General features: G+C 37.9%; 2 protein-coding genes across 8 annotated transcripts; one reads left to right on the forward strand and one right to left on the reverse strand.

Annotated features, from left to right (window-relative positions):
• On the forward strand, positions 13846–15417 carry LOC109719105 (probable sugar phosphate/phosphate translocator At4g32390). Its single transcript, XM_020245635.1, has 2 exons — positions 13846–14568; positions 14762–15417. The coding sequence occupies exons 1-2, from the start codon at positions 13889–13891 to the stop codon at positions 15189–15191; spliced, it is 1110 nt and encodes a 369-aa protein (XP_020101224.1). The 5' UTR covers positions 13846–13888; the 3' UTR covers positions 15192–15417.
• Positions 26180–49168, reverse strand: LOC109719837 (valine--tRNA ligase, mitochondrial 1-like). 7 transcript variants are annotated; one of them, XM_020246666.1, is made up of 25 exons: positions 48601–49168; positions 47903–47954; positions 45357–45427; positions 44191–44240; positions 43653–43685; positions 42701–42745; positions 42203–42262; positions 41918–42087; positions 41743–41815; positions 41269–41334; positions 41069–41152; positions 39206–39283; positions 38968–39051; positions 38761–38840; positions 38471–38528; positions 38067–38369; positions 37465–37635; positions 37154–37344; positions 36356–36758; positions 35775–36026; positions 34940–35440; positions 34442–34539; positions 34244–34343; positions 33302–33447; positions 26195–26632 (listed from the first exon to the last, which is right to left on the reverse strand). In XM_020246666.1, exons 4-25 carry the CDS (start codon positions 44197–44199, stop codon positions 26464–26466), a joined length of 3174 nt encoding a protein of 1057 aa, XP_020102255.1. In that variant the 5' UTR covers positions 44200–44240; positions 45357–45427; positions 47903–47954; positions 48601–49168; the 3' UTR covers positions 26195–26463. The 7 variants fall into 7 exon arrangements, with proteins under 7 accessions (XP_020102256.1, XP_020102261.1, XP_020102260.1 ...); XM_020246667.1 differs by lacking the exons at positions 47903–47954; positions 48601–49168 and adding an exon at positions 47861–47877 and having other exon boundaries at positions 26180–26632; XM_020246669.1 differs by lacking the exon at positions 47903–47954.

Genomic DNA, 54772 nt, shown 5'->3' on the forward strand with positions numbered 1-54772 from the left:
GGCATGGAGCGCGAGCGAGCGCGGGCACGGGCGTGTTGAGTGGGCCCAATGCCAGTAGGGCCAGCGGAGGGAGAGGGGAGGAGAGCTTTTTTTTCTTTTTCTCTCTCTCTTCAATTTTTTTCTTAATATATATGGAGAAGAATATTTATAATTTTGTTTTTAAGTCCAATCTAATTTTTTATTTTTTACTATAAAAATTTAAATATATAAATATTTTTTAACTAGTTTAAACTGTTTGTATTAAATGTAAATTTTAATATTATATTATTGAGTATTTAGATATAGATTGTAGAACTAAGCGATACATTCAGATTTTTAAAGTCAAAATGCCATCGATTGACTCAAATCTTATATATCGAAAAGCGATGCACTCAGAATTTTAAAGTCAAAGTACCATCGGCTGACTCAAATCTAATATATCAAAAAATTGGATAATCAAAAATAAAGTTTGAAAGATTGGATTTGGGAAAAAAAAAATATAGAATCATTTCAACCAGGGGCGTGGCAACTTATTTTTTCTAAAATATTTAAAATTTAAAATTGAGCAGGTTTAGGGTTTATCCCTAAATTTTTCTATGATATGTTTTGACAATTTTATCCCACTTATATTACTCTGTTATGATTTTTGGAAAGATATATTTGTGATGGTAAAATTAAAAATATAAACAATTGAAAATATTATACCATTATGGTTTATCCCTAAATCTGTAGAGGTATTATTTTTGTACTTTTATTGCAGCAATAGTTGCTTCTTTTTTTAGATAATTCCTTGACTCCTTTTTTTTGCTATTTTTTATTTTATTTATATATTTATTTCTACGGAATCATTTCGCTGCAATATACAGGTCCTTCACTAGTAAATATATGAATCGAGAGGGTGAGCGCTGGCGCGCGCGCATGGGAGCGGGCAAGGCGCGAATTTTTATTTTATTTTATTTTTTTTAGTAATTAAGCATTTTTTTATCTATAATCTATTTTTTATTATAAAAATTTTAATATATAGTTTTATATATGTGAATTTTAAAATTTAGCATATAAAATGGTTGGATAGTAAAAATAAAATTTTAGAATATTGAATAGATGATTCAAAATAATTCATCGTTTAGAAAAAATTTATACGATTTTATTTTAATTTTAATATTATATTACAATCTGATAAGCGATCAATTTTACATCTGTAATTTTTAAAATATCCAAAAAATGATTGATCGACTCTTAATTTGAACAATTACAGCTTAAAAATTCTGTTAGACTAGTTTAATATATTGTTTTTTCCTCGAATAAAAATGACTAATTAAACAAAAACTGATCGAGCTACTCAATTCTAGGGAGCAAATGACGAGCAAGCTTCAGCGTTCGACTCGCGTTCGACTGTGATAATTTGGCCTCCCTGAGTCTCGACTCGAAATTAAATTAGCCGAGCTTCGACAAATTAAAAGGCTTCAAATTCAATTCAAGTTGACTTGAGGATTATCGGCTCGTCGATTAGGCTCCGAGAAGCCTCGAATATATATATATTAGTATAATATATATATTATATATATTATATCATATAATATACGTAAAGTTACTATAACCTAAAGTATAGAGGTATAATGCTCTTTCGATTTTTTGATTTTAGATCAACCCCTTTAATCATTCTTATATTTGGATTAATACTATATTATCGTTTAGGAGACGAACTCATCCTAGGGGTAGTTATTTACACTCCTAGCGGGGGGGGGCGCAATTCATCCACATACATATATATTAATCAAGAACGGGTCCAAGGATGGAATTCCGAACATATCAAATCCTGCATATTTGGTGCGGATACATATAGTTCTACACTATGATAAATATATATAATATATATAATATTATATATTAATATGAGTTGAGCCTAGAATACAATCGATAGGCAAATCGGTCTCTTTTGGCCACGCATATTGTTTTCGATGATGCTACGAGCTTCCAAATTGATGATCGCATGTCCTAGTTGAGACATGAATCTATACGCATTTTGAAGTATTTAGAATCAAATTTATTCTCATAGCAAATTCTTCGATATTGTTCTGCTTATCCATCGAGTGGACAAAAAATGATCGCTTGAAAATCTAATGTTCAAAAAAATTGACGATAGGATGCCTGAAATCAAGATCAAAAGTATATGATCCTTTTTTAAAAGTTATTATAAAGATTTGTCTAACAAAAATTCAAGCTTTGATTGAATATTTTAGCACAGTTATAACCGAGAAAACCGCGCTCATATCGAACATTAAAGATATACAATTTTGAAAATCCTTTGAATCATTAAGCAAATGCATCGAAATGATTTGAAATTTTTTTCTAAGATACCTTCCAAGGGGTATAGTAACATGTTCGAACGGTAGCATTGATCGTTGATTTGAGGCTCCATCATTGAAACAAATGGGATGGAAAACGGAGCTCTTTGCTATGGGATAGGCTATTCTAGTCTAATCAACTCTATATATATATATATTATATTATATATATATATATATATAATATATATATAATATATATATATATATAAAAAATATATAAATATAAGTTATTTTATTCAAATATAGCGCTGAGATGCAGATAATCTAACAGATTTACGAGATTATAGAGATCTGGAAGAACACCCAAGCCCAAATGTTAGTTTGTTCCGCTCCCGGAAATGTTCCATAAAAACAAACTCAATAGTATTAACACTTAAAAGAGCAAAATTTTAACTATAATTTATACTTTTTACCTTCTCTTTCTTTTTCACAGAGCGCTAAAATTTTATCATTATGGGACTTAGAACACTCTTTCATGCGTCTTTTTGGTTTTCTCCTCCTACAGATGGCCAAGTCGAACCCTCCAAGCTTACCAAGTAACAGTATGATGCCCCGCAGCGTTACCTACCTTACTATTAATTGTATGTTTGAGAAAAATATACAGAATATTTCTAAATAAAAAATTATTATTCATATAAAATTTTAATTTTAGTTATATATGATTGGATAGTTTAATCCAATATTTATCTATATAATTTATTTATTTTTGACCGCATAAAAGAAAATAAATAATATGGAGATTGAAGGCGGAAGTGAAGACATGTGAGGCTGAAAAGATTATATATTCAACTTATAAATTATTTTTCTTCATATTATAATACTATATTTCATATAATTATTTTGTACCGAATTATTAGATATATTTTTGTATCAAATTATAAATAATGTTCTATACAAATTAAACTATTGATCGTATGATATTGAGAATTTCAAGCGGCTCATTTAGGGCTCGAGCTTGCTCGACTCGAAATTAAGCTCGCTCGAGCTCGGCTCGAATTAATTTCAACCCAAGCTTGAGCTTAAATTTAGCCTCGAAATTAATTTCAAGCCGAATTTGAGCCGAGGTAAGCTCGCTCAAGCTTCGCTGGTTTCCACCCCTACTCAACTCTATCTCCATTTGGAATAATTACACTTTTGGCCTTCAAATTAATTAGAACCGTGATGATTGTTTCAGATTTTTTTTAAAACAAATATTTTGATCAAGTTGGTTATACTTTTAGTATTCAAATTAGTAAGGCTTAATTTGGCATTGACGCTCATCTGATGCTACTAGTTAAAATGAAGTTGGAATAAAAGCATTTTGGGATCTGCTTCTATGTTTTCCGGTAGAACTGCATAAAATATATTGTAACTGACTAATCGTGAATATACGAAACGCAATATTACGTACGGTCAACAAACAAGATATTTTCCAATCGTAGTTTTTACGACACGAAACGCGATCTCTCCGCAATCCCAAACAAAGTATTTTTTTAAACAAAATTATGATCAAATTGCTTAATTAAATATAATTAATATGTATATATCATATTATGTATTAATTATTTTAATTATTTAATACTAATATTATTTGCCATTTACTTATATATGTATATATCATATTTTATTAATTATTTAATATATTGTACGACGTATGAAGCATTAGTATATATAGGTGCAAGAAAAAATTTACTTTCTCTCTTGAAATTATGAGTGTATTAAATTAAGTATTCTCTGCACGAGTGTATATGTACGTACACCGGGTGCATATGTGTACATATATCATATATTTAAAATCCTTTAGTAGAGATTTGAAAATCTAATTTAATCAATAGAATTTAAATTATTAACTTTGTAGATCATATATATATGTTTAATTAAATTTTGATATCAAAATATTTATTGTCTAATATGAGTTGTGGTGTATAAAATGTTAATATATATCATATGTATATAACTTTTTATAAAAGAATTATTTTTTATAATGTACATTAATAATATTTTTATTTAGTTATAATTTTCTTATTTTACAAATTATTAATTATATATTTTAATTGATTGAAATACGTATTTTTTTTTCTTGCGAAATGCAGGCCCTGCACTGGTATAATAATATTTTATTTATTTATCAACAAGACATACAACGGTTGAACATAAAACATTTCCAGCTTAATTTCTTTCGAACAAAAATAGGATTCGGCATTTTGTCAACGGTAAGTACACATGGAAGTGATTTTTTGGGCCGTAAGGTATGCTGAACACGCGTCACACTACGTGCGTGAACGCGTCGATGGATGCGATTCGCTGCCAATATGGAAATATCTTCGAAAAAGAATTTCGTGTCTAGACACCGACACATGACGTGAAACAAAACACAAATCCGACCTCACAATTTAATAACTTTCAAAAAAATTAGAACACAAATACGACATAAACATCATAATAATTTATAATATTTATTTAAATTATTAAAAATATTATATGTACTTTTGATTTTATATTATATATATATATATATAAATAAAATAAAAATAGATATATATATTTTTTAAGTTGGATGAGCTATAAATCGGTATTAAATACGTGTCTAAAAAAGCGTTTACATGAAATACGTGTCCGACACGAACACGCGTGTACTGTCCAACATAAATTTGTGAAGACTTTTAAAAATGTCTGTGATATATAAATTCGTGTTTCTCGCGTGCCGTGCAGGGCGGATGCCCATTTGGTGCTGGCAATGCACGCATTAATATAGGTCGCGGAGTCAAGGAGAAGCTCCACGCCAAGTCGCGACCCAATTTTCTCCTTCTTCCTTTCGTTCCATGTATGTAGGGTACCAAGGATCGATGCATGATAAACTGCAACAAAAAATGCTTAATTAGCCCCCGAGCACACGCACGCACACACGAAGGAGAGTGGTAGATCTAACATTTCGGCGTCTAAAAATTTATAAATTCTTTTTACATTTTTAATATTAAAATATGGACAAAACCAGAGTACAATATATATTGGCTACTGGAGGAGAGGACGTAAAATTTATGTTTCATTTAGGGTTTAAATTCTATACTTAACTCGTCCAAAGACAAATAATTTTGTACATAGTTATATTATATAGGCCAATTTGCATAAAAAAAATTCACTAGTTTTGCGTTTTTGCAAATGTGGACCACCTTTTTTGTTTTTGTACATTCGGACCGAATTTTCAGCCGTCTGACCAAAATGGTGCAACAGCCCTGCTAACAGTGGATCCATCAGCTCGCTCCAGTGCTATTTCCACCAAAGCAGATCAGCGACGCTCGCTTTCAATCTGCTCCCTCACCAATGCAACCTTCCACTCCCTCAGAAGCCTTGGAAGCTACTAGTTCAACAAAATGCTCGAAGGAAGCAGTTCAACAAATTGCTCGATGTGGTGTAACATTTTCGGATTTTGTGCAATAAATAAAAGAAAATGTTGCAACTTGTTCAATCTTTAAACGCAAATAGTGAACGTGTCAATAAGCAGTCAAAATTTTCTTTATATTTGGTGATATAATCTGAAGTTAATAGAGCAAATAACTCTATAAAATTTTTACGCGGAAGAACGGCGTCCCCTCCAAATGCAGGCAAAGCCGCAACTAGCCACGAGGGTCGGCGGCTGGGGCGGCGCTCGAGAGCTACAACATAACTCCTAATCTCTTAAAAAAGATAATATTATAGTGCGACATCTCTTAAAAAGCTTACTTCTTTCTTTCAAGCCAATAATAATAGTGCAACGTGCAATCGATTAACAGTGCAACATGGGGTAAAAGAGTCTATCAAGCTACTAAAATGTTCAACTAAAACGAAAGTGTTCGTGGATCATGTCGGGTATGTATAGTTAATATATTATATCCGTATCATAAAAAAAAATAGATAGAATATATATATATATATATATATATATAGTCCAGCTGGGGTACTATCGATAGCACCAAGGATTTGGTGTTATCGAGTTTTCCACCGTTATATTTAACCCTATGATTATTTTTACTCGTTAGATTGTACTATTCAACCAACCACTCACTCAACACTAGAGGGCCCACATCATCCTAACCACCCATTTCTCAATCCAATGGCTAAAAAATCAATAGCACCAATAGCTTGGTGCTATTGATAGTATTCAAGCCTAGTTCTATGCTATCAGAAGTATAGAGAATCTGGTGTTTCCGACTTTTTGGCTCTTAGATCAGCCCCTTTAATCATTTTCAACCTTTGGATTAATACTATTACCCTGCGGGGACCACTCAATCCTAGGAGTACTACTCAACCTTAGAGGGGACCACAATCCCAACTGTACAATTCTTGATGCAAAGGTCAAAAATCGAAAGCATCAAATCTCCTATAGTTCCGATAGCATAATAGCTCTACACACACATATATATATCATAACCATTTAACTTCGGATCGGATTCGGGTCTGGATATTTAAGTTAATAATATACCCATCGGACCTATTTGAGCGGGTCTAGATTGTGAGTACTCATATACTACCCGCTTAAGACCGCATATGGATCGAGTACGGATTTAGATCGGATACGGATATCCGTATGCATATATTTTTTATAAACTTCATTAAACAGTCTATGAACAACCATATACCTCTCGCTATAAAAAACTCGCGTTTTAGTTAGTTGTATCTAATCCAATAAAATTCGCTCAAAAGAAAGATTTAAGTAGTAAATAGCTAGAATTAATGAGTAAAATAAAAAATAAAAAAAATGAGTAAATAGAGCGACAAAGTTTTTCACTAGGATGAAAATATACAGAGACCCTTCATCTATAAGTCAAATTGAAATTGATCTCTCAACTTCAATTTTTTTTATTTACTATCGAATGTTTCATCGGGTCGCAGTTCGAGTTTGGTTCTGGATCCGGATTTGGAAATTCTTCCGAATCCTACCAATTAAAAGGTCGAGTTTAGGTCAGGTCTAAGTCGGGTATAGGTATAAAGTATCTAGACCCATACCCGAAACTTTAATTAATGGATAATTTTTTTTTTACTCGTATACTATCCATTTTTTATCGGATCCGGATAGGGTCCAGGTAGGGTCCGGATCGAATATGATATATCGTGTATTTTGAACAGCTTTACTAAAACCTATTTAAGAGTAATATAACTAGGGCAACATCACATCTACTCTTCTAAAACTTCAAAACATTAGTGATACTCCTTCAAAATTGAAAAATCACTAATATCCCTCTAAATGTAAAATTCTATCTCTATTGCCCTCCTACAATGCAAAACTATACATCACAACACTAATTTGGTGGGAAAAATTTAGAATGTGTGAGTTATATTACTGATATAACATCCCAATCAATCCGATTGTTCCCACTGCATTGAATTATCCCATCATGAGTATTAAACAAATATATCTATTATATTTGGCCAATTTGCATAAAAAATCCACTAGTTTTGCGTTTTTCCAAAAGTGGGTCACATTTTTCGATTTTGCAGATTCGGGTTAGATTTTCAACGAACTGACCAAAATACCCTTATTACTTTTTCTCTCTCCTCTTTTTTTTTTCTCTCCTTCTTATTTTCTCTCTCCGAAAAAGGCAGCGGAGGCGGAGGCGTAGGCGGGAACAGCCCGCCTCGCCTCTGCCTCGCACGCCCTTGCCCTCGCACGTGCACTCCCGCTCTCCTCGCCTCCGACCCTGCTGAGACCGTGCCGCGACCCTCCTTCTCCACTAGGGCACGGTGACGTCGAGGCGCAGGCTCTTCTCCTCCACCGCGCGTCTCCTCTACCGCGAGTCGAAATGCCGCAACGTCGTCGGAGGCGGCGAGATTGCCTCCGACGACATCGCGGTGGTTGCGATAAAAAGCAAGAGAGAGGTGGTGACAAAAAAAAAATTACAAAGAAAAAAAGTAAGAATAATAAAAAATAAAAATAAAAAATATTTTTTTCCTACAAAAAAGAGCAAAGAAAATAAAAAAAGAAAGAAGATGATAAAATTGCAGTGTTAAAACAAGATTACACTGTTTTAAAAAAAAATTGTACTATTTTAATAAAAATTGCACTATTAGATATAAAAATTATAGTCTTTTGAAATGAATTTTACACTATTTAGACCAAAATTGCACTATTTAGAAAAATTTTGCACCATTTGTTTTTTTTTTCTTTTTCTCTCTCTTCTTCTCCTTTTTCTTTCGCTGCCGCCTCCCGCCTAGCGCGAGGCCCACCTCCTCCACATGTCCCTCCCCGACCCCGCCTCCTACGCCTCCATCCTCCTTGCCCTCTCCCGCTCCGCCACGCCCCACCACGCCCTCCCCCCCTACGCCCACCTCCACCTGCTCCGCCACCGCACCGGCCCTGCCGCCGCCTTCGCCCTTCTCGTCGCGTGCGCGCCTCACCGACCCCGCATTCACCCCGCAGGCGCAAGAGGCCGTGGACGACCGTGGACGAGCGCGGTCCATGCGAGCAGGTCCCTCACGGGCATTTCGTCGAACACCTTGCGGGCTAGATATAAGGCTTACCAATTACATTCCATCCCATAACCCAGTAAAACTTCTGGAGCAATATTTTCAGGTGTGCCAACAGTAGAGTAAGCCTACGGATCAACTAAAGATAGAATTTCGTACAGTAAGCTGCAAGGATTCAGCAAGCGCGCAAATCCCTCTTTGAGGACTAGTCTGGTTTTTGGTTCCTAATTAGTAGCCATGATTGGGGCTATCTGACTATTAATAGAATTTCACTATTGTCATGGTTGATATGTCCCGGTACCTTCATTAACCAAAGGGGACTCTCGAGAAAGTCGTCTCTCGAAATGACATAGATAGAGACGGAATGGAATCTCCATAGTCAGAGTTGAGGCCGGTCTACAGCGGTGAAAGTACGTCCGGTCGAACGACTCTGAAGAACTAAACTCTCTGACTGTCTTGCGTGACTGACCACTGCAAGTCAAGTCGAAAGTGCTTATATGCTTAACACGTTTTTGTCTCAATGACAGGCCGCTCGAACATTGTCTGATTTTTTTTTTTTTAAGACACTGGATCTTATGTATCTACTTATTGTCTTTTTGCCTCTGCTCGGTAGTTCCGTAGCCAGTTTTTTCGGATGTTTTCTAGGATCAAAAGGAACCGCTATAAATGCTAGCTATCTGTGTTCTTGGAGCGGGGCATGTGGAGGAGGGCGGAGGCGGCAGCAGAGCAGGCGGAGGTGGGCGTAGAGGGGAAGGGCGCGGTGGGGCGCGGCGGAGAGGGCGAGGGCGAGGAGGACGGAGGCGTAGGAGGCGGGGTCCGGGCGGGGCATGCGGAGGAGGGGGGCCTCGGCCCGCCCGGCGGGAGGCGGCAACAGAAGAAGAAGAAGAAGAGAAAAAGAAAAAGAAAAGTAAAATAAATAGTGCAAAATTTTTTTAAATAGTGCAACTTTGGTCTAAATACTGTAAAATTTATTTTAAAAGAGTGTAACTTTTATATCTAATAGTGTAATTTTTATTAAAATAGTATAAATTTTTTTTAAAACGGTGTAATTTTATTTTAACAGTGTAATTTTATCATCTTCTTTTTATTTCTATATTTTATGATCTTTTTTGTAGGAATTTTTTTTTGTTTTTTATTATTCTTATTTTTTTATCTATAATTTTTTTTTTTTTGTCATCACCTCTCTCTTGCTCTTTATCGCAATCACCGTGACGTCGTCGGAGGCAAGCCGCTTTCGATGACGTCGCGGCATTCCGACGCACGGTGGAGGAGAAGAGTCTGCGCCTCGACGTCGCCGTGCCTCGACGTTGCCGTGCCCTAGTGGAGAAGGAGGGTCGCAGCGCAGCCTTAGCAGGGTCGAAGGCGAGGAGAGCGGGGGTAGCACGGGCGAGGGCATGCGAGGCAGAGGCAGAGGCGAGGCCGGCTGTTTCCGCCTTTGCCTCCGCTGCCTTTTTCGGAGAGAGACAAAAAGAACGAGAGAAAAAAAGAGGAGAGAGAAAAAATATTAAGGATATTTTGATCAGTTTGTTGAAAATTTGCTCCGAATCTGCAAAATCAAAAAATGTGGCCAACTTTTACAAAAGCGCAAAACTAGTGAATTTTTTATGCAAACTGGCCATTATATTTTTTAAATAAAAAAATATGATTAATTAATTATGAATTATTCGCTGTAAGTGTTCTATAGTAGATTTCCTCGTTTAGCGGGGTGGGAGTGAAATAATTACTTTCTAGGGTTTGCGTTTCAATGAAGATGTTGCCCAGCGTGTAAGCTACGCCTCCCGTGGCTACGTTTATTACACCGTATCCTCGAGTTACTCACTCTCTTCCACACACATTCTATTTTTGTTCTATTCGTTTATTATTTAATAATCGTTATTTCTGTAAATATCGAGTGAAGCTAAGTATACAATGGTAGGTAGTAATGGGTATCAAATGCGAAATTTTATTTAATGCTCCAATCTTATAACGTAATGTGTAAAGAGTTGGAGAATAAGTTCGTTTGAAAATCGAAACTGTAAAACTTTAATTTTGTTTTCAAAAGCCGTGGTTTTAGGCTTGAATAGTTGCCTTAAGCAATTAATGTACGATCACAGTTTATTAAAACAAATGTAGAGGTACCATGTTACGGGAGGTACAGAGAATTTGATGTTTTTAATTTTTTGATCTTTGTATAAAAAATTATACGGTTTGATTATTGCGATTTTTTCTAAAATTGAATAGCATTTTTAGCGTTGAGTGGTCTTCACGGAATAATAATATTAATTCAAATATTAGAAATGATCAAAGAAATTAATTTAAGGGCTAAAAAGTCGAAAATATCATATACTCCATATTTCCGATAATATAGTAGCTCGACTCTTAAAACAAAAGGAGAATATATATATATAGAGTCCGGCTGGGATACTATCAATAGCACTAAGGTTTTCGTGCTATCGAGTTTTCCACCGTTAGATTTAACCCCTTGTTTATTTTTATTCGTTAGATTATACTATTCAATCAACCATCCACTCAATCCTAGGAGGCCCATATTATCCTAACTGCACATTTCTCAATCCAAGAACTAAAAATCTAATAGCACCAATAACTTGGTGCTATTGATAGTATTCCAGCCTAGTTTTATATATATATATATATATATATATAGAGAGAGAGAGAGAGAGAGAGAGAGAGTGCTAGGCTGGTATACTATCGGTAGCACGGAGCCGATAGATAAATAATGTCAAAAAATTATGAAATTTAGTTTTCAAATACTTTCAATAGTATAGATCAAATTTAACGGAGCCGTCGATTTGGAAGCCGCATCCTTATAAACAACTTGGTATATATATATATATAGTGTAGAGCTACTATATTATACTATCAGACGCATAAAGTAGTTGATACTTCCGATTTTTTAACCCTTGGATCAAAAATTCTACGGTTGGGATAATAGCGGTCCCCTTAGGGTTGAGTCGTCCCCTTGATTAATAATATTAATCTAATGATTAGAAATGATCAATGGGGTTGATCTAAAGGCTAAAAAATCGAAAGCACCAACTACTTTATACTTCCGATAGCATAATAGCTCTACTATATATATATATAGAGAGAGAGAGAGAGAGAGAGTCCAGCTGGGATACTATCGATAGCACCAAAGATTTGGTGCTATCGAGTTTTCCATCGTTAGATTTAACACTTTGATTATTTTTACCAGTTAGATTATACTATTCAACCAACCACTCACTCAATCCTAAAGAGCCCACATCATCCTAATCACACATTTCTCAATCCAAGGGTTAAAAAACTAATAGTACCAATAGCTTTGTGCTATTGATAGTATTACAGTCTAGTTCTATATATATATAGAATTAAGCTGGAATACTATTAATAGCACTAAGTTGTTGGTGCTATTAGTTTTTTAATCCTTGGATTAAGAAATGTGCGGCTAGGATGATGTGCTCCCCCTAGGGTTGAGTGGGCAGTTGGTTGAATAATATAATCTAACAGATAAAAATAATCAAAGGGGTTAATCTAACGGTATAAAACTTGATAGCACCAAGTGTTTGGTGCTATCGATAGCATAGCAGTCAGACTCTCTCTCTCTCTCTCTCTCTCTCTCTCTCTCTCTCTCTCTCTCTATATATATATATATATATATAATGGGTTAGGTTTTGATCATTTCGTTTGGGTTCCTCATGGAGTTGTGTTCGGGTTAGATTTTGATCAATTCGACAGGATTAGTTGGATCGAAAAAAGGGTCCTACTTAGCCTTATTAACAAGTTAAGCGAGAAAAAAAGAAAAAAAATCACAAAATACACCAAGACCCCCGCCCACCATGTTTAATGTATATAATAATAATAAAATAATAATATATATTTTGGAAAAAATAAACTTTTTCAACCAAATTTGATTTGATGTGAATAAAAAAGGAGATAAATATACAAAACATATTCTGAACTTTAGCACTTTCGACCATAATTTTCTAATTTATTTATATTTTAATTATGTTTAACCAAATAGTTTAATAAAGTTTCTTCATAAGTGGGAATAACTGAATGGCAACTATCTTTTGCATATGATAAATCTTATGAAGTTTTAAAATATGAAAAAAAAACTAATCTTCTCTTGTAATGCATAGGAAAAAAAATGTAAAAAAAAAAAAAAGTTGTAGGTATGTATATTGCATTTCGATGTCTCCGTGCCTTACAAATGCAAGTTAGAAAAAAATATATATAGTTTAAAATTTTAAATAGCCCTATAAAAAATATTTGACCTGAATAATGGTTGAAAAGTGTATTTAATAAATTTTATTATTTTATATGTGGAGATAAGATAATCTTTTATTGTAGGGAAATAAAATATTATGTTTAAAATCTTATTAGGGAGGTAGGCATACAACTTGCTCAAGGTTACTTTATCCAACTACAGTATTGGAACTGTGGTTAACTTGAATATTGGTTTAAGTGCTACAGTTAAGTCGAGCACCTCGTGCCATTGTTGCTGTAACCACCGAAATATCGTTAATTATGTGGACTAAAATAACCTCGCAATGAAAACAAAAGTTCGAGGGGCTTAATTTCCAGGCCTAAAATATATGGTCTACAGTTGAGGGGTCTGTAAACATCAATGAGTAATAATAAATAATATCGATTGGGTAAAATTGGCACTAAAACTTGCGAATGTGCCTCAATATCATAGGTTGAAACCTCCCATAGGTCCAAACCCGTAAAAAGACCAAAAAAAAAAAAAAAGGCGAAAAAAACAAAGAAAGAGAGAGTAATCAAAATAGTGTACGTGTACTTAAGTATATTATTATGTAATATATACTTGCATCACATTATATATTCTCAATCAATTATATTTTTTATTAAAAAATAAAATAAAATTAATTTTTTTAAAAATTATAATCGAATAGGTAAATTTCAGATAAAATTTTTAATTAGTTATTAGAGATTTTAGAATTTTTCTACAGAACCGTGACAGAACCGCTCATCGAGGACCCTTTATCTACCCTTTGTCATCTTAAGTAGTTTTTACACACACACGCACACACGCATCCCCCCGCCCCCCCAAACTTGTCCCCACCCCCACCAAATCCCTCCCCCCTCCTCCATCGATCGAGAATCCGAGATCCACTCCTCCTCCTCCTTCGATCTGCAGAATGGGAGGCCGGGACGGCGGCGCGGGCGGCGGCGGCGACGGCGGCAGTAGTGTGATGCGGAAAGTTGTGGCGTCGTACGCGTACGTTTCGATCTGGATCATGCTGAGCTTCACGGTGATCGTGTACAACAAGTACATCCTGGACCCGAAGATGTACGGGTGGCCCTTCCCCATCTCGCTGACCCTCATCCACATGGCCTTCTGCTCGTCGCTGGCCTTCGCGCTGGTCCGCGTGCTGCGGCTCGTCGACCCTCCGAGCGCGCCCCCGATGTCGGCGGCGCTGTACGGGCGGTCCGTGGTCCCCATCGGCGCGCTGTACGCGCTCTCCCTCTGGTTCTCCAACTCCGCCTACATCTACCTCTCCGTCTCCTTCATCCAGATGCTCAAGGCGCTCATGCCCGTCGCCGTCTACTCCGTCGGCGTGGCCTTCGGGAAGGAGGGCTTCCGGGCCTCCGCCATGGCCAACATGCTCTCCATCTCCCTCGGCGTCGCCGTCGCCGCCTACGGCGAGGCCAGGTTCGACGCCCGCGGCGTCGCCCTCCAGCTCGCCGCCGTCGCCTTCGAGGCCACCCGCCTCGTCCTCATCCAGATCCTGCTCACCTCCAAGGGCATCTCCCTCAACCCCATCACCTCCCTCTACTACGTCGCCCCCTGCTGCTTCCTCTTCCTCCTCCTCCCTTGGTATAGCTGGAGTAACTAACTACTAGCTAGCTAATTCTTCTTCTAATTCTCCATCTCCTTTTTCTCCTTCTTATTAATGTTATAATAATTAATATATATATATAATACAACATGTTTTATATACAATACAATACAATACAATACATATTATATATCCTTATTAATTAACCCTTCTAATAAATATATTTTATAGGTACTTCGTGGAGCTGCCGACGCTCCGCGCGGCGGCGTCGTCGTTCCGGCCGGACGTCGTCGTCTTCGGCACCAACTCCGTCTGCGCGTTCGCGCTGAACCTGGCGGTGTTCCTGCTGGTCGGGAAGACGTCGGCGCTGACCATGAACGTGGCCGGGGTGGTGAAGGACTGGCTGCTAATCGCCTTCTCGTGGTCGGTGATCAAGGACACCGTCACCCCCGTCAACCTCTTCGGCTACGGCATCGCCTTCCTCGGCGTCGCCTACTACAACCACGTCAAGCTGCAGGCCCTCAAGGCCAAGGAGGCCGAGAAGAAGGCCGCCGCCGCCGCTGCTGCCCTGCAGGCTCACCACGACGACGAGGAGGAGGCCGGCGCGCTGCTGCTCCAGGAGAGGGAACCCCAGCGGAAGAACAGCGATTCACAGACCTGATCATGTTAGTTTTGATCTCTTATATATTCTGCATGCCCAAATTTCTTGTTTAATTCATCTCTTCTTAATTCAATGTGAAAGGGAGATCTCGCTTAATTTCTTTCTCTTCTAATTTACTTGATTCATCACAGTTAGATCTGCTCCCTTCTTTCTACATGAGAATTTGAGATTCACCGGCTATGTTATCATGACTATTGGTTATAACTCGGTTGTTACAATTCGTGAATGTGATTCGTCTTGGTCATCTCATCAGAATCTGGTATATACATTTCGAGGATTTTCTTGTATCTTTGTTGGATTTTAGTCAGTGTAAAATTGCACCATTAGTCCCTGAGCTTTCAGTTTCATTTTGGTCCTCAAACTTTCGAGTTCGACAAAATATAAGCGGGGATTATATTAGTTTTGCGTTTGGATGAAAATTAGATTATTCCTAGAAATAAGAAAAATAGCGTTTGTTTAGGTAAGATGAAATAAGAATTAAAGTGGATAGTTATAAATAAAAAATAATATTATTATTTTTTTCTCTATACTAGAATTAAAATTTTTTATTTTATATTTATATTTTAAAAAATCAAAATTAAATTTTAAAATTTTAAAATCTCAAATTTATAATTTAAAAAAAATTAAAATTTTAAATTTTAAATTTTAAACTTTAAATTTAAGATGAAATTTTAATTTAAAAATACAAAATATCAAATTCTAAATAAAAAATTTAAAATATCAAATTTTAAAATTTAAAATTAAACATTTTAAATTTTAAATTTTAAATTTTGTAATTTTAAAAATTATAAATTTTAATTTTTAAACTTACGAAATTTAAATTTTATAATAAATTAAAAATTCTCTCACTCACACACACACACACACACTCTCTCTCTCTCTCTCTCTCTTCACGGGTGGAACCCATCCCTTAACGGGCTATTCTAGAATAGCCCGTTAAGGAGGGAATTAGTGTTCCCACCATTTTTTATTTGTGTTTGGAGGATAAGGGTGGAATAAACCCTTTATTCCACCTTTATCCCCCAACCAAACATAGCCTTAAAAGAATTTCCTTCAACGAATAAATTATTGCCTACCCACAACTATTGCATCTATAAAAAATTTAGGATTAATTTCATACAGGTGCCTGCATATATAATGAAGTGCAAATATATTTCTATAAAGTTCAACTTTCATATGTTATTTCTATAAAAGTTCTGATATTTTTATATATGTTCCTGCCGTTAAGATCCATTAGAAAAACAAAATAGCTAACAATAGGTAAAATACTTAACCCTAATTAGTTAGTGAGGTCAATTAATCTTTTTACTTCTCTTAAATTAACAATCAGGATTTTTGGAGGAATATATTTGTGATGGTAAAAAAGTATAAATAGTGTTTTAATGGTAACAAACCAGAGGAATATATTTAAAAATATTAGGACTTTTATAGGGACACCATATGAAAGTTGAACTTTATAGGAATATATTTACAACTTACTATATTTGTAGAGACTTGTATGAAATTAATCCTAAAATTTATGTCTGGTGTATTTGTCAATGATTTAAAAACAAGGTTGAACCGGCCAGTTCCACCGAAGCCCACAAGTTGATCGGTTCAATCTTTTGAACCGGATATGTCAAAAAATCACAGTTCATAATGTGTTTTGATTCGACCTTTTGAAAAGGCTAAGTCAAAAAAACACTAGGAATTGTTCGAACCGGTGATTCAACCATAAGCTAGTGAGCCAGTTCAATTTTAATCAAACCAGCTGAATTTTTTAATTAAGCTATATTAAAATCTAATGAATTAAAAATAACTTGCTGATTTTAAGAAATGAAAATTGAGAACTTATATCTATTTAGTTTGTTCTAAAACTTATTATTTCACAACTTAGTATAATATTAGAATAACAATATGTGTACATTTTTTATCTAATAAAAATTTAAAATAATAATTAAATATTAATACCATTGAGATGTTACTCTGTCAACTCGTGGTTGATCCATTAGTTGCACCAGTGATTATTGACCCAATAACATTCCCATATCGTTATTCAACTTGGTATTTTTTAAATATTGGTATTTGTTAACTATTTTTCTCTATTGTTTATTTTACCTTTATCTAGAGGTGTAATGTGGGCTATGCCGAGCCGACATGGCCCATATTTTTCGGGCTGAAACGGGCTAGGGGCCACTCCAGCTAGGCCTGGCTTTAATTTCGGGCCAGACTGTGTCGAGCACAGGCAGCATAGCCTCTGGCCCGACAAGGCTCTTCGACCCGGAAGAGACGGGTCGTGCCGGGCAAGGTTGTTCTTCGAGCAGGTATAGTAAAATATTTATTTTTAAAAAAAATTTAAAAATTTTAGTATGAAATTTTAAAATATAAATAAAAAATATTTTCATTTAAATTAGTATTTTAATTAAAATATTAAAAAATTATAAAAATAATTATACTAAAGTAAATATTTGATTTTTAAAAAAAATAAATAAATTTATATTATTTTTTTGAAAAAAAATAAAATGAGATTGATTTTGGTCCAATGGACTAAGACCACTCCTCCCAAGGTCTTATACGCAGACGTTGGGAGGAAAGCTCATAGGAAGGAGGGCTTGTAGGCACACCTCGGCCCTCCTTAGGAGCTTAAACTCCAGGGTCCAAGGCAATTGCTTTGGGCCTTGGGTTCCGGGCCGTGCTCGTCCGGCTGGCACGGTCCAAGCACCCCGATCGTTCGGTAAGTGTGTAAAGTTACCACATGAAAATTAAAATGCATAATCGAAAAAGTTGAAAATGCGTGCATATTAAAATTAAAAAAATTCGGAGCTATAAGGTATATTGAAAAAATGCTCAAAAAGCCACCCCTGTGCATTTTTTGCTTGATCTCAAATTTAAACGTTTATGCGACAAATTTATGTCATTTGGTGAATAGAGTCATTTTTGTAATCCGTTATATCTTGATAGTTTTTGAGCTTCAAGATTATTTTTGATGACTTAAATTTGAAATATATATTGATTAAAAAATGTTGTAATATTTTATCTACATCTTAGTGATTTTGTAGTAAAATTCTTAATTTTTATGAAATTATTAAGAATTGAAAGAAATCTATGTGAATTTATCATGTTCATGCTGTCACGTCCCGGATTATCAAGTTTTTTCGGGCACGCCAACAGACCCGTCGTATATATAGAAATTTTTCGTGTATACGAAACGATAGCTATACTTGTAAGCAATTATAACTACAACCAAGTGTACAACCAAGTATATAGAGCTACTAGAACTAAAAACATATATAGAACATAAAAAGTTCAATACATACAAAAGTCCACCACAACACCTCGCTCCAGCGAGTACACAACACATAAAGTATGTACAGGAAAACAACCCACTACTTCTGACGGGTACTCCGTTAGCACAGCAACCAAGACTGGTAGGGATCTAACTAGCGACTTCCTTACCACGGTAAGAATCAGTAACAGCAGTAGCCGCAGACGAAGGCTCTGCATAAAGGTGGCAACAACTGAGTGTAAGAACTACTGCAAACTAGAGTAGTTCTCAGTGGGTACCGTCACTGACCTCAACGACCTACACACTAAATCTACAGTAATGATATACACAGGATAGTAAGAAAAGATGGAAAGAACTCTACAACTACATGCCTCTGTACTATCGCTATCAAAACCAACTATCTATAGACATGAACATGCATCACTAGCTACCACTGACCCAATCTCACACGGGTTGCCCAAACGGACCCACCATGCCTATAACCAAGCTATACCGTACACCACCTACAGGGGTGGCCGGTCCACGCAAACCGTCCAAACAGGACTGCTGCGACATCAACGCAAGTCAAAACCTCACTTCGGAGCGGCACTCGTGGGCGTGACCTAACTGAGTATGCAAGTGTGTCTCTACCGAGCTCAATCAGGCTCTCACAGGCTATAGTCAATACAAATGAGTCAAACTGGTCTAACAACCGAAGCTCACGTGCCCTGTCACGTCCCATGTCTACACATATAAGGCGTCTACAACAACAGCGAAAATAAAGCAAGAGATAATCTACAACTAGAGATATCAGAGCAAGTACACATATATAATCNTAGGGCGCCCAGACCCGCCATATGTCTACACATATAAGGCGTCTACAACAACAGCGAAAATAAAGCAAGAGATAATCTACAACTAGAGATATCAGAGCAAGTACACATATATAATCTATGATAAGAGAAGTAGGAACAACTAAATATTAATGAGGAAATATAAAATTATACAATAACCATCTCAAAAGTATGCAAAATAGGTGGTATCTAATACACTGGTACAACTCTCAACCTCTCCAAAAAGACTCTTGCTTTATTTCCGTTGTTGTTGTAGACGCTTTATATGTGTAGACATATGGCGAGTCTGGGCGCGCTACCGGGAGGGCCTCTGCCGGCCCCGGGGCATGACAGATTAGTTTGGTATCAGAGCAAGTACACATCTATAATCTATGATAAGAGAAGTAGAAACAACTAAATATTAAAGAGAAAACATAAAGTTATACAATAACCATCTCAAAAGTACGCAAAATGGGTGGTCTCTAATACACTGGTACAACTCTCAACCTATCCAAAAAAAAAACAACGAGAGGTAGATCACCTATCAACATGTCCCTCGAAGCAAACTAGCTTGAGGCGATACCCTTTCCGCGGTCCCTAGCCTCTCTCGGCGTGGAAGGCTCTGAAAAAAAAAACATAAAATAGAGGGCGTGAAAACTATAATTTATAGTTCCCAGTGGGCAATTACTGACCTCAGCTCAATGCACCACTAGGCCCCAAAAGAAAAGGGTAAGTACGATAAGCAACAATAACAATAATAAATAGTAAATGTAAGAACAAGTATTGTTTGCTAAATTTACTATGCCAGAAACCATAAGATGTTAATGTATTGAACATATATTCTATCAAGATATGGGAGTGAGGCTACTATGCTATCGGAAGCACGGAGCCTTCCGTGCTTCCAGCTCGTTTTCGATGTTGCGACTTTCGAATCGTCGATCGGCTCCGTTAAACTTGATCTAGAGTATTTAGAGTACCTAGAAAATAAATTTTATTATTTTTTGATATCATTTGCCTAGTGATCGAATGGGCTCAAAATCAATAAATTTCAATGGCCGTAGTGAGCCGTTTGCAAGTTTAACGGTGTAGAAATATCCAAATCACGTGAAATTTTGATAGAAAATTCTTTATACTATATAAAACAAGATCAATATCTTTGATTTAAAATTTTAATGTCATATTATTACATTTTGTAAGATTTTTATTTTCAGCCGTTGATTTTGAGCCCCTTCGTTCACTAGGCAAATGATATCGTAAAATCATAAAATTTATTTTCTAGGTACTTCAAATACTCTAGATCAAGTTTAACGGAGTCGATCGACGATTCGAAAGTCGCAACATCGAAAACGAGCTGGAAGCACGGAAGGCTCCGTGCTTCCGATAGCATAGTAGCCTCACTCCAAGATATGGTATACCCCATGCATGACTACTATGTCCCAACGTGGCAAGCAAGTAGATAACATGATCCGTTCTATCAATATATGATGATTTTGCTCTATCATGGCAACCAAGTATACTACATGTCTCAACACTATGCTATAAGCATGTCAAAGTAATCCAACTACTAATCCTATCTAGTAGTGATTGTTATCTCCCGATTAAATGTCATTGTTTAATCATGTTCTAGGACCTACATAAATGTAGTCCAGCTTGTGCCACCTAAGTGTCGGTGGTAGCTCCAGCATTCTCACTCTAGGAATGAGTCTATCCCTCCCGACCCCGTAGGTTTCTCGATACTGTACGAGAGAGCATAAGTCGCGTAGGCCAACTCCGGAGTGCCGGCTTGTTAGGAGCGACCCTCACAAGCATGTGCGAATGAGTATAAATGGCAAGCAAGCGTAGTCAACGTCTCAAATACCCAATCATCATGTTTCTAACATGGTAAAAGTCACTAGCATCTCAAAGATCTAGTTGTATGTCTCAAAGTGATGTTCCAACACTCACTATACTTAGTGCCTCTTTATGACACTTAAGCTTGTTATAAGTTAATACATTTCATAATTTATGTCCCATTCATGACATTAGTACTAGTTCTCATTCAACCCGAGCTCAATGTCCCTTTATGACATTAGCCCAATTATTCACAAGTAGTACAAGTCTCCGAGCCTCTTTATGGCTTACTAAGATTCTTTAAGTCTTAAGTAGGAATAGCTTTAAATGTATGCAAGTAATGCTCATTTTCACAATAGGAATTATGATTCCAAGTCTCAATAGGATGCCAATCATGTATAAGTTCCACATGCTAGTTCTCTACTACATAGAGGTCCGAAAATCATCACACATAACATAAGCATGTTAAGCATCCTAAAATTCACAATAATTACATTTATCATGGAAATGTATAAATTTTTACTCTACGAAGCATAAAACATAGGATATGAGAATTTCTCATATGCTAGACTAGGTCAAACCCACCGAACTTCGCGCAACCCTTCGTTTGCTCCAACGAAGATGTCCACTAATCTCCTAGCACCCTAGAAGCATCAAAAAGTGAGCTATAAGAAGTAAACGAACAACTATTAGCTCAAACATTAACCTATCAAGCAAAAGGGCCAAAATATCACCTATAGAGAAAAAAATCTCTTTTCAAGCTTCAAAAGAAAGCTAGGACCCTTCCAATGGAACCTAGAGGAAGGTTCTAATCCAAGAAATTGAGCTCCAAAAGCCCTAAAATCAAAATCGCCAAAATCAACCCTAAACCTCATTCTAGGGTTTCATCTCCTAAAAACCAACAAAACATGGTCTAGAGGGAAGAAATGAGCAACCGACCTCCTTAGAAGCTCCAATCCAAGCTCCAAGAGTGAAGATCTCCTCTCTTGCAAGCTCCAAGACCAAGCCTCCAAGCACCAACAAGGTGGGAAGAGAATGAGAGGAAAATGCTCCAAGTCCTCAAGCTAGATCCTCCTCCTCTTCTTCTCCTTCTTCTGCTTCTCTTCCTTCTTCTCCTTCTCTATCTAGGGTGTTGGGAGAATGAGAGAAAGAGAAATGAGAAAAGGGAGAGGGTGAAATGGCCATATAGGCCATCAAATGTAACAAAATCCAAAAAGGCCCCTCAATTTTCCAATATTGCATCAGCCCGGACTGGGCAGTTTTCGGACTGAGGGACCGGTCTCCCCGACCTGGGACCGGTCTCTTGGTCTGCCCCGAAAATTCAACATTCGGGAACCGGTCTCTCACCGCATGGGACCGGTCTCTCCCCGCGTGGACGCGCTCGGGGACCGGTCTCATCCACCAGGAACCGGTTGCCTCAAGGCTGCCGCAATACTGTTCCGGGGGGGGAACCGGTCTCTCCCAGCCAAGGACCGGTCCCCGAGAGTAAAAACTCTCAGGACTCGTTTAGAACTCAAATTTTTGAACTTTTTTAGGTCCGAAAACATTATACGACCCTCCATCAAATGTGGAAAAGCTCGGAACACATCCAATCACTCGAACCTCGCAATTTGCACAGGTCCAGTGTGCTACATGCCCTTGGCACAATCTGATGCAAGATACAAAAATTTGGGTCCACCATCCGTCCCGGCGGCACCCAACAGTCCAACACAGACTAACTCAACTATAAAAACTAACTCAGCTCCTCAGCGCGAGCGTAAACTCAACCTACACTAATCTGAGTATCCATTATGCACTAACAACGGTGATACAAAAGAGCAACAGCTTTCAAAGCTAAATCTAGTAACTTTTCGAAAAGTGACAGTATAGGTTTAACTAGTTTTCTCCTAAGTCAATTCCAGGTTCAGCATATAAATTTGTCTAAATTACTAGATCGTGCTCCAAAACTCAGATTTCGTAAAGCATGCATTTTCTGAATTTGAGCTACTAACATGAAAACCAAAACAAGAACCACATGCTAACAACTCTACGACTTAGGAGGAAATCCGACGATTTCGGTAAACATCAACCCACCTCGAACGCTCGTCCAACGTCAGGTAGAAGTTGAAAGGAGAAACTCTGCACGCTCGCTCGCCCTCCAACGGTTCAACCGAGATGACCCACGTGCACGACCAGTCCTCCTAGCAAGTGAAGAATCCACACGAGCTCAACCCTCGACTTCCCAACGAACGGCGTACACAAACTAGAGAGGGAGAGGGAAAGGAGAAGTATACTGGTTCTCCAAGCTTCTCAGGTAGATAAATAGGCTGGGCGTGGTTGGCGATACGATCGACGACCAAAAAGACTAAAAAAATACCCCTTACCAACTCACTTCTGCCGCTAGGGTACCGGTACTGAACTTGAATACCGGTACTCGGCCCTCAATCTGCAATCTCGTGTGCTGGGTACCGGTACCAGCCCAATACAGTACCGATACTCAAGCTCGGTACCGGTACTCAACAACAAGTACTGGTACTCAACATCAAGCTGCGCAAACCTGAGAGCATCTAGTTCAAAAATCCCTCTGGGGTACCAGGACTCCTCTTAGATATCGGTACTCAACACTGAAATCCTGCACTTTGCAGATTTCAGTGTCAGCTCTCCACTCTCGTACTGCGCCGAGTCCATTTTGCGTCCAATTCGCGCCAAAACGACTCCGACTTGTCCCGACACTCTCCAAACGTGTCGACAAGCCACTGATACTGAAGTCTCTCAGACAGCTAAACATCAGGGACACTACACATGCACTAATATTGTTTTCACAATGCGATCATCATATTTTGACATTTTATCACATGTAATTTCACAATTGAAAAAGTTTTTAACTTGTTTTTATTGTGTACTATATTCCAATACTTCTATTTTTAGTGTTTTTCTTTTGATAATTTTTGATAAAAAAGGGGAGACGGAGATGACGATATTGAAAATTTAAGAAAAAAAAAATCGAGAGAAAGATTGTGATAGTTTTGAGAGTTGCTAAATAAAACTTAGACGCGTGAACAAAGGGGGAGAGATTTTGATATTTTTATTACTAATATTGTTCGTGCAAAAAGTAATCTTTTTATAGGTTTTTGAAAACTTCAAAACTCCGAGTGTGTTTAAGTCATAGAGTTTGTTTTATGAATCATAAAATTGTAATTTTGATTTTCTTTGGACCTTTCACGGAGATGTTCATTGTTTTGGTGACGGCAATGAATTTTAATTTTTCCTTTTAGCGAGATAAGCATTATGAGCATTTTTATATAATTTTAAATTTTATCACGAAATTGCCAAAGAGGGAGATTGTCACGGATTTTAGTATTGGCATATTTCGTGATGTGTCGTGATGAATAGTTATGGATTGAGTCGGAGTTTTAAAGGTTTGGAAAAGAGAATATGAAGTTTGAAGACTTGAAGACTCATTATTTGAATTCACAATTCTTGGTCAGTTTTTATAAAGTTAGTGGTAATTTATAGATATATACATGTGTTTGGAAGACATTAGAATTGGCAAAAAATGATTAAAAGTTCAAAAACTAAGTTTTTCAAGTTTCAGGATTCGGACCCTGATGCAAGGTCCGAAATCCGTAAGCCTCCTTGGCTTTCACGCAGGGAGGGTCTAGCCCCTGAGGTAAGGTCTGGACTTTGACTCGCCTAGAAACATAAAAGTCTGAACCCTGATATAAGGTCTGGACCCTAACCCGTCGCGAGCTTTCCAAATATGGATTTTTCAATTCTAATCTAATTCTAATGTTTTCTAAACCTATAAATAAAATGTGGAGGTGTCTCCAAAACGTGAAAAAATATAGATTATCGTTTAAAAACCCTAAAAGCTTGTAGGTAGCCTTTTTTGCATATTTTACATCAGCTTCTCTCAAGTTGATTCTTGGTGCCCTAATTCTTAGGCTTAGTTTGGTGTTGAGGTCAATCTAACACTATTAGATAAAATAGAGTTGAGAAAAAGCATATAGGGATATGTTTCTGCGTTCTCCAATGAGACCGCAGAAAATATATCGTAACCTACTAACCGCAATATGCAGAATGCAATATTACGTACGAAAACAAACAGTAATTTTCCATCGTCGTTTCTGACCGTACGTAACGCAATCTCCCCGCAATCCCAAACGAAGCCTTAATGATTTGCTAGAATCAGTTTAAGAATTGTTTAGAGATATCTTCTACAGTTCTTTAATGATTCTTTAAGCAATAAATCATCACCAACGTGATTCTTCTTGCTCCGAACGGAGTGCGCTCGTGGATTCGAGAAGGTATCACGGATTCAACATGTTGAAGGCTTCGTGGATTCGAAATTGAGCGTTTTGTGGATTCGGGACGTGACGTTCATAGATTCGAACGTGGGGCGTGGACAATCCGGTGGTGTGCACGAGCCCATAGAATTAAAAGAGATGTGTGAGTCTGTAAAATCGGTAATCACCTTATATTCTTTTAATTCATATTGGATTGTCATCACATATTAGTCCCGTAAATTTTTTACATCTAATTGAAGTTTTTCACTTAAACCTCTGCGTATCAATTTTATTTTTCTTATTTATTTTTAAAATATTAAAATTTATATTTTTAGCCTATACACCTATTCACCCCCTCTAAACGATTGATAGTATCTAAATAGATTCACAATCTCCTCATAATTTATAGTACAAAAGAGCAACGCCACCTATACATCACCTTTTTGAAGTGTCTGACGACGTCATTATCCAACGACCACCTTTTTATAATGATCTTATCACACTTTCTTTTGTCTCCCCTGAAAATTTAAACCCAAAAGGCTAATTTGAATCCTAGATGGCCACGGTGCTTAACGCATCTGGAGTGCAACCACATGAGCTTGCTCTTTTTCATTCGTTCCAATACTTCTCCTGAACCAAACTGCAGCTTGAAACCCCAGTTTACAAGAGGCTGCGAAGACACTATAGGGCACCACAAAAATATATACAGTCATCAGCGAAAAGTTATCTACATTGCAGCATCAGCACTAGATAGCTTCTTTAATCTTCAAATAAATAGACAAAGAAAGAAATCAAACTCCTGTTTAACAGCACTAATTTCCGACAAGCGAATTTCAATAGCCAGCATGAGAATTTTCTTTCAGAAGGAATCCCAAAACAAAGAACCAACCTCAAAATCATTTTTTGAGAAGTCAGCATTACTTACAAACATTTAATATAAATAAAAGGAGAAGGTAAAACAAGTCCTGCCGACAATTAGTGAAAAACATCATTCATGCCCGTAAAATTACACAGAGAAATTCCAATAAGATGATCACAAAATTTTGATGCTATATGAATGTTTAATAAGACAGGGAAATTGCCAACGGTAATTCAGTCCTTCAGTTTCCTCCATCTATCAGCTGATCTAAATCTTTCTCAGCTTCCGAGATGATCTTCAGCTCTTCCATTAGAGAGTTGAGCTTCTTCATGTCTTCTTCTTGAACACTCTGTGGTGCTTTCTCCTTGTAGCCCGAAGCATTTATCTTCTGAGATAGAATAGACTGTTGCCTGCAAATAGCAACAGAGAAGCATTACGCAACAAAAGTATGCAATATAAGGCCAAAAAAAATGTATCGAAGGACTGATTGGTCCCTGGAGCTTCTACAGGAGTGCAGCTCAAGTAGAACTTTTCGAAAAGGCCAAAAACATAAAAAGTCAAAGCTGCTTCTTTATGGACCCAGAAGCAAGTTTCGACTTTCACAGCCACCCAGAAGCTCCAGAATAGACAGGTTATCAAATATCTAGGGTTCCACATCCGGAAAAGGTAAATCAGTTTTCAATAGCCAGTATGTAGGCAACATCTCAAAGGAACAAGCTAATGCATTCAAATAGTTCTATCCGGCTACATTTCGTTGGGGAATGCCCCGGAACAAGTGGGATATCACCCTACTTATACCCAAACATCTTTACACTATGATGGAACAAGTTGTTCCAGCTAAAGCAGGTTGTTCTAGAACCACCCATTAAGAGTTGTTCCCTATAACCACCCATTAAGAGCTGTTCCCTATAAGGAACTTGGAATAAGGTTGTTCCCCTCTTTATTTTCTTATATAAATTAATAAATAACTGAGTAAATATATTTATATAAATAATATTTCTATCATAATATATTTTTATTAAAATATTATTATATAATATAAATTATATTAATGTGATATACTATTTTATTTACTAAGTTTATTATATATTATTATAATATATTAATATTAATGTGATATATTTATTAAGTTTATTATACATTATTATAATATTTTAATATATATATTAAATATTATTTTTTAAAGTTGCATTAAAATTACATATACATAATGAATACAATTTAAAATTTATACTATATTTTCTAGTAAGCATAATTTCTATTATTATAATAATATATGTAGCACTGTAAAGCATATAAATTAAAATGTGTATTATATAACATAAATAGTACAATATAATATTATATACTATTACATGAAATATAGATAGTATAGAAACATTATATGAAAATTTTAGTTTTATATCATACAATTTATATTATATTTAGATTAAATATAAAAGTCTGAATTTTTAATGTACATTATGTATATTATTATTCTATAGAAAATATTGGGTGCTCTTAAATTTTTAAATATATATAGACACTGTTCTTGACTTCCTATGCAAATGCTATTAAGGGTATCCTCGAGAATATTCTTGAATGCATCCAAATGCAAATTTATAGTCGTTTTAGCTTATACTATGATATCTGTTATTCTCAGAGACAATAAAAGTTACTCTCCAGAATTTACTAAATGCAGTCTCTGAAAATATATTGACTACTTGTTACGATATATTTAGTATATGTTACGCTATATTTAGTATCTTATGGTATATTAGGATACTGTATATTATTATCATATATATAGAGTATGATTATATAGTATGTAATTCTAGTTAAATTCTAGTTATAGTATTACTATAGTTGACAATGTTACTATAGTAGACCTATCTCTTGTACTATATATTTTCATCAATTCAACTCAGAAGGGTATACTTTTTTGCCCTTCTTACATGGTATCAGAGCAGGAATCCTAATTTAATAATATCGATACATAGCCACCATCCACCACAACTCTCACCTTCTTCCATAGGTGTTCTTTTCCTTTTGGTATTCTATCTCCCCTTATCCTTGGCCCTCTATCTCCCTGTTACAATACTGCTACAGTAACAGGGTTATAGTACTAATGCTACAGCACCAGCACTACAGTATTGCTACAGTATCAATGCTACAGCACTTCTGCTACAGTAATTTCAGCCTCTTTGTGATTCTTTTTTGCTCTTCTGGTGCCGCTCGAACTATCCTAGTGCCGCTCGCTAGTTGCTCGTGTTGCTCGGTCCTTTCCCTAGTGCTGCCATTCTTGTTTGGTGCTAAGTGGTTCCTCTCTTGTGCGCTGGGTACAGCTAGTTTGGTAGAAACCAAGTACTTCATTTTTCTCGTCCGCTACATTCCAATTTATCTTTCTTTCATATCTAGTGGTGGATCTTTCTCTTAAGGTGGCGAATATATCTTCTTCTACCTCAAATTTGCCAATTGTTAATATCAAAACTCTCATACCACTAGAACTTACTGAGTCCACATATCTTGTGTGTGCCTTCTCAGACTATCGAAACTAGTCTGACGAAACTAGTGTTGTGCCTTCTCAAACTAGTATTTGGTGGTACATCACATGTTGACGAAACTAGTATTGTGCCTTCTCGGACTATCGATACTGCTGATAAGAAGGGGTTTATAAATCCCAAATATTTAAGTTGGAAAAGGAAAGATACCACTATACTTTCATGCATTAATCCTACTTTATCCCTTAGCATATTACAAGTGATCATTTCTAGCTCACATAAAACTGCATATGATGCTTGGAGAACCATTAAGGCATATTTTCTTGATAAGATTGCTTCTACGGCTTTCTATAAAGTTTGAATTGCAGAGCATCAAGAAAGGCTCAATGAGCATGAGTGATTACATGCAAAAGACCAGGTCGATTGGCATCTCTTCAGGTGATTGGTGTAAATGAGACAGATCATAATTTGGTCATGATTGTTCTTCTAGGGCTACCAGAAGAATATCGAGGTTTTGTTAGTGCTCTAAACACAAAGAAATAAGCCCACTTTTGAATGCAAAAAGAAACGGAAGTCCAACGTCGTACTAGTGTAACGACGTCCTCTGCTATTCCCACTATTGACGATGAAGCTCTTTATGCCAATCGTGGATGCGATAATCGTGGAGGCCGTGAAGGTAGATATCGTGGAGGCCGAGGACAGCGTGATAGACACAACTCTGGTCGGGGATCTCCTGGAACCTATTCACACCCTCAACCTAATAATCCTTAACAACCTTATACTCTGAATCACCAACCTTACATTCCAAAGTCTGGCAAACTAGCACACAATGTCAAATCTGTGGCAAGTTCAATCATTCTGCCCTCCAGTGCAGACAACGCTTCAATCATTCCTTTATTACAGATGATGTTCCTCAAACTTTTGCTGCTATAAACCTTCATAAAGCAGGTAAGGAAGTATGGTATCCAGACACTGGAGCATCTAATCATATGACCGCACATTATGATATTCTCTCCTCCTCTAAACCTTATAGTGGGCACGAAAAAATTTTTATTGGCAATGAAAATTTACTTGATATTACTCAAACAGGTTAGTAATGAGAATGATGCCACTCCTGCTGGTCAAACTGAACTCCGAGTCTATACCAGACGACACACCAGCAGGCCTGCTGCTGCTTCACCTCCCCCTATTGATCTGCTACCTTCCACCTCTGATCATCCACCTTCCCCTTAGCCTACTGCAGTATCCCCTCCTTCCCCTTTTGAACCTCCGTTGTCGGCCAAAACACACTCTATGCTCACTCGGTCCATGACTAAGGGTTCAGCTACGTCTTCCTCCTTCCTCGCTTTTGCGCGTTCTATTCTTCCTATTGCGCCTACCTTTTTTCATGAAGCTTCTCAAGATGCAGATTGGCGTGCAGCCATGGCTGAAGAATTTGATGCATTATTGACCAATACTACTTGGGATCTTGTTCCTCCTCCCTCTTCTGTTAATCTTATTGGCTGCAAGTGGGTATATAAAGTGAAGCAAAAGGCGAATGGTTCTCTTAAGCGTCTCGAGGCTCGGCTTGTGGCTCAGGGTTACAAATAGCAACAAGGTATTGATTTTAATGAGACCTTTTCTCCGGTTGTCAAGTCGACCACTATTCGTACTGTTCTTTCAGTGGCTTTCTCCTCTGGATGGTCTCTTCGACAATTTGATGTGAAGAATGTCTTTCTTCATGGTACTCTCTCTGGAGAAGTTTGTATGAAACAGCCGCCTGCTTTGTGCATCCCTCTCTCCCTCATCACGTTTGCCGTCTTCGAAAAGCGATCTATAGTCTCAAACAGGCACCTCGGACTTGGTTTCAGTGGTTTACTTATTTTCTTTCTGAAATTGGTTTTGTTGGCAGTACTGCTGATCCTTGAATGTTTGTTTGTCATTCCTCTTTTGGCACCCTTGTTCTTCTATTATATGCTGATGATATTATTGTCACTAGAAGTTCCTCTTCTCTTTTAGAGGCTCTTATTGTCACCTTATAACGAGAATTTGCTATGAAGGACCTCGGGCCGCTACATTATTTCTTAGGCATTGAGGTTAATCGTTCGTCTTCTGGTCTTCATTTGACTCAGTAGAAATATGCGCATCAACTACTTCAGCGCCACGACCTTCTTGACAGTAAGCCCATCTCTAGTCCGCTCTCTCTGATTTCTCGTCTCTCTTCTCATGAGGGACGCCCTCTTGAGGATCCCTACATTTATCGTCAGATCGTTGGTGCTCTCCATTATCTCATCTTCACAAGACAATATATCTCATATGCCGTCAACTCAGTTGCCTAATATTTACATGCACCTCGTGAACTCCACATGCAAGCGGTCAAGCACATTCTACGTTATATTCGCAGGGCGCTGTTTTATGGCATTCTTATTTTCCACTGCGTCAATCCTTCTGAGTATTGTATATTTCTAGGGCCCAATCATATCTCCTGGTACGCTAAGAAACAGCCCACTATGGGCCCGTTTGGCCTAGCTTCTCGAAAAGTGATTTCTGCAGAATTGATTTTGATTTGGAAAAGTGATTTTTGTTAGAAGCTGTAGAGCGTTTGGCCGAGTCTGGTAGAAAAGTGATTGTGCTGAAGTGATTTTAAAAAGCTGTTTGGCAAATTTTTTTGCTTAAGTGATTTTGTAATGTTATTTAATATTAGTCATTCTTAAAACTAACTAATATTACATGCCAATATTTCAAGTTATCAATAACTATTTAATATAATTTTACATTACATGCATATCATCGATGCAGATCCGACCAAGCCGGCGGGATCTATCTTTGTCGGATCCCGCCAGCGCTGATCCGGGCTCGGATCCGGCATAGCCGGAGCCCGCCCGCACGGATCCGGCCAAGCTGGCGGGATCCATCTTTGCCAGATCCTGCCAATGCTGATCCGGGCCCGGATCCGACTCAAAGGAGGATCCGAGGCTGTATCCGGCAAAGCCGGAGCCCGCTGGTGCGGATCCGGGGTCGGGATGAGCATTTTAGGCATAGAAATCAAGAGAGGGAGGGAGAAAAATATGTATGAAAAAAAAAAGAGTAACTTTGGAGGTTTGCCGAAGGGAAAGGTGTCGCCGGAGAAAAAACGTCTCCGGAGAGGAAGAAGGGAGAGAGATGAAGAAGAGAGGAGGGGTGAGTTTTTTTTTTTTTTGGAGTGGAGAGTTAGCTATGAAGTGGGAGAGAGGATGGGTTGGCTGTGAAGTAAATGGGAGAGTGGGTGGTGGTGGCAAAGATGTTATTAATTATAAAGGGATATAATAGAATTTTATTATATGTTTACGGGCAGTTTTGGTATTTTAATAAAAAATTTTAAGTGCTAAAACAGCTTGTGTGGGAATCAGTTTTGAGAAGCAAGTTTTTTCAGCTTCTACTTTTGGGGATTGAAGAATCAGTTTTCTGCTTTTGAAAAGCAGAAGCTGATTTTTCAGAGGCCTTTCCCAAACACTCTATAGAGCCCAAAAGTGATTTTGAGCCTAAAATCACTTTGAAAAAGCTAGGCCAAACAGGGCCTATTTCTCGTTCCAGTTCTGAAGCAGAGTATCGTGCTTTGGCTTACGCGCTTGCTGAGACAGTATGGATCCGACGTTTACTTCGTGACCTTGGTGTGATCTTATGGCGCTCCATCAGCATCTATTGTGATAATCTCAGCACAACTTATCTTACAGCCAATCTTATTCTTCATGCTCGAACAAAGAACATTGAGCTTGACCATCAGTTCTTGCACGAAAAAGTCCAATCCGGTGATTTAGAATTGGTTCACATCTCTTCCGATAAACAACTTGCTGATATTTTCTCAAAGCCTTTGTCACCTTCTCGGTTTTCAGCATTGCGGCTCAATCTTCGCATCCGGACAGTGGATGTTTAGCTTGCGGGAGGATGTTATGAACTTATGATATATTTAGAATATGTTACGCTATATTTAGTTTCTTATGGTATATTAGGATACTGTATATTATTATCATATATAGAGTAAGATTATACAGTATGTAATTCTAGTTATAGTATTACCATAGTAGGCAATGTTACTATAGTAGACCTATCTCTTGTACTATATATTTTTATCAATTCAACTCGAGGGTATACTCTTTTACCCTTCTTACACTACCCAACGCATGTTTATGAGAACTTCCAACTATTAACACAGATTTATGGATACAAAGTGCCTCAAGCCCACAACAGCTGAAGATCTTTCCCGAGCATGCCTCAAAAGATCTTTCCAGAGTGCTGGAAATGTTCTATTTTCCTCCTCTTGTTTCAAAAGAATTGTTATAGAAGCTCTATAGGGTTACAAAAAGTTGGAGAAAGAACCGTTTCTAATTCTTCTCAAAGGTTTATCTTTGGGTACAGAAAAAATAGCATTATAAAAGAAACAGATCAGGAGCAACCTGCACTAGTTTTTTAAAAGATGAAGACTCTACGTTCTCCTTTATAAAGGATGCAAGATACTGGGAATAAATTTGCTAAAGAAAAGCATTATTGTCATCTCATTTAGAAGAAACTAATATCAGTGGACATGGAAAAAAAAAAAAAAAAATTGTTGCCCAATTTAAATCTAGATGCATTGAAACTCACTTATAGATATCTTCTCTCTTTTTCCTGAGCTTTTCGATTTCAGCTTCTGCATTAAGAGCGCCTTGAAGTTGAAGGTACACTGATAGATTTTCATTCACCACATCTATTGCACACCCAGCCGGAGGAGCGTCATCCTCAGTAAGGATCTACACAAATTTAATCAAAAGATCATATGATACTTCACTACAAAAATAAAGCAGCAAAAGATGAGTAAAACAACTTCACACAGCACACCCCACATATGGATCCAATTCTAAAGTTAGGTTAAGAGTACCGAGGGATAGCATTCATTTGGCCAAATATGCTACTGCTGCACTTTATTTCAGATGAATATTGCAAAACTGAAGGCATTTGGACCGCTCAAAATAGTGAACAGATCAAACTGTAGCAACCCCTCTTTGTATTTCGACCAAGCACTGAATAATATAATTCAGCATATGCTGAACTATATGATATAAGTGTCCCACATTTATACTCCCAACATGCTTGTTGGGTACCCAGCTAGTTGGGGCAATGAAGGAGAGTACAAGAACTATGTCATAGTAACATCTGACTATAACATCTAACCATTTGACATCAAACTGGGCTGTATTAAAGATATTGGAATAGCCAACTAGATAGACAGTGCCTCCGCACTCCAACTAAGGTAATGATCGTTTTTAACAACACTTAGATAAGTCTGTCTTAGGATTGTAAAGTGTTTTCACTTTGCAATCCATAATGAGTAAGGCTCATACAGAAATAGAAACTCTTCCATACTGTCTCAAATTGTCTAAAATTCATATAATTACTATAGGGAACAATCACCACTATCCAACTCCAGGCAAATGCCTATAGCACATGAATCATTATGATCCAAAAATATTTTAAATTCTGATTACGTAAAAGCATGAAAATGGCAATGCTCACGGATTAGACTTATTATACAGATAAAGACGGAACCTTCAGAGATGATATAGAAGCAAGAGTCACAATCTGGAACTCATTACTTCTCACGGTGGCAGCAATATCACTGCCTCGGCAAAGTGCAAAAGATGGATACCTGTGGAGAAAATAGAGGGAAGAAGTTAATACAGCAAGAAAATGCCAAATGCGAATTTGACAAATTGTTAAGGATCACGTCTACCATAATGTCCACACCTTTCATTTTTATCGTTTGCTGGGCGAAGAGATCTTAGCTTTCTCACGGTGCCTATAACAATCTCCATCTCACTTTCAATCTGCTCATTTGTCCATTCCTGTTCATGACAACAAATTCAATGCACAAAACACTTAAATGTAGATTGCATGTGGCGTCCTCCACTTTTTTGCATAGTGTCAACATGGTCCCAACCTTACAATTGTTGCAAATCCTAAAATTTCAGTTTTATTTCACCATCCAAATCAGAAAAAGATGTACACATAATCATCATCTAATTGCCACCTAAGTTTTCAGGCTTCTTATATTGTGGTCACATCAATATTTCCATCCAATTCAACCAAGAAATTTAACAAAAAGACTATGATTGCAAATGAACACAAAAATTAATGACCAAATAGTTACCAATTGAAAGGTTGGCAGACAAACTGAAACCTCTCAAATATTGGGGAAGATTCAGAATTTCAAGGAAAATGGATTAAAACATAGATTATTTTCACCTCTTGAACAGAAGGGTACTCTGATATCATTATAGAATCTTTCCTGCAAGTGTCTGCCGGCTGAGGAAGTCGCTGCCACAGCTCTTCTGTAACAAACGGCATGAATGGATGCAAAAGGCGCAAACCAGTATCTAAACATATCCACAAAGCATCTCTAGAAGCTTCTCTAGAAGACTTAAACTCTTCTGAATCATTAAAGAAGTAGGGTTTGATAGCCTCGATGAACACATCACAAAGTTGGAATTGCCACCACGAATATACAGCTGTTGTTGCATCAGAAAACTTGTACGATTCTAAAGATGATACAGTTTTGGCCACTGCTTTATTGAGAACAGATAGTATCCATTTACACACAGATGGCATTGAATGCACCACTATAGTCGAGGGGGGTGTATAATTATCCCCTAGCTTGCCCATGGCGAATCTTATGGCATTCCATAACTTATTGCACCATTGCCTGTACCCCACCACTCTTAATACATCGAGGTTTATTTTATCAGACTGAAACAGGCAGAAAGCATAAAAATTAGTTAGCGTAACCAAAAGAGATACAAGTAAAAAAATATTTATTTACATATATAACCCTGCAAAATCTGCATCTTTGTTGGGCTTCAATAACTTTTTTACTTATCTGACTCTTAATTACAAAATTGCCTCTCTTTTAATAACTTTTATCCACAAGCATTTTTGTAAGAAACAGCATTTTTTTGAGTGTATATGAATACTCACAGTTTATAGGGATTTATCAATAAATAGAAAATTTGGCGGGCATATATATATATATAGAGGCCCCTAATCAAAATGAAAAGTAGATCAAGTGGATACAAGAGATAACCTGAGCAGTGTAAGCGATGAGGGCAAAACGGAGGGCATCAGCACCACATTCAGCAATACCATTTGGGAAATCCTTTTTCTGCCCTTCTTTTGCAGTGGCTAATTCATTTGGATCCAAATTACCCTCTTCTAGCCGTTTGTGGAGGCCTTCTAGTGATATGCCATTTATTACTTCGAGGGGATCAACAACATTGCCTAGAGACTTGGACATCTTCCGGCCATGCGCGTCACGAATCATGGGGTGCAAATAAACCTGAGTAAATGCAAATTTTAGTATTCATGGTTAATTGACAACATAACATGCACAATTCCAACAGTAAACAAACAAAACAAACCTAATAGTCTTCACAGATAATCTTGGTCTACTAACAACCCTCAAAAATTCATTTTTGTAATCTGCAACTATTTTTTTTTTCAGGTACCTAAGATAAATCTGCAAATTTTTATGACTTCATAAAGACATGTACAAGACCAAATTGGACGTCGCGTTTTCTTTCAGATAATGACTAACAAAATATAGGACCTAATTGTAAATTTGAAACTCTGAGGACGTACTTGAAAATTCAGTAAAACTAATTATACCTTTCTAAATGGCACATCACCACCAAGTCTCATACCAAGCATCACCATCCGAGCGACCCAGAAGAAGAGAATATCATGCCCAGTCTCAAGGACAGAAGTAGGATAGAATGCCCTAAAATCAACTGTATCATCTGGCCAACCAAGTACCGATAATGGAAAGAGGCCAGAAGAAAACCATGTGTCTAATACATCAGGATCTTGATTAATTTGGAATTTCTTTCCTGAAAACCTCCCTTTGGCCTCCGAAAGTGCTTCCACCTTGTTTCTTGCAACCACCCAGTGGTCATTATAAGAACCCATGTCTTTAAGCTGGTCATCTTCCATAGTCACATACCAAGCAGGAATTTGATGACCCCACCAAAGCTGCCTCGAAATGCACCAATCCCGAATATTTTCGAGCCACCTGCGTTAACAAGAAGGTTTTGAACCAGATTAGTTATTTAGCAAACTGTTTGGCCCGACTTGTAGAGCAGGTTCCAACTTATCCACTCCGAAAAGCAAAAGATCAGCGTTTGGCAAGATAAGAAAGAACAGTTAGAAATTTTGCTGCAGCAATATGCTGAAATGAGCTATTATAACCCCAGAATCAGAAGATCCATTTGATTCTGCTTCTGCTGCAGCAGGAAGATCTCAAGGAAGAGATCAACAAGAAAAAACTTCAGGTGACTTCTCGAACAGCTTTAGTCAACGACACTTAACCAGAAGTGAAACCAAACAAGACCTTAATTAGAAGTCATCTTAAAATATAAGTAATTACAGGATAAAGAAAGCTTCAGTGAGGGAAGAAAATAACTATACCGGTACCAGTCTTGCTCATACTGCTGTGGAATAATCTCAATCTTCTTGCACCTTACTGCTTCAAGAGCTTGCTTTGCCATACTGTCACAACTGACAAACCACTGTGGCTTAATCATGGGTTCTACGACATCATTACTCCTCGAACAAATGCCGAGGTTCATTTCATTCTTCTGAGAACCCCTATACAAACCCTGATTCAAACAAGGTCTTGTCAACAGCATTTGGTAATATTGCAATGGTCGTATGTGAGGTATTATAGAACAAATAGTATTGGGTCAATGAGAATTTTAGTATAAAATATGCAGTGATACCTTTGCCTGCAATGCCTCAGTAACAGCTACACGAGCTTTAAAACGCGGCATTCCTTCAAAGTCCGAGCCCCCATTACTATTTATATTCCCTTCGTCAGTAAAGATATTAATAAAATCAAGCTTATGCCTTTTCCCTACTTCAAAATCATTTGGATCATGAGCAGGTGTAATCTGCAGCAGGAAGAGAACCCAAACCACACAAAAGAAGATACAGAAATTACCATATGCAACAAATATAAGAATGTAGAGATAATTAAATATAACCCCTTTAAAATTATCTTAACCTACAAACAAATCCCTCTAAAATCTGAATTTTGATATCTGCCCTTCAAAATCTTAATTTCTTACATAATACCCTTGTGCTCGCACAGCATTTTGCAAGAAACAACACTTGCGAGGGATATGTAAGAATATTCAGACTTCAGAGTTTAAAGATGTATCCATGAAAAAAATGATTTTCCAGAGATGTCTATGTAGAAATGCCAAAAACAAAAAAGTGATGGAAACGTTAATTAAATTGGATATATATATATATATATATATATATATATATATATATATATATATATATATATCTCACACTACTTGTAAAGTATGCTTACCTTGACAGCCCCAGTTCCAAAACTAGGATCCACGAGCTCATCATCACATATAATTGGAAGTCTCCTCCCATTGAATGGGTGGATTGCATATTTTCCGTGTAGATGTTTATATCTCTCGTCTTTAGAATGAATAGCTATTGCAGTATCACCAAGCATTGTCTCTATCCTGGTTGTAGCAACTATAATCTCACCCAATCCTCCTTCAAGAGGATAAGCAAATGATGTCAATACACCAAACTGAACTGGACGGTCATAACCAGGAACTTTTAACAAAGTTTCTTCTTTAATTTCTTTATAGTCAACCTGAAAATAAGTACTTAAATGTAAAATCAATTCTTACTGAGAGAAATACAAAATATTTTATTGTTCTAATAAATGGTTATTAAATATAAGTCATTCTGTACCTCAATATCAGATATTGCTGTTCGTAAGGTGCAATCCCAATTAACAAGGCGGTTATCCCTTCACACACAAAAAAGTAGAAATGAGAGCTACTGAAAAGAGAGAAAGCAAACACTATATAGTTAATCTTAGAATAAGAATAGAGCAGTAAAGAAGTAAAGTCGGGAACATGAAGGTAAAAAGGCTTGATCAAGTTATCCAACAACTCAATATTCAAGAAGAAGAATGAGAAAAATTCTTCTAGTCTAAAATATTTAGCAAAAAACCTTAAGGTCAGTGTAATCAAGCTGACCTGTAAATTAAACCTTCTTTGTATAGCCTAACAAAAGCCTCAGTAACCGCATTTGATCTCTTCTCATCCATTGTGAAACACTGATTCACAAATTGAGAAAATGTATACAATATCAGAAACTTTCATGAAAAGGAAAAGTTGTGTTTTATCACTAGCACTATGCTGGTTTCATAGCTGAGAGATAAATAATAGCAAAATGGATTTGACCTCACGGGACCAGTCAAGTGAAGCTCCAAGTCGACGTTCTTGAGTTAATATTGTGCCGCCATATTGATTTTTCCACTTCCAGACCTATCAAGCATTTATGCAAGAAACAAAACAAGTGGATCAAAACAAAATCATTTTTAAGAAAAGAAACAAGAAAGTTTCTTATACGGATAAAAAGATTACATGTTTGTACCAGTATTCAGAGAAACAAAATGTAATACATAAACAAAGCACTCACTTCAGACACAAAGTTCTCACGTCCAATATCATGCCTGGTTAATTTTCTTTCACGCATTAGCTTCTTCTCTACAACAACCTGGGGTTATGCACCGAAAACACAGAAATGAACACCAACATTGATAAAAGTTCTAAACAAAACCAAGTACTAATGTAGAGCAAAGCCTACCACTACACCCAATTAAACAGGGAACAACTGCAAAAAAGCAGTACATGGTTCAACATCTAGAGGAAAACCAGTAGGCAGGAGTTACAATAAACACAAAATGGTACTGCATGGCACGGCGGCACAGGCCATGAAAATGTCTGCACGGCCCACCGGTGCCAGTGGCACGCTACTGGCACAGCGGAACGGGTTTGGCACTTTTTTTATTTTGTTCTGATAATGTTAGCTTTTTAAGATATTTGAAGATTTGTAATGCATATAAACTTGATCCAAGTAATACCTCTCATCCTCTCCAAGTTGAAATAGTCATACACAACTCACGAAAGTACATAAACGCTAATATAAGACTAATAGTTAACAACATATAATGTTATAAATAATTTAAAATGTCTAAATCATAACTCCAAAGTCTAAACTATTTATTTTTCATTGCCAGTATTACATTGAGCGTCTAGGTGGATCACACAGATAATTATCATCATCAGTTACTAGATTGATCCCTTGATAGTAGGCCCATGAGATCAAAAATGAGAATAATAAAAAGAAGTAAAAAAACTAAAAAATTTAACACAAGATTGAAAGTTTTTTAATGAACATCCATGAAGAAAACTTAGGAATCCTAGATTAACAAATTCTCACGTTAAATGATATAAAATGGCAAAAGAAAGCCTAAAAATCCTAGATCTGCATTAAGAACAAGCTTACTGTTAAAAGTTTTACGTTGAAAGTTGAAACTTCTTCAAGTACCAAAATTTGTATTATTTTTTTAGGGTTTTTTGAGGATTTCTTAAGTGTTTCTTGAGGAAATAAGAGAGGAAGAACGGAGAGATCTCTTTCTCTCTAAAATTTAAAAACTTTGAATAAGTACACATAAGAAAGACCAAAAGTGGTCTTTAGTACTTGTGTTCATTATCAGGGGGTCTTTTGATCATCAAAGAAGCTCTTTCGGCCCCTCAAAGAAAAAAAAAATGAGCAAATAGAACCCCGCCAACCCATGCCGGCTCGGCACAAAGCGATACAGGGGTAGCAATCTGCGATACAGCATGATACACGGTCAGCACGACTGCGATACAGGGAAGCACGCCCACACCTTTTGGGTGCCGGGTAGCACAGACCCCTGCCACGTGCCGGCACGCCGCCAGCACGGTACGGCACAGATGGGACAGGTCTGTGCCAAAGAATATTAATATCCCATGCTGCATATATAATCAGCAACATCCTTTAATCACTTCTCCCTAAGAAGCAAGATCATTATTCTCGACCGATGTTACGGAACGAGACCAAGTCTTTATTCTCTTTTTTTAATATATAAAATAATTTAAAATTTTCGACGATCTCAAACTTTAGACCTCATGATTGATACAACACTTTGCACTAAATTATTAGTGGTTTAATATTCTAATAGATACCACCTAACGCCCATTTGTTCGCATTACGTAGCATCACTGATTATCTCAATATGACTAGTCCGACATCTATTATTCAAATTATTATTAATGTTGTATTACATTATTTGATTTGGTGCAGTAATATAATATCAATAGCACCAAGCTATTGGTGCTATTAATTTTTTAGACCTTGGATTGAGAAATGTGCAGTTAGGATAATGTGGGCCCTCTAGGGTTGAGTGGGTGGTTGGTTGAAGGTCAAAAATAATATATAATCAAGCTTCACCAGGTATTTTGAGAAGAATCAAACCTGGGTTGCTATGCCAGCATGGTCGATTCCAGGCACCCACAAAGTGTTGTAACCTGACATTCTCCTCCACCTTATAATTGTATCCTGCATAATAGAAAGATACCAGATGCAATATAATTCAAGGAATTAGCAAGTATACAGCAAATATAAAATGTAAATAATAATCAGATACAGCATAAAGAAATTCCGAAAGTAAACACCTGTATGGCAGCAGTAAGCCCATGACCTATATGAAGGGCTCCTGTTACGTTCGGAGGCGGCAGAACCTACACATGGTATCATAGAAATCAACGGATCATGCAACTTGGACGCAATTTTGTTCAAAGTAAACAGTTACAAGTAAAATGCAAAAATATTGAGAAAAGCATCGATGTTAAACACTAGGGATTAGGTTTGGCTACCAAAAGTTGGATAGAAACATCTACAGATGCTTCTTATTTAAGATGAGTTTCAAATGTTTTTTGGGCTTTAATGATGAAATATCAATAGAAAGTTGTGTGTAAAGTCAATGATCAGTTTAGATTTTTTAACAATAGAAAGAAGCATTTCTTCGTAATGGATATGGTAGGGACAGAATATAACTCATGTTTTCCCATTTCAGGTAGATCTGTGCCATTCAGAAAACAAGTTGGTGTAAATGTAACAAATAACTATAAAACTATCGAGGCACCTACAATTACAAAAGGCGGTTTTGGGCTGCTGTTGTCGGCCACAAAATAGCCTGATGCTTCCCACCACGCATACCACCTAAGCAGCAAAAATATTTAAAAAAAAAAAAATTCATGCAATTCATATGTCATTTAGAAATTTCAGGGCTAGAAAGTTTTGTTAAGAAATGTGGTGATATACGATTTTTCTACAGCACTGGGACTATATTGCTTGGCCATTTGGTGCGAAAGAAGTTTCTTCTCTCCAGGAGGAGTCAATGGATCAATAAAATCCACAGGATTCTCGTCATCAGCGTCTTTTTTCTTTTGCTTTTTTTCACTCTTCTTTGAGCCATCAGATGTCACTTGTGCCTAGCAAGCAACAAATAAACAGACAGGAACAATTAGAACATTCAGCCAGTGAATGTATTATCTATATTGAAACTCTTTTCTATAATCTAAAGATAACACACTGAAAATCAACTACCTGGAGTCTGGCAGCTTCTTTTTGTTGAGCTTTTAGTTTCTTTTCTGCTTTCTCTTTTGCCTGTCCAGAAAATGAAGTAATACAAACTGAAAATGGGTGATAGGCAAGATTCAAGTACTAAATCCTCCATATACATTTCAAGTTTCCATTGGCACTTGACAGTTAAATATAATTGATGCAAGATAATTGAGGAACAACAAAAGTCATGCAACATCCAGCATATAGTGAGCTGAGCAAAATATTTAAGTGATTCAGCTTCTTTCATGGGTATTAAATAAATGCTAAATCCAGGAGGTGTTAAGAACCATTTAGTTTGCTCAAACCAAATCTTGGTTTAACATCAAAACATACATAATGACAGTATGGCACAGAACCGCAGACAGAAGAAAAAATCTAGATAAAAGCATAGACATTATGATGACAACTTTCAAAGCTTCTACTTATACCAAAAAAAAAAAATAACAAGAGGAGATAAGATAAACAAGATAAACAATCAACCTTTTGATCCTTCTTCATTTTCCTTTCCAACTCTTTATCATCCAGCTACATATAGCATAAAAAAGATTGTCAGAATGCAAAACTCAAGCCAGTTCCTATAAGTTTTTTTTAGGGGGGAAGAAAGGCAATCTTCCTAAACAGTATAACAATTTTACTAGATTCATAAAAGTTAGTTAATAGAATACCATTTCATTGATTAAAAGAGTCTTATGAAAAATCAATTCTCAATATCTTAAGGGGAAAATATTGAATCCAGCAAATAAGAAAAATGGCCATAGTCAATCAGGAGATAAAATGAATAATTTCTTATACTGGCTTTACATTGTTAGTACTACAGGCATGATTGAGCCAACATATCAACAGGGATAACAGATCAACTTGAGCTAAATGTGGTCATGGCTGGTTAGATATTATCACCAGCACCCTCCGTAAAGATCCTATTCCTATTGTTTCCTTGTCTAATACACAAGGAAAATTTAGGTGTGGATCACTATTTAAATTCAAATATCTAATTCAAACAACTACTTCTCACCACCTTCTTGAGAAGAATGCCGAAAAAATGAAATCTAAAATGCTTTGGAGAGTTTAACATTATTGAGAAATGTAATAAAATCCATTAGTTGGATGAACTTTGGCCTCGGAAATAAGCTTTAACAACTATCAACGGTGTTCTACAGATAAAACATCTCATTACGCTTATTCTCAAACTTGTAAGTTATCAAGTATGAAAAGAATTCGGTGTTCTAATAAAATAATGCCAGTTAACTGATATCTGAAAACACCAAGAAAATTAATTTACACAACTAATTAGGATATATGCTTGTACAGTGTTCTATATGTGCCATAATTAAATTTTTAGTAACTTTCTCTAATTTATGTATAATGTCTATGCAACAGGTAACGCAATGTACAGATTTAACCAGTTCTTTTTTTCTTTTGTGTAAGCACAAACCTTTCCCTCCAATGCTTTTCCTTCATCGTCAGGCTGCAAAATCAAATAATTTACTCAGTTTCTCAATTATACTTAGTCCGTTGATTATACCACACACACACACACACAACACAGAGTGCACTGAATATAACAAATTTAAATAGAATGGAAAAAAATTCTTTTTGAATGATATACGCCTTTATAACTTCCTTGGGCTTGAACTCTTGCCATATTATTCAACCAATAAATAATTTTAAAAATTGGGAATTTTACTATAATTAACAAGAAAAATATATAATTTTTTCCACTGCATAAAATGCAACTATCAAATACTTCAAATGAAACATTTACAAATTTAAAATAAAAAAGAAAAAACAATCTTTTGAATGCTTTACTCCTCTACAACTTCCCTGGACATGAACTCTTGCCATTATTCAAACAAATAAAAACGATCTTAAAATTGGGAATTTTACTAATAATCAACATCAAAATCTATACTTTTTTTTTCTTTACGCTGCATGAGATGCAACTATCAAATACTTCAAAATGAAACACTTACAGGAGCCATGATGGAACCGCACCAATTGGAATAGTTAATAAACTCCAAACCTAAAACCAAAAAATTAACAACAACATAATTAGATCACAAGATAACTTCAGTAAAAGAGATGGTTCAAAAGATCAACTTTTATATCCCCAAAATTTAGAAAACAAAATTTCAAAGTAAGAGAGCACTCTTTGATCGAAGAGGCACTTCGTCCGAATCGCCGTCGCTCCGCTGCCACTGCCACACATCTTCTTGGAGAAAAGAGAGGGGTTTTGAGACGAGCAAGCAAACAAGGTAGCTTAGAGTGCTAGGGCTTTTAGTGGGTCGGGTCGTTAGGGTTTAAAGCTTTCTTATTGGATTCGTTGGAACCGAACCGAACCAGACCGAATAATTAACTCTGATCCAATGTCACGCCCCGAGGCCCCTTTTAGAAAGCCAATTCGAAATTGGGCTATCTTTATAAATCAGAGTTAGCAAAAAAATGCCCTTTTTTTTGTTTTTGAAACCTTGACCCCTAAGGACGTGCAACAGACCCACCACAAATATAGGGAATTTTCAAAACAAACGGACAGAATCTCCCCCGTATTTGCACGACGTAGCACATGTACAATTGATCAACCAGTTCCTCCACTCACGCACACACACGACAAGATGAGCAAGGATTGATATCTTGCATCATACAGCTAACAGTCCTTATTCACATCCATACACATTCACATTCACATTCACATACCTGTTAGTTCAAATGTCTCCCACACGAAGACTTTATCTTGAAATCCTAACATCAATGGAATCCGCGGAAAAACCATTTGGAAACCAACCCCTACCCAGGACTTTTATTTGGAAAATGCTACCATGAGAAGTAGAAAGCCACGAGAAAACCATCTTTGAGAAACTGTTTCCTACACGAAAACACTTGTTTTGAAAACACTACCATGTAGGGTAGAAATCCAACATTTAAAAACCAAGTCTAAAGCCACAAGTGTTTGAAAATCACAAATGTCCAAAAGGTCGTACTATCCAAACCATGAGTCACCAAAAGCTCTCATAAGTACAATATCCAAAAACCCACAAGTAAAGCAACAACTGAACCACAAGGGAACACTATTAACAGGTATAGGGGATGAACTATGCTATCCGCAAGTATACTATGTGTGGAGTAAAGTCAAAATGTATACCGTCTGTTGGGAGCTAACTCCGCCCTCTATCTGCGGCCTCACACCGACCCGACTGCTCCCACCCGTGTCACCTGTGGGAAAAATGATATGAGAAACCAACAAAGGTTTCCCAATGGGTACCGCAAGCCGACGAGCATAAGCGTACTCACCGGTAACCAAATATAGGTGAAGTCTACAGTAACAATGCAAGGGTAGAAAGAGATGAACTGCAAGCAAACATGTAACAACCGCTATTGTAGCTATATGCGTCAACCGGACAAAAAGTCATATGTACCCACTCTAAACTGTCGTGTCGGTCTAAGGACCTCAAGCAAACCACGCGCTCTGTCTGGCATATAACCCTAGCTAAGCTCATGGGCTCACAGGTTGGTACCCCAACCACTCTTCCAAAAAAAAAACACCCTCTTGCGGGGGATCAAACCGCTGGTGTTCGTGAGATGCTGTCGAGCTGTGGCGACCGATGCGAATATGATCAATAGCCAACCGTTGGCTAATAGCCGACAATTACCGCACCTCGGCCCTCGGAGCACACCGACCAATAGTTCATCAAATTGTAAGGGAACACAAGCACCGACCACTCAGGTCAACAAAGATGGTGTTGGCTTAAATGAACCAGCATCCTGCCCTGTGGCGTGAGGCCATGTTGGGCCGAGTCATGTTCGAAATGACGTGAGGCTGGATTGGGCCGAGTCATGTTCGAAGTTGCGTGAGGCTGGTTGGGCCGAGTCATGTTCGAAGTTGCGTGAGGCTGGTTGGGCCGAGACACAATCAAGACCCGTGGGCGCTGTATCTGTACGCTTTAAGTAAATTAGTTGCGTATTTCTAACAGCTCGAGCTTTTGGGATTAATGGTTAGCGCCAACGATTCGACAAGTGGTATCAGAGCCAATGGTCACAGGTTCGATTCTCGCATACTGCAAATGTGTGCAAGTGCTGGAGGGGGGATTGTTGGCTTAAATAGACCAGCATCCTGCCCTGTGGCGTGAGGCCATGTTGGGCCGAGTCATGTCTGCAATGGCGTGAGGCTGGGTTGGGCCGAGTCATGTTCGAAGTGGCGTAAGGCTAGTTGGGCCGAGTCACAATCGAGACCCGTGGGCACTGTATCTGTACGCTTTAAGTGAATTGGTTGCGTAGTTCTAACAGCTCGAGCTTTTGGGATTAATGGTTAGCGCCAACGATCGGACAGATGGAACAACTCAACATCATCTCAAGTGTATACAAGTACCGACCACGCGGCTCAACTAGGATGGATCAGCTCAATATCCTCTCAAATGTATACAAGCACCGACCACGCGGGTCAACTAAGATGGATCAGCTAAACATCCTCTCAAATGTATACAAGCACCGACCACGCGGGTCAACTAGGATGGATCGGCTCAACATCCTCTCAAATGTATACAAGCACCGACTACGCAAGTCAACTAGGATGGATCGGCTCAACATCCTCTCAAATGTATACAAGCACCGACCACGCAAGTCGACTAGGATGGATCAGCTAAACATCCACAAGCGTATGTAAGTACCAACCACTCGGGTCAACTGGTAGGTATGATGTCAATGTCACTAGGAGTATACAGGTACCGACCACTCAGGTCAACTGGGAGAGTGTGATATCAAAGTCGCTACCGCTCTACTTCTAAGTTATGAATACAAGAGGGAGAAACATGCTAAGTAGAGCAAGGTCAAAGTCATGTGGTGAAAAACTCAAGTACTGGGCATAGTTAGTTAATTCGGATTCGGCAAAACTTCGATACGGGTATAATTCGGATAAAATTCATCTTCTAATTTTTAAATTCGTTGAAAAATACGGCTAAAAAATATGTTCGCCAATTATTCGGATACGTGATTTATACAGATATTATACGTTCACCAATTAAAAATTCGGGATAAAAAATTCGGCTATTAAATTAAGTTTTTTTTCTATCAAGATTTATGCTATTAGCATAAATATTCATATTTCTTAAGAATATAATAATAAAGAGCTACAAAATTAAGCTAATTAAGTAAAAAAAATAGCAAACTATATTATGCCTCAAAATAAATAAATAATTAAGCAAATAAGAGTTTAAGAATAGTACATAAGAGATTAAACCTTTTTGATCGAGTGATTTTTTTGGGGGGGGGGAAAGGGGCGAACGTTTCGGAAAGGGTTTTTTTCTGTTTTGGGTGAGGCAAACGTTTGGAAAGGGATTTTTTTTCTTTTTTCTGTTTTGGGCGAGCCGCGAGGCCCGCGACCCGCAACCGCAAGTGAGCCACAAGGCCCGCGACCTGCGACCGCGAGCGCGTGCCGAACCGTCTTTTTGGACAAATAATTCGGCGCCCGCGAATTATTCGCGAATAAGTATTTTTGACCAAAAAAACACGTGCTTTTTTGAATTTTTTGGAAAAATACGAATACGGCCGTTTAATTCATTTTTCAAAAATTTGCGAATAATTCGCGAATTAACTAACAAAGGTACTGGGTATATATATAAGCAGTAAAAGATGGGATGAAGAAAGCATCACCGAGCGTGCACCACTGAACCGACTTCGGATCAAAGTACCCACCTGCGTCCGTCACTACGTCAAACTCCTGCGAAGCGAGGGATGCCAACCGGACCTACGGCAGGTCCACCGAGTCAAGATCTAATCCAAGTGACTCAAAACACATCTCTCACAAACCCAAGACTACCCACAGAATCGGTTTCCCAAGGCCGATTCCCGAACTCGCTGAGAATCCCGAACACGCACCGGGATGCCCCAGAGACCCACAAAACGTCCCAAAATGCACAGACTCACAATGGAAGTCACTTGCTGTCCCAAAACACACCTATTTGGGTGTCTGAAAAGCAAACATAAGCCCCCAGGTCAACTCGGCCATCGCCAATGGACCGTTCACTACCAGGCTTCCGAAAGTGTCCACTTGGCACCGGAAGCCTCAGCCGCTCACCGGTCGCCTCCGAACACACGAGAGGACCGCAGCGGCCAACCAATGAGGCTAGGCGATGATTTTCAGGGCAACCACACAATCGGAAACCCATCGCAATGCGAAACCGCGTTCTACCGGCGATTTTGCCGGAAAACGCACCGAAATCCCATTTCCGATTGCACGAGGGCTTCGAAACCTACACAGCAAGTCCAGAGGGTCACAATCAGTGACCACACGCTGCCCGAGGCAGCCCACAATGCCCTAATTGCAAGATGTCCCCTACGGGACCAGATAATTGCAACATTATGTGCAAAATGGCAATGTTTAGGGCCGTTACCAAAATCCGCACACTTCCGGGATGGAGCGAGGGCACCAGCTGACAGGTCTCGACGTGCCGGAACTCTGCTCACTGTCCGGAGCGCGCACGATAGCCGAGGAGCACTGTAGAGCTTCTCCAAGTTCAGCGACCAAGTTGCTCCGGGGGCGGGGGAGCCAAAACTCTGCGACGGAGGGTCGCCGACAGAAATGGAGGTAAGCACGGCGTTCAGCAAGTCGAGGGGATCGCCGTGCTCACTTCGGATAGATCGGGAGCGTTGGATCTCCGAGAAACGCAAAGAGGGCACTTTTGAGCCCTAGCTCAAGGTGCAGGGAACTGCACCGATTCCGGCCGGCTGCCGGCGCGTGCACCGGCTGGAGTCGGCGGCTGAAGGGGAGAGGAGTGTGGTGCTCCCCTTGGCCGGCGGCAGGGCGCGGCAGCGGCGGCGGCCACAAAGGGGCTGGAGCTCGGGTTCCCCTGTGGAGACGGCGGCGGCCGGGGGAGCCAGGGGCCGGCGGCGACGGGCTGCCTAAGGACGGAGGATGCGGCGGCGAGGGTCGGCGGCGGCAGCGGCCGCGACGCTGAGGAGTCGGGCTCCCCTCTGCCCTAGCTAGGCCGAGGTGGGTCCCCGCGGCTGCGGCGGCGTTGGCGGGGCACGGGGGCGCCGGGGATCGTCGCCGGAGCTCGAGGAGGTAGGGAGGAAGCCGAGGAGTGGGGTGGCGGCGCTCCCAGGGACTCGGGCTCACCAAAAGGAGAGAGAGAGAAAAGGAGGAGGGAGATGGTGAGGGGGAAAGTGAGAGAGGAGAGTGAGGGGTTAGGGTTTGAGTGGGGGAGAGAAGAAAACCCTACGGTAGCGTTGGTTCGGGAAAAAAAAAAAGAAAAAAGAATAAGTCTTTNCGGAGCTCGAGGAGGTAGGGAGGAAGCCGAGGAGTGGGGTGGCGGCGCTCCCAGGGACTCGGGCTCACCAAAAGGAGAGAGAGAGAAAAGGAGGAGGGGGGTGCTAAGGGTGCTGTGGAGAGGGGAGAGTGAGGGGTTAGGGTTTGAGTGGGGGAGAGAAGAAAACCCTACGGTAGCGTTGGTTCGGGAAAAAAAAAAAGAAAAAAGAATAAGTCTTTGTTTCCAAAAGTCGCATTTGATTTTCGGGAATAATAATTTTCAAATTTCTGAAATAAGTTGACATAATGCTGTAATTATTGTTTCACCTTTTTTTTTAATTATTATTTATTACTAAATAATAAAATAGATAGCACGCTATTCGTTTCGTTTATTTCATTTTGAAATAAACTTAGCTTGAAAATGTGAATCAACTAGGATTCAAACTTGGGACCTCGGGTACCGACCACCAAACCCTTTGCCACTTGCTCCAAGGACGGTCGGTATTAATTACATAATGGATAAATAATAATAATTATTGATTTATTATTTATAATTAATTATTAATACTTTGATAATTAATATTATTAATTTATTATTTATAATTAATTATTAATAATTAATTATAATTATTATTATTTATTAATAATATTATTATTATTATTAATTACATAATGGATATTATTATTAATTAATAATTAGATAATCGATATTATTATTAATTTATTATTTATTAATATTTATTAATATTTATAACTAATTATTAATAATTTATTTATTATTTATTTTTAAGTAATATTTTGATGCTAATTAATTAGATAACGTAATTTTAATTTCAAATTATAACTCTTATTCCTCTTGTTCCAATCTAACCATCCAAACACTATTTACCTTATTCCTAGCAACAACGCAATTTTCATCCAAACGCAAACTTGGTCTAGTTTCTGCTTATACCTGAACTTGTACATGTCTCTGGAACAAGCAGTTCTTTACTTATACCAGAACCAAATGCAACCAAAGTGTTTTTTAATTTGTAATTTTAATGGTGGATATGAGACGTTTTCTCATTTAATGGTGTAAAACTATCTAAATCAATTGAATTTTGATTAGAAAATTCTTTAAACCATTTAGAACAAGATCTATACTCTCGATCTTGATTATAAAATTCATATCATCATTTTTTAGAGAATATTCATTTTTAGCCGTTCATTTTTACGCCCACTTGATAGATAAGAGAACAATATCGAAAAAATATGAAATTTGATTTTTAAATACTTTAAGTGGTATAGATCATTTTCAACGGTGCCAATCGTCGATTTGGAGGCTTTATCATCGAAAACAAATAGGTGGCAATAGAGCTTGTTTACTACCGATAGTATTCCAGCTCAACTATGTATATTTATATATATATATAGAGAGAGAGAGAGAGAGAGAGAGTACGGCTATAGTGTTTGTAAAAGCACCAAGCATTTTGTGCTTGTGAATTTTTTACCGTTAAATCTACGCTTTTGTTAGATTATACTATTCAACCAAACACCCTGTAAGGGTTGAGATTTTGGCAATGTAGCTAAACTTTCTGTTGATGATGTTTTTGTATGTAATTTAATTACATAAGCACTCGTCAAGTTTTAGGAAAAAACGAGTTAGAACGGAAATGTTACGCGATCAATACTAATCACTTAAAGTGAATAGTAACTCCGGTTCTCCGGAGAGGCTGATGAGTGGAGGTGGCTTCTGGTGCGTATCGGACTCCGTTCATAGCGATCCAGTAGCTCGTTTTGAATAGTTCAGCTATTCTAGAACCATTGGCGCTGACGGATTTCAGATCTGATGCACGATTTTCGAGAAAACTAGAGATACATATAAATTATGTATTTATGTGTGGTTTTTGGTTTTTTGAGAGTGGATGGGTTTTGTCGTGAATCTGTGATCAAAACAGGCAAAACAAAATCGTAGTTTTGATGTCTCTGTCGTGCTGACTGCGTCAGTACAATCTATTCGGAAATCCGACGAACGGATCGCCGAATATTGCATGATGATCGGGAAGGGGTCGAAAGTGACAAATCAGAACTTCGCAAAAGTCATAACATTTTATGTATCGTTTTGCGTGAAATCGAGCGTGGAGGTGCGTACACGCGTTATACACGCGCTGTGAGGGACTTAGTTGAAAATAATCAACTATGGAGGACTTTTGTGCAAAAATGCCATTTCTATAAATAGACTATTGTCTGCCACCACGAATGACGTACATCGCACGGGGAATTTTTATCTTTTGGTTCTCCCGTGGGATAGTATTCATGATGTAGATTAAAGTATGTGTATATATGGTTATCAGGTAATGCGAATCCATGGCTTCCAATAAACGCAAGCGTCTATTGTTAATTACCCCTATAGAATATTAGGGCACCTTCGATTAAGAGACCTCTGAAATGCTGAAGATAAACTGGAATTGGACAAAAGGAAATTTATAATTTATTGCTCAATTACATTGGCTTTAACCAAGGGCATACCCTCAGTGTACATGAATAGAGCGTAAAGAAAATGTATTTTTCAATTGTATCTTAATTATATATTCTAAGATACCCAATATATGGTCAAATTAATTTTGTTGGACTCTATATGTTGTGGAGCTCAACACTATTCACCCTAAGATGAAAGATTGATTAAATTCCATATATATATGCATTGGAATTTAATCAGATTATATTCATATTAAACTCTAATTATATGTATTAGAGTTTGATTTGGTAATTGAACTTTAAATGTATGTGATAAAGTCCAATAGATGATCAGATTTTGTTGAGCTCTATATATTTTGGAGTCAACTTTGTTTACCATGATATGAAAGATTGATTAAATCCCATATATATATATTGGAATTTAATCGAATTGATTAAACTCTGAACTTTAAATATATGTAATAGTCCAATAGAGTTTGATTTGAGCTTTCATCCTAAATATATGTGTTAGGATTAGCCCCAAATATCTTGAATTAGACTTTAATTTTATATTTTAGAGTCTGATACAATTAGGCTCTAAGTTTATGTATTAGAGCTTAGTCACATTTGATTTTGGTTCATCTCAAGGTGAAATATTAACTAATCCTAATTATATGTATTAGGATTAGTCAGTTTTGATTTAAACTCAAGTGTATGTATTGGAATCACAACTAATTTTGACAGATGGTTGATCATTCTAAATATAGTTTAGAATTTGATCAAGTTTGAACATGATTGTGATTTGACTCTAGTTTTATATGCTAGAGAATCGAATATTTTGGGAATTGGGATGTTCGTGAAAATTGAACTTGAGTTTAGTTTAACGACATTTCGGTCGATTATCGATTTAGGTTTAGTTTAACGACGTTTCGGTCGTTGATTTGGTGGATTAGTTTAACGACGTTTCGGTCGGTTTGATTTGTGGATTAGTTTAACGACGTTTCGGTCAAAGGTTTGGTTTGTTCACAAGGTTTATGGTATTGGGTATATGGATTATGTTCATGAACTTAGATATGGTTCATGGGTTTATGGTTCATGGGTTTATGGTTCATGAACTTGGTGTATGGTTTTATGGTTCATGGACTTATTGGTTCATGGGTTTATGGTTTATGGACTTATGGTTCATGGGTTATGGTTCATGAACTTGGTGTATGGTTTGTGGTTTATGATCCATGGCTCATGAGTTTATGGTTTATGACTTAGTGGTTCATGGTTTATGGTTCATGAACTTGGTTATGGTTTTTGGTTTATGAATCCATGGCTCATGAACTTGATTTGATTCATGAACTTGATTCATAGTTCGTGGATTTGGTGTATGGTATGGTCCACAGGATTCTGTGTATGGTTTGGTCCATGGTTTTGGCTCAAAGTCATGGACTTGGTTAAGGTTATGGGCTTGGATATGGGTTTAAATGTGTATGGGTTCATGGGTAAATGTATATAGTTTTATGTATATGGTTTATGGGTTAATGTTTTAATGAGTTTTGGATAATGGGCTTAGATAGTGGCCAAATGGGTTTTGGGACTGGGGCCATTTGTAAATGGGCTCTGGGCTTTGGACTAGGCCTAGATTTAATTGGATTGGGTTATAGGTTATGGGTTAGAATTGGCTAAGGTTTAATTGGATTAGGTTATAGGATTGGGTTATAGGTAAGCGGTTAATGGATTTTGAGTGAGGTTAAGTTAATGGGTTTAGATTAGATTGGGTTAAATGGGTTTAGAGTCAAAGTGTTGATTTAATACGGATGGGTTGAGGTTTCAATGACTTAGGTCCATATGATCGGGCCTAGATTCATGTCTCGAGGTTTATTAAAAAAAAAATGTTTTGATCAATTAAGATTTTCATATACATTTCTTCAAATTCTGGATTTGAATAAAAAATTAAATTTCAATTTAATTTGAAGTGTCTAATGTGATTTTGTCAAAGCTCTCTCTCTTTTAGAGTGATCTCTCTTTTTGGTGATATTTTGCAAGAGCACATCGATGTTTCATCTCGGGCATTCCATCGAGCGTTTTGATTAGCACGTCGACGCACGAAGTATTTGTCGAATGATTGTGCGTAAATGAGAGCATCGCTCTCTTTATGATTCGCCACCGAGCAATTAGCAGGCAAACTTTGTTGAGAGGAGAGCACCGCTCTCTCTCTCGGATTCGTCGTCGGAGCAGTTGGCGGACTTGACTTCATTTGAGAGCGAGAGCACCGCTCTCTCTTCAATTTCGCCGTCGAGCACTTGGCGAGCGGATTAACTTCATTGAGAGAGAGCACCGCTCTCTCTCTCAGTTCGCCGTCGAGCGACTTGGTGGGCAGACTCCGGGTACATCGAGCACTTGGCGGAGCGAACCCGTTTGAAGGAGAGCACGCTCTCTCTTCTCAGGTTCGCCGTCGAGCGGTTGGTGGCCGGACTCGGATAATCGAGCACTTGACGGGCGAAACCTTTGAGGAGAGCACCGCTCTCTCCTCCCAGGTTCGCCGTCGAGCGGTTGTGGGCGGACTCCGGTAAGACTCGAGCACTTGGCGGCGGAACTCGTTTTGAGAGGAGAGACACCCGCTCTCTCTTTCAGGTTCGCCGTCGAGCGGTTTGGTGGGCGGACTCCGGCACATCAAGCACTTGCGGGCGGAATCCGTTTGAGAGGAGAGCACGCCTCTCTCTCTCAGGATCGCCGTCGAGCAGCTGGCGGGCTTTGTTGATGACGGGAGCTCCGCTGGGCTGTGACCTGACAGTGGAGCCGCGGATCTAAGACTGCGACGGAGGAGGGCCGTGACGGCGAGCTAACTGGCAGCGGTGAACGTGGCCACGCACAGCGGGCAGGGATCAAACGGA

This window comes from Ananas comosus, linkage group 13 (assembly GCF_001540865.1).
Source record: "Ananas comosus cultivar F153 linkage group 13, ASM154086v1, whole genome shotgun sequence".
Lineage (NCBI taxonomy): Eukaryota > Viridiplantae > Streptophyta > Magnoliopsida > Poales > Bromeliaceae > Ananas > Ananas comosus.

What these genes read in the sequence shown, in the direction of transcription:
- LOC109719105 (XM_020245635.1), top strand. Translation starts at nt 13,889, where the DNA reads ATGGGAGGCCGGGACGGCGGCGCGGGCGGCGGCGGCGACGGCGGCAGT. An exon ending in CTCTTCCTCCTCCTCCCTTG is followed by an intron (nt 14,569 to 14,761) that starts GTATAGCTGGAG and finishes TATATTTTATAG; the next exon opens with GTACTTCGTGGAGCTGCCGA.
- LOC109719837 (XM_020246672.1), bottom strand. An exon ending in TTGGAACTGGGGCTGTCAAG is followed by an intron (nt 37,636 to 38,066) that starts GTAAGCATACTT and finishes TTCCTGCTGCAG; the next exon opens with ATTACACCTGCTCATGATCC. An exon ending in TCATCGCTTACACTGCTCAG is followed by an intron (nt 35,441 to 35,774) that starts GTTATCTCTTGT and finishes TGCCTGTTTCAG; the next exon opens with TCTGATAAAATAAACCTCGA.